Source organism: Ixodes scapularis, unplaced genomic scaffold, assembly GCF_016920785.2.
Source record: "Ixodes scapularis isolate PalLabHiFi unplaced genomic scaffold, ASM1692078v2 PGA_scaffold6__148_contigs__length_123643588, whole genome shotgun sequence".
NCBI classification, from domain to species: domain Eukaryota; kingdom Metazoa; phylum Arthropoda; class Arachnida; order Ixodida; family Ixodidae; genus Ixodes; species Ixodes scapularis.
This window is the reverse complement of record NW_024609881.1, coordinates 22,846,829-22,913,310: the sequence shown is the minus strand read 5'-3', so window position 1 is coordinate 22,913,310 and position 66,482 is coordinate 22,846,829. Positions and strand designations below refer to the sequence as shown.

The following is a 66,482-nucleotide window of genomic DNA, read 5'->3' as shown; positions in this document are numbered from 1 at the left end:
ATATATATATATATATATATATATATATATATATATATATATATATATATATATATATATATATATATATATATATATATATATATATATATATATATATATATATATATATATATATATATATATATATATATATATATATATATATTATATATATATATATATATATATATATATATATATATATATATTATATATATATATATATATATATATATATATATATATATATATATATATATATATATATATATATATATATACGAGGGGGGGACCCAAAAGAAACCGAACTAATTCTTTTTTAAGCAGAGCTTTTGCAGTACCGCGTTTTGCCGCCAGGAGTTGATAGAGCGAACATTGCTGAGTCATTAGGCCTAATTCCGTCCTCGAAGAAGGTTAGGACTAGTTGCGGCTGGGTTTATAGTGACAAGTGTTTTGTGTGGGCGTCGTTTTTTGCAATGTCTGATTTCTGTGAACAGCGTGCGGCGGTTAAATTCTGTTTTTTGCTCGGAAAAAGTGGAACAGAAACTATTGAACTGTTTAAAAACGGCGTACAAGGACAATTCCATGGGGAAAACTCAAGTGTTTGAGTGGTTTTCCCGTTTCAAGAATGGCGACATGTCAATGGACCTTTTCCACATACCGACGGCACCAGGCGGTGACTGTGCGATTCTAAAAATCGAGGAAGTGACTTACCTGCGCTACCAATCGATAATGGGAGCTACGCTACCAGTTTCTTCGCACTCTGAGCAGCGGCGCCTGCCCAATGCGACTTGAAAGAGGGGCATCCGTGGCGTCCACCCAAACGTCGTGTTTTCCTTTCCGTCGACGTTCTTTTTTTGTGTAACACAATTATATATACGCTGCAGTTACGTGTTCTACTCGCTGATATACAGCCTCCTTCCGAATTTCCTCGATTTTTCTTTCCGACTTCCGCCGCTTGGCATCGGGTGCTCGCGCGTGCGCAGAACGCTTCTCGGAAAAGGTCCATTGATGACAAACCTCGTTCCGGTCGTCCTTCCACGGCACGAACACATGAAAACGTTAAAAAAATTCGTGCAATCATCAACGAAGATCGACGACAGACCATTGACGAAATTGTGGAGCTGTCGGGAGTGAGTTGGAGTTCATTGCAGCGAATTCTGACAGAAGATTTGGGAATGAAAAGGGTGGCTGCCAAATTCGTACCACGACTGCTGACTGCTGACTGCTGAGCAAAAGCAAGGTCGCGTGAAAGCATGCTGTGCTTTGAAAAAAGAGTCCCGAAGTGACCCAAACTTTTTTTCAAAAGTTATTACAGGTGACGAAACTTGGTGCTATGGTTACGATCCTGAATCAAAGCAACAATCAAGCCAGTGGAAGACTTCAGGTTCGCCTCGCCCCAAGAAAGCTCGTCAGGTGAAATCAAACATCAAAACAATGCTGATTAGTTTTTTCGATGTGAAAGGAGTCGTCCATTCAGAGTTTGTTCCGCAGGGTCAGACAGTTAACCAGGCTTTCTACTTGGAGGTTTTGAAAAGATTGCGCAACAGTGTGCGGCGGAAGCGGCCCGATTTGTGGAAGTCGGGTGACTGGTTTTTCCATCATGCCACTGCCCGGCTCACACTGCCTTGTCTGTACGACAATTCTTGACCAAAAATGGTATGACCCCTGTTCCTCACCCCCCATACTCACCCGACCTTGCCCCGTGCGACTTTTTTTTGTTTCCCAGAATGAAAAGAGAAATGAAAGAAAAGCGTTTTGCTGACGTTGCTGAGGTGAAGAAAAAAACGACGGAGGCGCTGTCAAGCATCACAAAAGATGAATTTAAACAATGTTTCGACACATGGATTAAAAGATTAGACAAGTGTATTGGTGCAAGTGGACAATACTTTGAAGGAGATTGAACGTTTATACTTGGAATGGGAATAAATAAGTGCAAAAATATTTAGTTCGGTTTCTTTTGGGTCCCCCCTCGTATATATATATATATATAGTTACGTCTATATTATATTTAGGGCTCCGTGTTTTCGGAGTTTATTTTTCGTGAGATTCGGAGGGTGTTTTTCGGAGTTTATATTTTAGCGAAAATTTGGTGTTTATCGGAGTTTATTTTTCGTAAATCCTCAATTCTCCGAAATTCGGAAATTAATTTCGCTGTGCTTCCTATTAAAAAATTATAAATAATAACCGGATGCAAACGAATGCCAGATAAAAAATAAAACGCGCTTATATCAATTAAGATTTCTTCGGCTGAATTTGGCGTTGTTGTCATTGGCAATACTAGTTTGTCCCCCGACAAAAATCGCACAAAAGTGTGGCTTCGATAAACGTCGATACCTTAAAATCAATAAACTGCTGGAGGTAACCGCAAGGAAGCTCGTAGTCATCCCACCAATCTATCCCGCGGCCGCGCGAGGTGGAGTGATTAGGGATGTAATAGGGAAGGTTCAACTGCCCCCTTCCCTATTTTATACAACCTCTATGATCCACAGCTTTCACTGTTACAGAAACATACCCTCTCCTTTCTCTAAATCCCAAATCCCATGGTCCAAACTAGAAACCAAAAGAGTGGCTTTTGTCGTGACACCAATGGTACGATGACCTGTTTCCCTGGACCAACCTTGACGAGACAAGCCGTAAGACCCGCTTTTGACAACGGTCCGAGGCTTCAAAGATAATTATGGTGTCACTTTCCCAGGACCATTGATCCTGCGCTGCTCAAATTGTAAAAATATATATATATATATAAATTTTTTTTTTTAGGGGGGGGGGGGGGGGTGGCATGGGCACTTAACAATTCGGAGTTTATCGGATAAATCCGAATGGACAAAAATTTTACCGGTGGGTGTTTTTCAGAGTTTTTCGGATGTATCCGAAAACACGGAGCCCTAAATTATATTATATATAATATAAATGTAATATACAAAACGTTACCAAGGTTGAAAGTACCAAATTTATATTTATGATTATCCCCGTAACCGCGGGACTATGTGCAGTCCCGCAGCTCCCCTCACTTTTCGAATGAACCGGCTACGATGCGACATCTTCCCTCATACGGGCTCCGATTCTGGTAAATTTACGTTGTGTGTGAGCTGATGACTGTCTGAAAAGGAACGCTGAGACATTTCAGAAGGGAAGGGAACCGAAAAAAAATCCAGTCATCACCGCTGGGAGCGCACACGAGCGATAGATGGGTCGACAACGTTAAGCCTTACGTCCTACTGCCAGCGCTCTCGTGGGTGGTTCTTTCGAGACTTGTTTCCTTCCCGTTGTTTTTCTGTCGTCACCGCAGTCTCGGGTAGTTCTTTTTTAGGGGCGAAGCTCCTTAGGGGCTAGCCATGTCCGTACGTCCGTCCGCCGTAGGGTGCACGTGCTCCCGTGCTCGTGTAGGAAAAAAAAAAAACGCATCTCCACGTGGTGAATGATGTTGATGGGGGCGAAGCTCTGGTGGTGCTTGTCTGCGTATACGGTGAGCCGCAGCATGCCGAGCCTTTCGTTCGTTTTCATCCATGTCAGAAAGAGAATGTGTGGTGTGGAACGTGGTTCGATATACGCATTTGAGCATTTGACCGCAGCGTGACATGGATGAAAACGGACGCAAGGCTCGGCATGCTGCGGCTCAGCGTCTACGCAGACAAGCACCACCAAAGCTTCGCCCCAATCAACATCATTCACCACGTGGAGATGCGTTTGTGTGTTTTCTTCATGTTATGGCATTTACGTGGATTCGCGGAACAAGTCCTGCTACGGTTTGAGTGACGTGTGTGGCAGCTAGTCAACGATGACACTGGTCGTTGACCTCTCTCGACAGAGAGACTTCTTGAAGTTCGTGTTCAAATGTTTCCGTGATGGATCGTGTGGGACGTATGGATACGATCGACAGGTGAGGAACAACTTATTTACGGACTTTCTTGGTCACGTAAGACGCGAGTAAAATGCTGCGGTTGATTTTTGTTTTAAGTCTCGTGATAGAATGGAATTTTGTTCTTCGTCGTTATCCTTGTACTATTGCGTCGGCATTTGTAAATATGCTTGGGAGAAGGTGTTGGTTTGTAAATATGCGTGGTAATATTCTAGTTTTCACTGGAAGGTGAATAACAAGTTTGTGTGATTATACCAAGTGCGTTGTTTGTGCTTATTTGTTTATTTATACTTATGTTATTTTATTGCCTTTACCGCGTTTATACTAGAACCTTAACAGTATTAAAGGGATGCTGAACCGAAATCTGGATTCCACATACAGAGTGGCAAAAGCGTGCAACGGGATGCTACAAATACCACAACATCACTCATACAACGATATCGCGAACGGATGACCGTATTTTTCAAAAAAAGGAAGCGCATTTGACAGATATGTAAACGTCATGTTTCTCCGAGAAGGAGAGGGAACGGCCTCTCGTCTTCTCCGCCTTGAGAGAGCGAATCGAAGATAGGAGGAAACGAGATATCTTGACGTCACGCGCCTCGTCGGCCTCGTTCAATCTCGACCTCTTTTTCTTCCAAAACTACGGCCGTCGATTCGAGATATCGCCTTCCGAGTAGTTTTGTAGGGATTGTAGCGTCCCGCCCACATCTCCTGCATTGTTTTTTCTGTTGTTGTTTTTGTTGTTTTGTTTGTTTTTTGAATGTCAAATTTTGGTTTACCATCCCTTTAAGGTGATAGTATTATTGTATACAAAATAGGTTATATTTTGTTCTTAGGCAGCTCGAGCCCATAAAGAGAAGTAAATTAGTTGACTGTAAAAAAGTAAGTTTAGTACATCTGCCACACGGAAAAGTTAATATATTTTGATTAAATAATACGGGATTTAATCAGCTCGCTGTTTGGAGTGATTATACGAGCGTCTAAAGCTGATTTGCTGACCCTATATTGTCATTCGATTGAAATTACACTAATTTTATTTCAGTGACTGCACGCGAGAACATCGCTTACATGATCGTAAGTGACACGTACTTGTCGAGCCGTGTCCGCATTCACTACGTCTACCTGATTTTTAAAGGTGATCTGTTTTGCTGTGTCTAATCACTGCGTGTTTCACCATTTTGTCGAAGTATTTCTGCATAAAATATGCATTCCTGCAGCAATAATTGCGTGACTCAATGTTTTCGACTCTAGAGAAAGAGCTTCACCGGAACCCCGCGCAACCCCCATTGACGTCACAGCGCACAAGACTCGGAAGTTGGTGAAGGAGTTGATACGTGCCGAAAACCTCAATCTGACTATTTTTAACATAAAAACCGAGACACGCAGGCAAAAGCGGTTGTTTGTTCTTTACTTCAGAAAGGTCGAGACACCAACTCCCGAATTATTTAAGCAAAGCACTGAAATTGTTGCACAGCTCCTTTAAAGAGTAAGGACTCTCGCCGCACACGAAAGGAGGGAACTTGCGGACGCTAACTACCATCGTTCTTGGTTCTTAGCAAACAAACCTCGGCGCGTCGGGTACCTCGCCCGTGAGTCCTTTGGCTTCGCTCCTTGATATACGTGTCTGCTAGTTTTAGAAAACAACACATCGTACCGCTCGAGTTATTTGTCTGCCCTCTCTGAAAGGCGAAGTCGAGCTCGCGCGTAAAGGCCCGTTCACACTCTTGCGACCGAGTACGACTGAGAGAGACGAGATCTCTTACAACTTCTTAAATGTTTCTAGAATGAGGGAACACACTGACATTGTGGCGCCATCTATGCGGTGACCCTAGAACGGCATTTCACAAAAGCGAAGGTTTTGCGGGATTTCCGAGGTCAAATGTGCGTAATACCATAGAAAGGCTCGTTTATAACGTTGACAAAAGCTTTTCGAGCCAAAAAAAAAAAAGGATATTGCGCGAGAAATAAAAAAAAAATATGCCGGACCGCCGAGTTTACACTGCTTCCCAATAGATGGCGCCAGTGTGTTCTCTGGTTTAAGAAGTTTTAAGGAACCCAGGTTTAAGAGGTCGCAAGCAGTCGCAAGAGTGTGAACGGGCCTTAAAGGTAAGCCAGCTGTTGAATAGCAGACGACGTTGCAAAGGAGCAGACGACGCTCAGATAGGGGGTCGCGGCGACCCTCTATCTTTCCAATCCAGCCAATCAGGGCTCGGCGTTCTGACGTCTCCGCAAGAAGCAGACGAACTTGTCCTCCGCATTAGTCTAGAAACAGTACAGCATGCAGGCACGTAGCATGGAGCTTGCCCCTCCCCCCGAAATCTCCCATTTTGCTGGGGCCTCCTCTCCCCCCTCCCCCTTATACAGCATTTTGTCATGGGCAGGGCATTTTCGTGTCATGGGCATTTTCATTCATTGGCCCGGTGAAATGCTCGGGATCGACATCAAATTTCGCCTCTTTCCTTTTATCTCGCTGGCTCTGGCGAGAAAGGTGTAGAGGTATTCCTCGGTAGGGTTAGAAAGCTAACGAATGAAGTTTTCTCGACGTTTGACCGTAAACTTTTATGCGGGCGAAATAGAAGTCGGGCCGGAGCGGACGAAGCCTCAACAGTGCTTTGCGTAGAAAACGTGCTGAGTCAAAATGGCAGTCGTTTCCTCCTTGCTCCCTCCTTCCTTTCTCGCTCCTTCGGCGCTCCCCCCCTTGCCTTCACTTTTCTCCTCTCCAGCGCCTTCGTCGCCACAGCTACTGGCTACGGACTCTCCTCATGTAAGACTCTCCCAATATGCGGCTATGACACAGGCGGAAAAAAAAAAAGAAGTATCCTTCCTCCCTTCGCCTTCCCCTTTTCAATTTTGTAGCTATCACCAGGTGGCGTGGGATATCATCAGAATGACCTTTGGGTGAGTGGCCGAAAAGAAGAAAAAAACTTTCAGCCTTTCCACTCTGGTGAAGAAGGAGGAGCAGCGGAACTGTAGCTGGCTTTCCAGGTGAGCGATCTGGTCTTCTTTCGCAAGGGAATCTGAAGCGCTCGGCGCAGGGGAACTTTAGGCGATAGCGGCCTCGCGGCGGTTGCGGAACCATTCGCGCTGTTGCGCACATCGCCGCTCGTTTCGTTCTCGCTCTCCTTCCTCCGAAGATGTGTTGCCGCTCCGCGATCGATGAACGACGGCGGCAGGCAGACAACCGGCAAACAGAACACTCTGGACAGCTACCGCCATCTATGAGCGACGGCGGCTACCAGAGTGTTGTGTCGACATTTGTTTGGTACCGGACACGATCCTGGGCAAACTAACTCTTAACAGCTTCGCTGTAAAACTAAAAGCATCAGCCCCCGCCTCTTCCCCGCGGTGAGGGAGTCGTAAATTTTCCTCCGGTCAAACCTAGTCGGCGTTACCCGAACACCGGGTCCACTGGGGGACAGGGTTGAGACTTCGGACCACAGCCACGCGGGAGGGAGCACCATTTTTTTCTCTGTCCCGCCAGACCAATCTAAGAAGTCCTATCAGGCAACAGCCGCGTTGGCTACTGGCACCTTCGCCGAGCCCATGCAGTCCCTCTCGCATCCGAAAAGTCAGGATGAGGCTACCTTCACGTGCATTCGCGACTCCAGCGAAATCGACGCCGCGCAGCGGCAGCACGGAGAAGCTCAGAGGCCAGATTCACGAAGAACTTCTTAGTTTACGACAACTTAGCTAAGAAGTTCGTAAGTTAAGAACATCGTAAGAACAGGAGAAATCGGTATTCACGAACGCGTTCTTAAGTGAGAGGAGGAAAGCGACGTTGTCGTACGGAAAAACTAAAACTTACCGGTGCTGTTGCTATGGCGACGGCGTCTTCGGCAGCACGAACAACCAATCGGAGAGCTCGGCATTTGTTCGGAGCCGTTCGGAGCCGTTCGGAGCACGTGGATTTTTCATAACACAGGCGGCCTTTCTGCCACCGCTTGTCTGGGGTTCGTATCCGTGCAGTGATATGTCGACGCTAACACGATTTAAACTGGTCCGAATGCCGAAGCCGGGATGCGTAACCACCCCCATTGACTGCTACGAACTCGATCGCTACCAAGTCAACACAACTGTCATCGTTGGTAAAAGACGGCCCGCAGTCGTTTGCAAAGCGACGTAGATGGGAACAAATTGCCGCGGCGTTTTTTTGCGGCCTCGGAGATGCAGGAGGGAGCCGACGTTAAAAAATATACGTTTGAACTACGACAGTGTAAGCAAGAGCCACGTAAATGTTTGTTTACACTACGGAGCGGACGCGCGCGTTTGATCGAAGTGCTGGATTTGCGCTGTTGGACCGTGAATTGATAAGCGCTTCGGGACCGATCCTTTACAATTGCAACTCGATGCTGACGTGACACCCGGCGAAGAAAGGTTGGACCGGCATTGCGACCCACGAACTGTTACAGCGATCGACAGTGAGGTGCAGTCGTGTCAGAATAAAAGGGAATACTAATAACAAAGTGTACATACCATGTTGCGAAGGTAATCCATACGGCGTTTATTTGAGCTTGATATCACACAAAACAGAGATAGAATCGATGAAAGCCACTTTTCGACGACAGCGTTCGTCACCGTTGCCTCGGAAAACAAGGAGATGAAAAGAGGAAGAGATTGACCTCTTAATCTAAAATTGAGGTCAGCGATCAAACTATAATACGGGAAGGGTTCACAAGGGTCGCGCGGGCATATTCCATTCAGGACGCCAGCCGGTCGTGGGCAGACGGTCTTGGCCAAGGACCGTCAGATCATCGCTGCGCCGAGTCGGAGTGCCTGCTAGGCCTATCTGCCGATCGGTCGGAGTCCGTACTCGTGGCCCTTGGAGTTTTTCCCGGGTGTCTGTGGATCCAGCGTTCTTGTTCGTTCGTCGTGGTCTGTTTCAAGTACTTTTTACTTGATTCTTGCTGCTTGAAGTCGGGACGCGTGAGAATTGCACGTAGAAAAATAAACATCCGTTGGTTGTCGAGACCAACTGAGCGACGCTGTCGGCCATGCTGATTTGATCGTAAGAAGTGCGTAAGACAGCTTCGGAACTGTCGTAGGATTTCGTCGTAACCTGCGCAAAACTTACGAAAATTTCGTTTCGTGAATACGGATTTGTTCTTAAGTTTTGTCTTACGCACATTTTTGGCGTAAGATCGTTTCGTGAATCTGGCCTCAGGAGAGGAGGCCGTTTCGACTCTGTCGTCTGCTATCGCTGCTTGGTTCTCGTAGCCAGCATAGAAACAAACATCGTATCCGGTAATTATTTTTATCATTCCGCCGTGTCATTCCTACGCTCTGACTAGAAGAAGGTTTTCTACCGTCGAAAAATCGCTTTACTTTCAAATGTAACACTGATTTTACGCTGATGTGCAGGAATTTGTGGTGGTCCTCATACTGAACGACGAAAACGACCTGCTTTCGTCTGCCATTTTGCCTGAGCAGCGCGCCCTCTATAGTTCGCTGGAGTCGCGAATAGAAGGCATCGCTGCGTCGCGATGAATGATTGCAATATATCGGCCAACATCTACGGGTGAACTTCGAAGATAACGGTCACTCACAGTGCAACGCGCTTCGGTGCTCAAGGTGTTCCCATAGGTGGCGTAGCAGTCTAGAAGCAGCACGGCGGCCTTGTCCTGTCGTTACCACGGCAAATATATTCGACTTCATCGCAGAAACTGCGAGGAACAGAACGAAGAGAACTTTAAAAGCTGCAGGATTTGAAGCTGCATGTCACACTGCACATACATCAGAGAAAAATACGCGGTGTTCGCCGGTTCGAACTTTCGGCAAGATAAAACTCTCTCCATGCCTCAGACTCCTTTTTTAACTTCGTGTTTGAAATCGTTTTTGAAGTGATTACTTGTTATTGCCACATATTTATAAAATTGATGAAATGAGAGTATGTCTATTGCTTTCCATTTTGCTTACAATTCTAAGCCATCATAAACTGAACCGTATGAAACATTATTCGCAATATGCTTTATGACCCGGCTATCATTTCCCTTTCCAAGTTTTGTATCCTGAACAATTCCCGTATATCGTCATTCCGTGCCGTAAGATGGACTCTCCTATATAGCTCTGAAAATAGACTGCTGTAATTTTACACAGCATGCACATTTTAGGTCGTATATATACACGCAGATACTAAACGGAGCGAGTCTAGTAATATGTTCTTACTGGTGGTTCCGAAATACGTGCTCGTCAAAAAATAACCTTTGACTGAAGACTCATGTGGTCATGGTTTAGGTCTGCAGATGGACTGATCTTGCTCATGGAGGTGGAGATATATGTCTGGTTTAAATTCAATGCGTTTACGGGGGTTACGGAAACATACTAGATTAGTTTTATTGGTATTTAGAAACATTTTGTTACTCGAACCAATATATTAACAAGAAAAAAAAGGAAAAAAAAAAGAACTTTTGAATAAGATATTCGTTCGGGCTGAAACTTTGGCATGTGCTTCGGACCTCTAGCGCTACTTTGGGCTCAAAAGAAGCGTTTTCTTTTTCTTTCTTTTTTTGGTGGGGCAACACTCTGTATTTTGCAGTTACCAAATGCAATTAGCGATACAATACCACCCTTGTATTATGATTACAGTAACATGCTAACAATAGCATCCCCGACAAATGGCCAACTGCCAGTCAAAGCGAGCGATTTCTTCCTCAAACGGATTAAAAATGGAACGATGGAGAAAAAAGCTTGTGTCTGACCCATAACCGCCCATTTCAAGAACAAAAAACGATGCCTCTGGTCTGTGACACAGATAATGTTCAGTTTCTCAGTGTCGCAAGTGATAACGACATAAAGCAAAAGAATTTATCGAAAAAAGTATGAGTCACTTTTTCAAGTAACGTTAAATTACTTTTCCTCTCCACTAATCAAGTAATCTTAATGAACACTTATATAAATTAGATTTACGGATCCTATCTATCTATCTATCTATCTATCTATCTATCTATCTATCTATCTATCTATATCTATTTATATCTATCTATATCTATATCTACCTATCTATATCTATCTATATCTATCTATCTATATGTATCTAACTAACTAAAATATTTAAGTACAAAATCCAATAAACTTCTACACCAAAGTTAACTGTGTGCGATGTTTTTTTATAGTAATGTGTGCAAGACTACGGAGAAAGCAGGAAGTCGTGTATCACGGTGACAACTGACTGAAGCGAGAGTACACCCTGATTAATTAAACTAACTGTTGCAGCTGTTTCCCCTGTCTCGATTGATTGTCGTTTAATAAATGGGACATCTCTTCACGAACATGTTTTCTTTCCTTTCTTTATTAAAATGACGTTTCGCGCATACGACGTTGATGTATCGGCGCATGCAGCTTTCCAATGTAGCCGGTCGCAAAACGAATAATTAATGGATGAGAGATCACTGAGTCGTTCGAATACAAGTCAAGAAGGTAGGAGAAGCTCCTCCCATAAGCGTGATGCGCCCGTTTCAAATCCCTTCGCAGTCGAAAGAATAGTCCCCTGGAAACGCTCCTTGTTCCGCTTCAATGGATAGATAATGGCTACAGAGTGATGCCGACTTGTCTCCGACCCCCACTTTTTAAGAAAGCGACCTTTGTATTCATCGGAGGGGGAACGTAACCCCACAAAGTCGTATTTGTTTACACCGGAGGGGGAAAATTCTAATCTCCCTCTCGTGGCTTCCACAACGCTAAGTCAAAGTCGAATGATAAATCATATACTCACAGGAAGACAAAACCCTCTCCCGCGTTGGCCACGACGTCACGGAAACGGTGGAGCGCTATGGGATGCGGAGGTGGCGGAGCGATATATAAATTCCTTTGAGGGGCATTTGTGTGTGTGTGTGCGTGTCTGTCTGTCTGTGTGTGCACGCGCGTGTGTGTGTGTGTGTGTGTGTGTGCGTTCGCGCGCGCGCTTGTTGGACATTAGTACCACACCATGTCGTTGCCTCACTGACTCAAAGATATATTGTGAAGTACAGCACTGCGTTTGTGTTCATGGCTAAAGGGATCCGGAAACTCTTACTGACGAATTTTTAACAAGTTCATTTACACGCAATTGATGAGGGCATCCATGAGCATGCAGTATGCGAAGCTGCCTTTTTTAGCTAAAAAAAAAAAAGATAAGTACACAAACTACATCTTGTTTCTCAAAGCTAGTGAGAAAAACCTCAGGTTCGGTGACACGACAACAACTGAACACGAGAAAACGGCTCGAGGCACCCAGAACGATTTTATGTAACCACAACATGCACCCCAGCCAGCACGAAATGCATGGCCGGACTCTGGCCAAGGCATGAATCTCGGAAGACGCACGTATTTCCAAAGGACCGGAGCTTGTGGTCGTCTCCAAAATCAGAGGCAGAGCGTGTTACAAGGAGCTTTCATAAATATCGTGTTATTACGGCAGAAAAAGAGCCGCGGTCATGACCGTCGGTGGTGAGGGTCCATCACCACGTACGCATCAGATAAGCCAACAGACTTCTACCAATCGATGTGCTGGAGGACATGCCTTGGTTGTAAAAGTCCTCGTGTTGGCTCTCTGGGGAAGTGTTCCATCTCGACAATCACCTTGTCATCGTCCTCGAAACACTTGCCACGCAGTGGGTTTCTCACGAGGGAAAGAAGGCAGAAATCACTGGGTGCCAGGGCTAGTCAACGCGTACGGGAGAAGAGGCAGAATTTCATAGCCTAAAAAAGCTCCGCGCGCGTCGTCGGTGCACTGGGGTGGAGCAAACGCGCTCCCTTGGTGGTCAGCTTCCCGCGACGCTTGGTGGCCTCCCCAACGTGTCCCTGTAACGTCTCTTAGCGGCAGTTTGACCCCCAAAAGCCACGGCCACACTGCTAATACGTCCTACAAAAGACAGTCTGCAGATACCGTCTGAGCCGTGTTCTTTCGTTGTTTGACGATCCAGCCACATTGTTGGTCACAGAAAAATTACGGACGTTTACGCACCTCAGTAACGCGAAATCGGAGCGCAGCTCCTGAGGTATTTCGATTTTGCGATTTAACGCGGTAAAGAATTTGAAAGAGCAATATACGTATTTATATCAGTCAAAGCTCGATCTACCGGGTGATTCAAGGAGACGGCAGGCTCTTTAAATCGACCGGAAAATTTGGTTTCCTAACCTATCGCGCTACGACTTTCTGCGGCAATGCCCACAGATAATGCATTTTTTTTTTTTTTTTGTAAAATTTGCAAAGAGCGAACTTACCTGAGGAAAAAGTAAAGAAAGAAAAAGGCTTAGCTCCTATGGAAACGCAGCGACGCCACCGGTCTGCAAACAACACGGCGCCGTTTCGCACGGGAGACAAGAGATGGCGCAAGCGGTCGCGACGCCAACTGCCGCCAACAAACGAGCAGACGACGCCGAGAGCCGGCGTAATTAGCAGACAAGGAACTGCAGTTCCTTGCTGTTACCGCGCCTGTCTTTTTTGTTTCTGCGACTGTCGCCGCCTGCGGAACGCGCGCCGCTTTTGAGTCGAAAAGATCCTCTGCTAAAAAGGCCTGCTCTCGACGCCGTATGCTCGTTCGTTGGCGGCGTTTGTTGCGCCATCTCTTGTCTCCCGTGCGAAATGGCGCCGTGTTGTTTGCAGACCGGTGGCGTCGCTGCGTTTCCATAGGAGCAAAGCCTTTTTCTTTCTTTACTTTTTCCTCAGGTAAGTTCGCTCTTTGCAAATTTTACAAAAAAAAAATGCACCATCTGTGGGCAACGCTGCACAAAGTCGTAGCGCGATAGGTTAAGAAACCGAATTTTCCGGTCGATTTAAAAAGCCTGCCGTCTCCTTGAATCACCCGGTGCAATACAGAAACATTTGTAAGTATAAGAGTAACTCGACGTAACAAGACGTTTTCTTGAACTCTTCAGCCCAAGGAGGACAGAAGGGTAGGAGAAGGCATGACGCCAGCCGCGTAGCCTCCACAAGCCATGCTCCCTTGACGCCGCGCCTCTTTCTCATTTTCCTCCTTGCTCTCCTCACTTATCCAGCCCAACGTGACCACATCATGTGACCGTAGCTAGCCTTCGTCTAAGTATGGGGTACTAGTAGAATACACCCCAGTCTAGCCTCCGATCTGATAAAACCTACCGGACGGAGCGCGCGCAAGCCTGCAAGGAATCCACCTACAATCAACCATCCATCTCGCACGTGACATGTCACGCGCACCAATCGCCAGAGAGATCCGCGGTCACGCTGGGCACAAAATCGTTTAAACTTTTTATTACTAAGCTTCACCAATATTGCAACGTGCCCCCTCCTAGTACTTCTAACCTTCCTGGTTCAGCCTCACGCCATGCTGTCGATGACGTTGCGGTGACTTAGAGTTCCTGTATGTAGCTACCTACGGTACATAGAGTTATTATAATGTACGCTAGAGGTTCAACTGGCGCTAGTGTCTATGCGACTTGCGGGAGGCAAATTGAAGCCGACAGCAACCAGTCAACTTTTGAGGTGCTCCTGCGCATTCCTATGGAAAAACGCGCGTGAATTTTGTCTCTTCGCCGGAAAATAACTTAAATAACTTTTATTATTTCGGTTGTACCGGATAGTATGTACCTTTATTGATATTTTAAAAGTGTGATTGCTTTAATTACAGCATTTTTCTTTACCATTGAACGATGTTACGCTTCGCTATATTTCAGGGCCAAACATCTGTTCCATAGCAGGTATGTAAAAACGACCGACGATTCTGAGCTAACTAACGATCGAAAGGAATGTAGAGTGTGTTCAAGGTTCGCTAGCATTCCGGTGTCGGTTATATATTGCTAATATGCCCGTCCTATCACTCTATGAATATGGCTCCGTCGTGCATCTTTACGATCGGTTAAAGAACATTAGAATGTAAAAAAATAAAGCACGTGGGCTACGAAAGGTGTGTCTTTTTATTATTTCCTATGTCAGGCAGTTTTTATCGGGTACCTGTTCTCCCTATTTGTAAAGATTTTGAGCGTGTTGTTGATGATTTGAACCCAGAACATGCATCTTAATTCGCACATATTCACGGGCAGAAAAAATAAAGCAGTACTTATTTATTGCAAATCGGACTATATTACGTGACTTTCAATTTATTTTGATCGCCTGCATGCACAAGGAGTTACTTATCCAGTGTTACTGCGTAGTTTTTTTCGTCTCTCTTGGTTTTCCACATGTCCTTCCTTCGTTTGACACGTATATTCCCCATGGCGGAAAGCGCCGACGCCGTATTCGCGCTAACAGTGTCCGGCAGTGCACACAAATACATGTACGAAACGGTTTTAGCACCGTTTTTTATGCCAACAATTTCAAATAAAAACGCCGTAACTGACCACTTATTTCGTCTGCGTGACTGAGAAATGTTCCAATGTGCCTAGTACGTACGAAATATTTGTGATATTTGCTCTTGTAATCGAGCGCAGAGAGAAAATGCACTCGCTTTTTCGCACAGAAAAGCATTACCGGAACTCAATTTCCGACGGGTTGCTGTCTGCTTCAATCTGCAGCAGCACACTAGCGCCAGTTGAACCTCTAGCGTACATTGTAATAACTCTATGCTACGGTAGCAGAGTTGCGCATTCAGCCTCGGCGAGTGGCCGTAGCGCCGGCTTTCCTGCAGGCCCTGGATGCTTTCCTCCTCCCGTGACTAAATTTGGCGAATAGCGGCGCCGCGGGCGCCGCCGCGCATGGAAAACAGGAGAGGAGGAAAACGAGGCGGAAAGCAGGGGAACATACGCTGGGGCGCGAGAAACGGCGGCGGAGCCAACGGTGGGCGGAGCGACCGTGAAGGTGGCTTTCTTGCACGGCGCCGGATGCTTTGCTCCTCATGTGATGGATCTCGGCGAATAGCGGCGTAGAGGCGCGGGAAAACAAATGCGCAACTCTGCTCCCCCTTCGGGGGAGCATATCGAGGAACTCTTCGGTGACCATATGCTCTGTTTCATACTTAGTGTGCAACGCTGTCAAAGTGTTTGGCGCGAGCATGGGGCTTGATCTCGTTAATCATTTGCACGCGCTCTCTCGCAAACAAAACCATAGATGAAGCCACGCGCTCGTGCCAGTAGCTTTGACAGCGTTGCACGCTAAGTATGAAACAGAGCGCCTCCCCGCGGAAAGACGCCGCCTCCTTCTCTTTTTCCGATTATGTCCTCTCCGCACGAATGGGACGGCCGGAGAAGCGTTCGCGCGCTTCGGGGAGGCCATCACAAAGCTATAGTTATTTTAATACACAGATACCAGGTGGCACGAGCCAGCGCCTAATACGAAGTGTTGTTTCTACACCACTTGCAATTAGACCTGTGCGCCGCCACCGCCGCCTGTTTTGCTCTCGCCGCCCTGCGTCGCCGCCGGAATCCCCAGTGCCAGCACGCCGCCGGCGCCGCCATCTTTTTTTTTTTTTTTTTTGGGGGGGGGTTTCTGCTTTTGTATGAGTTTTACCTACTATATTATGCATAAAAATGAACAGATTGTTTTGCCTTTCCTTTTTATTCCTGTAAATATATCAATAAATGTAGAAGTTCCATAAAAAAACGGACAAAACAACAAGACTCAAACACCGTTTGCAGTTTATTTGAACAACGAACGTTGTTACGTATACCTCAGAAGCCTCACCACCAAAAAAGAAACACCTCCTCTTCACTAGGTCACCGAGAGCCGGACACTCAGACAGAACCCATATGATTCATGATTCAGACATATCTAATGGCCAATTCGTCTGGAGTGCAGTATGCTCCTTCCACTTTAGCACACGAAAGACTGGCGGGGAGAGAAGGAAGCTCCCCTCTCCCCTCTAGCCTTCCGTGTACCACGAACCGCACTACACCGGTGCGATGCGGGCCCAGACGAATTGGCCATTAATGATTCACACCAACCAGCCACCCTGATGACCTCGCTTGAGGGCTGACCAGCCACATGCGATAACAGGCAACTCCAGCTCCAGCACAGCCCTTACAATTCTTAGAAAACAGACACAAAAACGCTTCATATCACTGTCCAATGCCAAGGACGGTGTGCTTACTCAATTACCAGAGGTCAAAATACGCATGGTCTCCCTCAGAACTCTCTTACCATTGCTGATTGTTGGGCGAGTTGGTACTGTGCGTGAGAAAACATGATTGCGCTTTAAGACATAGACAGAGGAAGAACACCACAGAGCGCTTACTTTCAACTGATTTAATTCAAGAGCCTCAGCGTAGATACACACTGCGTAACCGCAGCACATCTCAACCAATCCGTGGCCCCGCCGCGGACCGCAGATACACTATCTCTTTTTCTGCAAAGTCAATTGAAACCACGCATGACTGCAGGTGCAAACCATTATTTGCTTCTTCCACTGTTCTCGCTAGGCACAAAGATAAGACTGTTAGAGAGATAATTGAGGCGGACGCCATCAATAGTTTCGGCACGTGTTGTGCACGTGTTTTTTTCTGGCACCCCTGAGGACCACTCGAAAAGGAGGTTAACCTTTCTAATTTGTGCTGAGCTTTGAAAACTAAATTTACACCGAACCTCTCTGCCACTGATATAAAGTTATGAGATTCCAAGGTAGTAAGGCACACACACAACATTCTTTACAACCGGTTTTTTTACAGGAGCCGGATTAAACGTACGTTCCTTACACCTTGAGCACAACTGTAACAATCCCATCCTGGTGTAATTGTTAAAATGGTTGTGAACGAAAATTGAGCTTGGCAGGAGGTGTTGTCGGTTTTTATCTAGAAATGCCTGACAGGAATGGAGCAACAGCCCATTGTCAATCAAAAACTCTGAGCAGCTGATTGAAATATTGAATCCGCATCATGGGAGAAGGTGCAATGTGACAACTGTAGACATCAAGGACTTATGTTACTCTATGGATAAGTGGGAGCTGTTAATAAGGGTCAGGAGGTGGTGTGATGATAATCTAGTGAAGTTGCAGTCTGCCACTGGGATTGATGTAGATAGTTTTATCAGCATTCTGAAGGTTCATTTAGAGTCCACTGCCGTAAACTTTGATGGTTCTCTTTTTATTCAAAAACAGGGTGCGTGTATCGGGTCGTGAATTGCTCCAGTGTTGTCCGAGATTTTTTTTTAAAACGAGACTTATGTACACGCTGGCTCGGTTGTGCGGTCCTTGTCGATTGGACCGCACGACCCTGCCATCGCAACAGTCGAATTAAGTACTTATAGACCTACTGTTGCACACGGAAATGGGCCTGTGCTGGAGGTACGGCAAGGAATCAGGCAAGCCTCTGTTGGCAGCTGACAGCTGTCACTTGAAAATAGTTAAGAGTGGTGTAATTGCGTCTGCGATGGATAACGCCTGTATAGAGAATCCCGTATGTTTCGGGTTGGTGAGGCAGTTGAGTTGCAAAAGATGCGTCGTTTAGAAGCGGGCCATCACCACGATGTAATTGTTAGAGTTGTTTTCAAGGTCCTGAAGGTTTAATCCGGCTCCTGTGGAAAAACCGGTTGTGAAGAATGTTGTGTGTGTCCCTTACTACCATGGAATCTCTCATAACTTTATATCAGTGGCAAATATGTTCAAAGTAAATTTAGTTTTCAAAGCTCAGCACAAATTATAAAGGTGAACCCCCTTCCTGGTGGTCTTCAGGGGCGCCAGAAAAAAAACATAAGAACACAGATGTAACTTTTCTTGCAGGAGTGGTGTACGGGACCCTCTCATTTCGTCGAAACTCGTTTCGTGGAATTTCGTATCGCAGACAACTTTTCATGGGCACACGTTTCACGGACACACGTTTTGTCGACACGATCGTTTCATCAACACTCGTTAAGCGAATCAGTGAACGCTCTAGGGACATCTCGTCATGCGTGTATCATTAGTAAGGGTTCTGATGGTGTTGCCTGTTATCGCATGTGGCTGGTCAGTCATCAAGCGGGGTCGCCTGGGTGGCAGGTTGGTGTTACCATGAATCCTTTGGATTTGTCTGAGTGTCCGGCTTTCAGCGACCTACACTAAAAAAAAGGGTGTATTCTTACACTTTTAGTCCCCTATAAGACACCCCAAAATTTCAGACGTCGATCTGACGGAACTACCTATCACGAGAGGCTTGATAGCCGTGTGGTACAACTTATTAACATAGCTAATGTACGTGTTACTGACTACAAAAAAGATAATCGAGGTTTTCTTGGCCCTACTGCAAAACCTCAGTGTTTTCTTTCTGTGGTCTTTGATACGTACTTTAGCTATTTAATCAGTTATATCGCTCCGTTGTCAAGCCCCTTGTAAACTGTATGGCCGTCTGTGCGCTGTGCGTCAAACTAAAGTTTTGGGGTGCGTTATATGGGACAAAAGGGTGTATAGTGAGTTCTTTTTTGGTGGTGAGGGTCTTGACGTATCTATAAGAGCGTTCCTTGATCAAATAAACTATACCCGTTTTTTCAAGAAAAAAAAAAGGTAGTTTTGAGCATTTATTTATTTATTAAAGTACCATCAGGTCCCGAAGGCATTAAGGAGGGGGAGAGCACATACATGAAACAAAGATCTTCGTATATACGCGACGCGAAGTCTTACGACATTTGGTTGTCGGAGAAAAAAGCGATGATTTTGGCGCTGGAACGTGTACGTCTTGATAATATACATAGTAGAATCCAGCTACATATATCTTAATTCTCCACATAAAGGTGGAAATTAGTAATGGTTCGCGAGGAGTGGGACTCTTTTTACTAGAGTTCTTGACGTGAAAACGGGTATAAAAGCATTGTTTGAGACTTGTCTTGTGTGTTATTTTTATCGTTTCGTGTCTCCCGTTACAATGGAAGTTCTTCACCAGCTCGCCTGTGTTTTTAAAGTGTTATAACGGAATGAACGGTTTTGTAAACCGCAAAACGATTTAATGAAAACTTTGTGAAATAATTTGATACAAGAGGGCTATATGCGCGTCCGTTTTCAGGCTTCTTTCATACGTATTTTATTTTGATCCACACGCCTGGCTTGTTCCTGTCACATCGTGTTTCTAGGGTTCCTCCTTTCTCGTTTCCACGCCGGGATCCAGCATCGGGGGTCGAAGTCGAGCCCCCATCCGGTCGAGTCGGGGAGGCTCTCCTTACGGGTCTTTGCCGCCAGCCTATTTGGTTACACTCCAGAGCTCAAAATCCTTGCGCCCTCGCACATTAATGTTGTCATGATCCTCTGTTATGCGTCTAGCCATCGTGGAGGGCGGCGTCGGCGTGATGCGCTTGCAATCGGAGGATCTGCCGCGGTGCAAGGCGAGTTGGTTGAAATCGACGTCAATCGCTGCAGGTTGTTCGTGAAACAGAAAAAAAAAAAAAAAAAAAAAAAGAGCTATCGTGCGGCAGCTTGGCAGCAATCCGGTGTGTTTTGCGGGGTAAAGCCGGAAATGGTGTAGGCTTGCTTGTTCACAGGCCAAGTTTCGAGGTAGGAAGGCCGTTCGTGTACCATACCGTCCCTGACGCTGTATGGAGCTGGTCGATGTTTTGCATCGTACGCTTCATGACATGAAGGTAAGCGAGGTTCGCGTTTGCAGCGTCGCAGTTCGCGCGGGCGTCGCCGACCTCGTTGACCTCGTCGGGAAGCGGGGAAAATTCCACTGGTCGACGTGGGACAAAGATGAACAGGAGTTCGAACGGTGATGTCTGGAGTCCGGCGTACGGCTGCTGGTTCACTTGATAGCTGGTTGCCTGGAGATAATCGCTTCAATGGTCGATGTCGCCGTTGACGTTCATTCGCGCAGACATGGAAGGATTTTTCCGTTGGCGCATTCGACAAGGCCGTTAGCTTCGGGAGCGTAAAGTACTGTTAGGGATGCTCTGAATATGCCTGTCGGCGAAGAACCGCGAAGCCGAACGAGAGGTTAGGACCCTGTCGTTGTCGGTGATGACGGCTTCCGGCGTACCGAATGAGAGTACGAGTTCTATAAATCGAAGGACGTGCTCGGTCGACTTGTTAGGCACGGGGCGTGCGACAAGCGCGTGGTGAGGTGGAACGCGGTGATAAAATACCTGTTGTCGTCGGTCCTCGTGCTGCGGAGGATCTTGCGCCGCGGCTGCCAGCCGGCGACATATTCTCTTACAAACGAGAGTAAACCAGACGCCGAAGTTCCTGATTCTTCTAACGGACGCAATCTTCACCAGCGAAGGCAATGCATGCCTCTCCAGAAAAAAAAAAAAAATAAAATAAAAAAGTGTGTTTCTATTTATGGTATTTGCATCTTGTTTTCCAAATTCAAACGACTACTTTCTCTCTCCCCCTCACTCTCTAATTTACTCCCCCCCTCCACTCCCTCCCCTCCCTCCCCTCTTACGCGCCACGCCGCCGCCAATCCGTTGATCCCCGCGCCGTCAACGCCGTCAACACGCCGCCAACAGGCGCTTGAGGCGCTTGAGGCACTCGAGGCGTGCGCAGCCAACACCACCTGTGTTGTTGGCGCAGCGTGTGTGGTGTGCGCGAGGCTGGCGTGTTGGTGGTTTTTGAGAGTTGTTCAAAACGGTTTATTCTTTTTTTGTACGAAAACAGTGTTTAAAACTCGAAATGTCGGTATCAAACGGTGACCTGGCAGCGAAGATAGAAGATCTGTAAGTAGCTATACGCTGCTCGCGGCAGAACCAACTCAGGTTGCCCGTGTTTATTCGGCCCAGGAGCAGTCTTGTGCCCAACAGACTCTGTGTCGCCGACAGTTGCCGAGAACGCCGCACGAAAAGGGACGATTATCTGCCGTGGCAGGACTACTTCATGTCTTCGGCCTACCTGGCCGCTATGAGGAGCAAGGACCCCAACACGCAGGTAGGTGGTCGCTCTCGCTATGTGATGCTGCCCTTCGAAGTCCGTTGCTGGGAAATTGCTGGGGCAACTTTCCCAGCAATTTCGGTGTTGCTGGCGAGTTGGTTCTTAGCTTTTCCTAGTGCGACACGAATTGCTCGAATCGCGTCGGGCTCGAAACAGACGAGCAACTCGGACAACTCAAAAGAAGACGTTTGAAGCGGCAGCAGCCAATCAGGGACGTGATATTTTCGCGTGCCACGGGCCCGTGCCGGTGATGATAACAACTAAAAACATTGCTCGGGTTTGAAATTGATCGTTATTTAGAATAAACTGTTTCAGAAAGGTGACAACTCCAGTTAAAATATCAATAACTCGCGTAACTGTGTGTCTATATAGACGCACCATTATGCAAGAAATATAATTTAATTATGATGATGGAAAATTGAAATTGCTTGGTAGTCTGGCAGCACTGAGAGCATCGTCATTTTAATTAGGGGTGTCGCGAACTTTTGTCGAACCAGATTTTTAGGTCGAACTTTCGGGGTTCGACTGGGTCGAGCCGGTTCGACGAACCTTCGAACTTTTCACCAGATTCGACCGGTCCCACTTTGTCAGGGGGGTAAAGGTGGGTGAGGAGGAGTGGCAAATCCCGTGCGCCGACATCCTGGGTCCCGAGTGAACGATCGCAAAAGAGAGCGACAGAACACGAGAGAAAGAAAGCAACGTTGCCATGGTAAACGCGAAGAGTGAAAACTCTCAGCAATATAAACAGTGATAATTTAACGTTGTAAACTAAATCCTGAGCTATTCTAACGCTTATAAAAAGCAATAAAGTCATTACGCTGCATTAACTTCCCTTCTGTCGAAATCTCGGAAATCTGGTGGTTGCGCAGTTTCGTATTCCTCAACCGCGCCCAGCCGCGCCCCACCTGCGAAGCCGGGTATGTGGTTTAGTTTAGCGTTAACGCGAGGCCGTACATCTGCGCGCTATGCAAAAAGAAACCTTCGAAAGGAACTCGAGTATCTTTCCACCGGTAAGTTCGTGGATTGTTGAAGTTCACGAAACTGCTCTGATGATGTAACCGTGTTTGGGACCCAGAGGGTCTGCCTGCATGGTCCGCCGCTTGCGGCAGCCAGAATGTAAGGGAAAAAGGCGGACCTTTTCCTCTAGATTTAGTATATGATCTCTATGCACTTTGTGGACACTGTGGCCAGACCTTGACCTTGGCATGTCTAGGTTTGGAGAACTTTTTTTGTATGCAATGGGTTATTTTATTTTATGAACAGTTGCAATTAAAAGAAATCAATTTTTGTCACTGAAGAAGTTAATAACTTAATTTTTTGTACTGAATTAACTGAAAGAACCAATCAGCGCTGCCCTTGATTCATCACCTTAGCCATCACCATCCAATCCGAAGCCAACTGGTCAGCCTGTCGCGCATGCGCACACGAGTCGAACCTCAATGCAAGGTTCGCCGAACTTTTCAGTAAAAGTTCGAAAAAGTCGAACCTGGTCGAACTCGAACCGCGGCCGGTTCGCGACACCCCTAATTTTAATGTTGGCAAGCACTGATGTCTATTTTAGTAGGCTGGACCACGGATCGGGAGCCCGTCGGTGTCGCCACCGGCGGCCATTGCTTGACACCAGGCAATACACGCAAGTCTATGGGGGAAACGCACAAAAGTAAGAATATTGCAGCATGTGCGCTGTGCTCGGAGGCGAGTATTTTATGGTGTGCTGCGATCCTTATGTCGAGTGTTTGGAGATCGAATCGGTATTAGTCAAACGTTCGAACGCCGATTAAAAAAAATCAAACGTACCGGAGCACCTACGGCTGAGCTGGTAAGCCTGCTCTCGTAGTGCAATAAACAAACAAAACTTGCCGTCAATGAGACCTTCCTCGGGGAAGCTCAGAAGTTGATGAATGACAAAGAAGTTCCATCTCGACAGCGGCTTTCCTGGAGTGAGCGAATTCCGCGTAGCAAAACCTTCAAGCTTGCCGTCTGCTAAACCTAACTCAACGAGACCACCACCGACTCCACGGTAACTCTAGGTAACTCTCGCCGCATTGAGCTGCACTACAGCGGAGTCACTCTCGACCACAAAATATTTATTTATAAGAACTGCGAGGGCTGCCAGTTTTAATATTTGTACGCAAGCTATTTGACCGGCTTATCGAAAAGCATCCAAAACGTTTCGGTGCGGACAACAACTTAGAAACGGGGGAAATGGCACTTTTTCTCGTTCTTCCCATAGAGTCCCATGCATTGGCTGGTGTCAATCAATGGCCGCCGGTGGCGACACTCGGCCCCAGCTGCCGAAGCCGCGGTCCGCGATCCAGACTACTACAATAGAGATCAGTGGTCGTCGTGAAGCACCGTGAATAAATCTGAGACATTTGTACGGGTAGTGCGCGATGGCGATTCAGCTGTGTTTTCCCCCTTCCGACCATGGAATGTGAACGAACAGCTTAAAGGGATACTACAACGAAATTTCGGCGCTCATTTTTTGGTCTATGTGTGTTCAAAAAAGCACCATCAAATCGAACATACCAATATCTTGTTAAAAAAGTCACGAAAAGGAATTTAAAAACGAATGAAAGGATTAGCAAAGAACACCTGGTGGATGTCGCTAACGCCTCGCTTGTAATGCCCGTCTAGGAACCTTGACAGCTAGTGACGGAAGTTGTCTCGTCTCCGGCCACGACGAGAGAAGGGGGGCAGGAGGAACTCCCCTCTTCCCGAGAATGCCTATTGTGTGTCGCAGAAGTCGCTATTGTCCCCCTACAAGATTATAGAAGATTATTAACCCGTCACTCAAAATTCGTACAAAAGCAGCCGCTTCGGTGGCTGGAACGACTAGGCCATCCTCTCGACGTCAGCCTCGCCGTAGCTTTGCTCGTCTTGAGACGACCTACGTCACGATTGCGTTGGATGTCACGTGGTCTCCGCTGGGCCTTCTCCGAGTGCTTGCCAGAGTGGGCCGTTTACAACGAAAAATACAGCCACCAGGCACAAAATACAAACGTGCGATTGTCATTTACGGATATTGTGGATCATATTCAACCTATTTTTTAACACAACGGGAATATTTCAAATTTCGTTGAAGTATCCCTTTGAACAACATACTGCAACTGTCGGACGAAACCGATGGAGCCCTGTGCACACTGCTGCGCCATCGCACACTGCCCATACGGTTGTCTCCAATGCCTCCCCGTGCTTCGGTAGTGACAATGCTTGCCAACATTAAAATGGTGACGCTTTCAGTGTTGTCAGATCACCAAACAATTCCGCATAAGGTCTATTGGTTGCTGCGTTTGAACACAGAATGTCCGCGTTGCTGCTGTTATGACGCCAAGTTGCTACAAGAAATTGCCCCGTCTAAGGCGGGATGTGCATTTGATTTCGCTAATACCGCAATACCTTTGCTCTAGTCACGGTGTAGGAAGGCTCTTTAGGTGTAGAGACTCCGCTCTCCGCCGCGACCAGATAATGACACCCCGCGCGCTCGGCTTCACGGAGCCACCCCCAGATGGCGCCGTAAGTTTCAGGCCATCCGGCAGCGCACCGGGCCACCTGTGCTAGCTGCCTGCTCGGCGTGCAGCTTGCTTTCCGGTGGCTACAGGTTCGCGTACGATGTGGTATGTAGGTGGGGCCATTCAACTATCATCTCTCTCAGCACACTGAAGTTTTCATGACCCAAAAAATGGCAGACGGACAAACAAGAGTAACTCCCTAATACGAGCCGACGCGGCGGTCTACGAGTGAAAAAGAAATATCCCTCTCCTGTAGATAATTTCTAGCCCAGCTTACATTCCGTCGTTGGTTTCCTCAGTAGCGCAATAGTAACGTCGGGAAGCGTTTGTAAAATGAATAAACTCTGATTGTAGCGCAGGTAAACGATAACTTGAGACAAAAATAAAGAATGATTAACACAAATCTTGTTAACGGATAATAAGGAACTGAATTGCTTTAAGCACCGTTCACATAACTTGTCTATATATATATATATATATAGACAAGTTATGTGAACGGTGCTATATATATATATATATATATATATATATATATATATATATATATATCGGGTTCGCAAATTACCGTTGATTCAACTGGACTGTAAAAAAAAATTTTTTTTTTCAACATGTGGGGCAGCTAATGCGATTATTCTTTTACATTTTAAGGCAGCCTTTGAGTCCCGCTAAATTGAACTGCTGGCCGAATTGGCACAAAGTTACACATTTTGCACACAGGCATTAATGAAAGCAGCATTCTTTGAAAGGTTCACGTTGTTAGTACACTTACATTTGCATGTAGCAGATTGCAGCAAAAGGTTATAGTAACCACACTCGTCAAGTAAAGCAAGCCGGTTTTATTAATGGCACTTCTGATATAAGTATAATAATAATATCATCACAAACTTCAAAAGAAATCGCTGTAAAAAAAAACTCTGTAAAAAACGCTGTTAAAACATTGTTTAATGTATGGCACACTCCATAGCTGCTTTTGGAGTACTTTTCCACATTACGAGTCGCATTCTGATGCGATCCGAACCCTTTTGCACGTTCGACCCAAACCGGAGAAGCGACTGCCTTCCACAACGCCAGACAGAATCCGACCCTGAACAGATGGCCAGTCTCTTGTGTCTGCGTCTAATGCAATCCTGATCGTCTCTTTTACTAACATTTTCATGTCGTTGTTTTCCCTCTAAAATGTTTACGTTTCCCCAGGCTGGAGAGCAGTCGGCGCATTCATTCAAATATTTGGCTACTTCCGAATTCGGATCCTTGGTTTTTACATTTCTTTTATGCTCGGTTCACCATTGAAAAAAAAAAAATGTTGGAAACAATTAGAGGCGGCGTAAGCAATGGGTGACTTAGCCCACGTTCCGCTGGAGGGCCGGCGACCGGACGGCCTGAAGCTTTTGGCGCCCTCTAGGGGCAGGCGGAGAAAACATAGGTTCGCCGTTCCGACGGGGCGAGGAGAGGAGTCTTCACACCTAAAGAGCCTTCCTACACCGTAGCTCTAGTGAAGCCCAGTTCCCAGGTCATCTCATAGATGGCGCCGGCATGCCAGTGCATTCTCTTGCCATAAGAGGTCACAAGAACTCGGTCCTAAGCAAACGCGAGTTTGTACATGCCTCAAGGCACAAGAAATTTGAAGGCTTAATCGCAGTTTGAGCAAGCTTGATCCGTGATCCAAGCGTGCTTTACCAATCTCCGTAAAGCGTGCCTTCCGTATTGGTGCCATCCCCAGTGTTTTTTAACGCAAGAACAATTTTTTTAGCCGAATTACGCACACCACGCAACAATGTAAGTTCAAGCACAACCTTGGTGCTTTTTTAGCTTTTTTTTTCTTTTCAAAAGCTTATTGGCATATCAAAAGTTATCACTTGGGTTAGTACGTCGACTGAGTACTTTCCACCACTGGAGTAGTTCTGATAATAATCTTAAACGCCCAGAGAAAAAAAAAAAAACAACATAAAACCGGCAATGGTTTGTGGCAGAACTTTATCCGGGCGAGCATGAATGGAATCTGGGTCCTGTATAAAACTTTAGTAATTCAAGCCAAGATCCTCGGTTTTATCCAAGGAAAAGCTAAAAAAAACTCAAGAAAGGTCACTGTATAAAGAAGAGACCATACTACAAAAGCGGAAAAACTAACGCGCTAAAACTTGTCTTGAACACTATAGGTACAAATTTCTTCTCACAAAGCCGGTCAAATTACTCCGAAAGCATCTCTTGCGGCTATTTGAACCACCAGGAGAGATAACCCGCGTTGGCCGGCAAACCGGCCCAGGTGGACTGCATGCGTGAATAGCCAGCAAACCGGCCCCGAGTGGGCGGCCCGACTAACCGGCAAACTGGTCCAGGTGGGCTGCGTGATTGTCAACCGGGAGAACAGGATCGTGGGGACCGGCTACAACGGCATGCCCAACGGCATCAGCGACGACGAAATGCCCTGGGGAAAGACGAGCAACTCACCTGTCGACACGAAGTATCCCTTTGGTGAGTGCGGATAATGCGGGCAGGCCCTTGCCTCAAAGTGGGACGCTGCCGACTAGAATGAATGATGCCAGTATGGAAGCAGTTTACACTAGGGAGCCTTCACATGAAGGCACCCTAGTTTACACAGCTGCACGCCAGTTGAAAAGTCGTCGGGTTCTGAGAAACCCCTGTGGGTCGACCCACGTGCGGTTGCACCGGAGTCGTTGTCACACGCGGTGCGGGAAGGGGTGGGCGGTGAAGGGCTGCGCGTAATTCGAGGAAGTGCTAATTGCATCCGGCTGTTTTGTGAACGTGTTGTGTGGTACACGCTGGAGGCGTGGAGGCATGTGTGTGGACTAATAAGAAACATTATTTCATGTTTGGAGGCACGTGTGTACAGGCTGTTTTGCGATTATGTTGTGGAGAACGTGCGGAAGGCACGCGAAGTCGGTATCCGAGCGTAAGCAAAGATGAAACATTGTTCTATTTGTGCTGGCACACATGTGTGCAAGCTGCTTTTTGATTAAGTTACGTCGAATACGCTGCAGACTTGCAAAAACCGTGTGCGAGCAACAGCAGATGGAGGCAGATACAGGGTGTTTGTGTAAATGCTAAAAAAATAGAAACTTCCATTGGAAATTTCTTTTTTTTTTTAGCCCCTTGGTTGTGTTTGCAGTTTGATGGGCCATTAAATAAAGAGATGAAATTGGTTCCTTAGATAGCTATTTACCATACTATCTCGAGAGATAGACCACCTGAATTTCATAGCAAATTGAGTGAAAATAAGGGGCAAGCTAACTTTCGGTATGCCATAAAAAAAGTTTTAAATTTTGTGACCCTTTGAAAGTTGTGATTGCAGGGAAGGGTGCGATGAAGCAAAGACAACTCTCCTTTGCAGTCAGCAATGTTCGCTCATCTCCCGCTGTGGTTTAAGTAACACAGTTCTTTTTCGGGTCACTATTGGCCAGGGCCCTGCAATTACTAGAAGTGGGCTATCTTTCGGTGTTTCAGAAAAAATAGCAAATCGCGCCAAAAGTAGGGGTGGGCTATCTTTCGGGTGTGGGGCGTCTCGGGACATTACGGTAACTGAAAAGATTCAATAAACTTTTCGAATTGTTCAGTTTCTGAGAAATAACGCGGTTGCAGAATTGCTGCTCAGCCTCATTATAATCCAACTGTGAGGACATCAATGCCTGTGACGCCGGTTATTATAATTTCTTTCTTTAGGCACAAGTAGGCCTCGTTAAATGCCTTTAATTGTAATTGAAAGAAAAAAAAGAAGAAGAAAATACGGAAGCTAGGCTGACGTCAATGTGGGCTTGCGTATGCCAGCTCTGCTTTTATATACACACTGGGATGTCAGGAGCATTCTTGATAAGTATGCACGATAAGCGTCGATCTTGCTCTGGAACGTTCCGGAGAGGCAAAGAAAGGTAAAATTAGAAAGACCGGTTTCCTATACACAAAATGTATCTTTAAAAAAAAGCTGCGCAATGTTGATAGCTCGGTTTCTGCTCAAATGTAGTGCTAGCAGTCCAGGTTAAATGCCAAAGTTTCGAATGCGTCGACCATTTTGTTATTGAAAAGTTCTGAAAATCGGCGATGAATTTTGAAATGGGAAAAGCGGCAAACTTTGAAACTTTGACATTATGTCCTGACCGCTAGCTCTAGGTTTGGGGGGAAACCAAACGTTTAAACATGTGCAGCTTCTTTTTTTTTTTTTTTTTTATTGGTGAAAAAAATTTTTTTTTATCATCGACACATGGCACCTACGTCAGGTGGTGCCGGCAAGGCAACACGTGTGACCATACATCAACACCTGTTGTATTGCCGAAACGTTTATTGCGTTACAAAGCGGCGACAGCTTTACGTCGCAGCAAGTGTTCCCAGCCTTTGTATAAGGGTGCCAGATTACCCACATTTCTGACAAAGCCTGCCGCGTTCCTGCATATTTTTTTTTTCCGCACGGAAATGTTTTTTTAACGAGATTTGTCTAACCCGCAGAGGTGGGAACTGATAGAAAAACACAGAACTTCCATTCAAAAGTGTAGCAGTTTAAAGTGTCTTGAATTGGGTCAAATCGGTATCCACGGCCTACCATGTTTCGTTGCTGTGCACCTTTACTAAAATTCCCCTTCCCACCCCCCCCCCCCCCTAAAAAAAATTGTTTAAAGTATTTGGATGGGGCACGTACGTTACGAAATGAATGTTAATAAAAAAACAGGAAAAAAAAGTATTTCAGTGCATTTCTGAAATTTTTTTTTTCATTTTGGGGTCAACGTCTCGAAATAGACTCACGTTTGCAAGTCTCCTGATGTAAACCTTGTCCTTGGTAATTTCCTTTTTTTTTTTTAATTTGTTTTGTGACGCATGTCACATAAGTGCTCAACCCGTAGGAGCCACACACTTTAAAAAAATTCAACGTTATCACTTTTATGTTTATTGATTACATAAGTCAGTCTTTTTTTCTTTTTTGACTGTAACATTTTATCTGGTTTGTTACAGGGAGAGCTGTCGTCAGAACGTGCGAAATAAGGCTCATCCCCAAAGCTTTGCGTGGGAATAGTGACGCACGCCTGTCGTATAGTTGCACCATCGTTCCAAAACTTGTCGCTCCTCCCGTCTTTTTTTATTTTTTTGTGTGTTCTGTACTTTGTCCCATTTCCTTATTCTTTCGCGTGTGAATTAAATTTCTCCCTTTCTTTTTGCAGTGTGTCACGCCGAAATGAACGCCCTGTTCAACCGCAACTGCTTTGACGTGCATGGCTGCACGCTGTACTCGACGCACTTCCCGTGCAACGAGTGTGCCAAGATGGTGGTGCAGTCGGGCATCGGCCAAGTTGTCTACCTGCAAGATAAGCACCCCAAAGACGCCCCTTACGTTGCATCTAGGCTCCTCCTCACCAAGGCAAAAATCCCCTTCCGGTGCGTCTATTGTGAGCGAAAGATTTAAGGGGGTGCTACACCACATTCATGGTCATAACCTAAGGGCTCTAAGCATCCTAAAATACCAAACATTACATTCACATGTGGCCGATTTTTCTATAAAAACCGGCGTCAAATATCAATGCAGAGAGCAAGTCGTCTGCTTCTTGTGTGGCAGCTGCGGTGACATCAAAATGATGTAGAGATCCGATTGGCTTTAATTGAAAAGGATAGTGGGTAGACCTCAATGCTAGGTTCCTTAAAGGGCCCATGAAACGAATTTCGGTTTGGGATAAGTCATTTTAGATTGGGATTTTACTAATAGCACATCGTTCAGTCGCTTCTGGTCAAGAGATCCAACGAGTCAAAAGATCCAACGAGTCAAAAGGTCCAATAATGGATCTTTTGACTCGTTGGATCTTTTGACTCGCCAGACACGAGTCAAGAGATCCAATGTGGGTCAAGAGGTCCAACGAGTCAAGAGATCCAACGAGTCAAAAGATCCACGGCGAGTCAAGAGGTCCAACGAGTCAAAAGGTCCAACGAGTCAGAAGATCCAATAATTAATCTTTTTACGCGTTGGATCTCTTGACTCGGCAGACACGAGTCAAGAGATCCATTGTGGGTCAAAAGTCCAATTACTCGAGAGCTGCTGCTTCATATTGCAAAGAGTTCACGGAAAGCCCCTCACCACTCCTCTCTTTCCCTAGTCGCGGGGAGGCGTTGTACAATAAAGATCAGTAAGCGACTTGACCTTAGTTGTTGTATAAAAAAAAAAGTGAAACAGATTTAAATTTGATGCGCCGCTCAACTACGCACCGTTTTCCGATTAACGGCCCGAAAACCGGCCCGAGAGGGCACCGGGAGACATCCAGTGTGGTGTCTCTGACAACGGGAAGTGGGGAGAGAGTGCTTTTCTTCAGCTCGGGTAGATGGCGCCTATCAGGCTTTTGACGCGTCTGTTCACGTTTTCACGACAACATTTTTTTTTTAATTAACCTCCAATCAAGCATACATTTACTGAGCTTGCCAACTCAATACACTTTCAACCAGTTCACGTCACGCGCGTAGTTTTCTTGGCTGACACAAGAGGCTGCAGGACGGAAAATAGTCCCCTTCCTCTTCACAATTTCTCCGGACATTGGCAAAACTTTAAAAACTCAAAATGTGTTGTTGTTTTTTTATTATTAAACGAAGGTAAAGCGAAGGTGACAGGCACCAGAATCTTTAACACTAAATTATTTCATGGCCTCTTTAAAGGGGTCATGAAAAGTTATCGGATCGTAACGTTCATGACCTTGCCGGTTCGTACTGGTCCCAGCTTGGCACAAGTATACTCGCACAGACCGCCACTGATTCAGAAACTTCTTTGTCGCGGTGAAATTGTGAAAGTGCGAAGATAAAAGGGCGCTACTGCTTTCAGTCTTGCCTTTTCAAAGCTGGATGACGTGATTGTGGAATCGAAACCACGGGACTGACGACAGTCGATTTTATTTAGCAGAAGTAGGAAAATCGTTTCAAGGCTCCTTTAGGATGCGCCTTAAATGGCCACTTCGAAGAGAGGAACTCCCGATAATTCACCGGTTCTTTCCGTGCAGGTAAGATATCGAACTTGGCCAATTGGAAGGCAGTATGACAAAAAATAATTCAAAATAATAATTTAAAATACATATATTGTTTAAAGGCGGGTTGATATTATGATCAACTTTTCCTTTCTAATAAACTTTCAAGTTTGATATAAGGTATATCAAAATTTAAATTAGGATTTGATACGCGGTTCCAGTAATGGATCATGGGATGCAAGGTTCCATATATCTCGCGGAAATGTGGAAGGTACGAAGTTGTTTTTTTCTCGGCTTTGTTACGTGCGAACAAAATAATTCCGTTTGCACGGACAAAATTTACTAGGTGCCGTAAAAAAATATATACATATATATATACGTATTATCGCAATACATCAAAAGACAAATAAAAGGGGTACTAGGGTCCTTCTCCTACTATAAAAGTCTAAAATGCCTCGAACACAAAGGTGTGGCAAGGCGTCGCGCGGAGCGAGATGTCCCGTGACGCTCTCGGCCTAGGCTGCGGTCAATCCTTCGTTTGCTCGAAGCTGGTTCACTCTAATACCCCTGTTACACGGACACACTTAACCGCGGTTAACTCAGCTTAACTGCTGTTCCGCGGCACCGCAGATACCGCACTATACTCTCTGACAGCTATTTCAGAACAAGTGAAGAGCGCGCGCGCACTGCTTCGATAGATGCTCAAGAGGCTCAAGCGCAAGTTCGCCCCTTTGACTGCATAGCCGCAGAATGTTGTCCGCAAGTATTGTGCGCTATCTGTGGTTAGCGTAACTGCAGTTAAGTGGGCCCGGGGTATAACAGCGGTTGGAAGTTAAGGCTGCGGTACCACGGCGGCCATCTTGAACAAAACATTAGTTGAACCACCAGGGCGGCGTTGGCTGTCCGTATGAGCAAATGCTGCAAAACCTGCGCGCCAATTTCGAAACCCTTTTTCCCGTCGCTTGCGACCTTGAGTTTCCTTCTCCACTCTTACGCCCCTCCTTTCACGTGTTCACCCTCTGGCGCGTCGCGCCCACGTTCATTGTTGGGAGGACAATGTACCGGATAATCCCCAACTTGAGGCCCCCTGCCAAAATTGTCCGGCTGCCAAGTGATTTGAGCGAGATGGGGTTTTGAAGCGGTATGGAAAAGTGGGACCGTCAATTTTGAACTATGCCTTTTCGATACTGCATTAGTTGTGTACGGGGCTGGCCAATGCACGGGCGCGAGGACGTAACTGTATACAATGTTTGGGTTGCAGGAGCACTCGCGCGTAGAAATGGTAGGACGCGCTTTCTGAAATCACACGCCTACATTCCGCAGCGTTGCAATCCTACGAGTAAAACAGAGTACATCTTCGGACAGTGCGTGAGTTGATGCCGGCCGTACGAAAGACACACCTCGCGCTTCCTGTCACTACTGCCTCTGCTTGCACGCGCTGCCGATTGGCGGTCCTTTCTTTATTTTGTTTCGTCGCTCTTTTGAAAATACTGAAACTAATATTTTCTCAGACCCTGCTCATCGTACCTCTGCACTACAGTTGTGTAAACACGTTGTGATGTAATTTGAGATATGGGACGGAGTGTCTACATTCTTATTTCGTGTGTAATGCCGGCATAATATTCCTTTGCTGCCAGAGGGTCAAAATAATGGTAGGGTCGGCAGCAAAAACTATTTCAATGACCGAATTATGATCAAACACCAGTAAGAACATAAAAAAGAAATCACATGGGGACAATAAAAATATTGCTACAAGAGGATGGTGCGTGGGGCACAAAAAATATTCGGAGTGACGTTGAGGGCACGCGACAAGCCAGATCTTTCCTGATGGCAGCCGTAAAAGTTGATCTGGTGCCTCGTTTTGATCGGCTTTGCACGGAAACTCGTAAACTACCAACTATCTTGTCAGTGGTGAACATAGTGAGCATGAACTGGATGATTTTTTTGGTGTTGTTTTTGTTTCTGTAGTGAGAGTATGGAAATATGAGACGTCCGCTGACGCTTGCGTCGGCTAGCGGAACCTCAATCGCCGATCGCGGCCGATGTCATGGGCGTATACAAATACATCAAGTCGTCTGGGCGGGAGCAGTTGAAGCGCCGCACTTTTTTGGCCGGTCAGTAGAGACTCCGCGAATTCTGACTCGAGGCTACTCTGTGCGGAGGGAGCCGCTACTGAGCGCGACCAATCGGAAACCAAGGATGGCTGAAATTTCCTAATTGCCATGAGATTTGCAAATTCGTTCTTCCCGCCGTAGTAAATTCGTCCGAATCGCTATTCGATTTCCTAATCGATTATTTGGATGAAAAGATATATTTCAAAATTCGTACGTGGCTCACCAAATGGCAATAAAATTGGTATAGGATTTCAAACCTATATAGTGTCGCCCTAATTTACAAACTTGTTTCACTTGAAATTAGAGTACACGCGCAAGCGAGCTGGTGGAAGCCTATACTAAAAAGGCCAGAAACAAGAGAAACAAAAAATAAATAAATAAGAGCGGGATAAGCGCAACAGTCTCAAATCACAGCTGAAAATGGTTACTTGGTAAGTGTAAATGTCCAGACATTGTATTAGTAAAATGTATATATATATATATATATATATCTATATATATATATATATCTATATATATATATATATATATATATATATATATGTATATAAAGTCACAAATGCGTACTGTCGGAGTTATTAATTCGAAGTTCATTCCGACGTTTCGAGCGGGGACCGTTCTTCATTAGGTGATGAAGAGTCGTCCCCGCTCGAAACGTCGTAGTAAAGTTCGAATTAGTAACTCTGACAGTACGCATTTTTGCCTTTGTATATATATATATATATATATATATATATATATATATATATAGAGAGAGAGAGAGAGAGAGAGAGAGAGAGAGATAGATAGATAGATATTTTTCACTATTTGCTGACGGCCGAAACTAACTATGCAACACAACAAGTAAAACCACAGAGCTGCCCCGCCTCATATCACCCTCAGTTGGAGCTCGACTGACACATTGCGCCGATCAAGCATCACCAACAGCTCAACACCTAAACGCCACGGCGTTCACTATCTTTGTTTGGGTGATTCCACCCACTAATGTAACAACTCATACAATGCGCCGTGATAAAGTGCTTTTTGTCTTTGTGTATGTGTTTTTGTGACATCTAACCTCTGTTTGCGCTCTGACTAAGAATGAAACCATGTATACTAAAACGGGATACGGTCCATTCGTCACATGCGCACTCGTCACAGGACGATTGGTCACAGGACGATTCGTCACACAGGAACATTCGTCATAGGATGACTCGTCACGCGGCCAACCGGTCCTACAATAGTTCGTCCCCCCAAAATGTGTCGTTCAATTTGGTTCCAGCGGACGAAGTGGCTCACCTCATATTTTAGTATGTCTGTGGCTTCTGAAAGGCAAAGAATTTGTAACAAACGTTTTATCTTCTGGTTCGGTCCCGAACATTGAATGTTGGTTTGGCCTGACAAAGTGGGTCACCTCTTATCTTAGCATATGTCTTTCACTTCTCAAGGTCAAAGAATTTGTAGCAGACGTTTAGCTTCTGGGTCCGTCCCGAACGGTGAATGCGGAGGTCATATAAGAGCGACTATTTTTGAACTCGGACTACATTCAAAAGGATGGAGGTGATCGCAAAAGAGAGAGGTGGAGCCATGCAGGTGCACGAGGGGTGCTCGTACATATGCAGCAGAAAGAATTCCGATACTTACTGGTTTTCTCGAAGAGGTGTATGCAAGGCAAAGTAAAAACTGATTTGGCTGCCAGTCGGATTATTGCTCGTGCCAGCAACTTAGATCAGCCTGCTGAAAAGTCGCAATATTATGAAAGGAAAAGCGGATGAGTATTGTAAGATTAGTTTTTCTAACCACTAGTTTATGTCACATTGGGAAGTCGTGAAACTCCTCATCGGAGAATGTGGGCAGTTGTTCAAATTTACAATTTTCTATCGTCCCCTGCCCGATCGATGTGACCAGTTGCCCGCATTACGAGTCATCCTGTGACGAATGTTCCTATGTGACGAATCGTCCTATGACAAATCGTCCTGCGACGAGTGCGCATGTGACGAATCGTCCTCATCCCTACTAAAACATCGGTAGTGGTCTCTATTTTTAGCGACGCTCGCACACGTCTTGCCTTTGACGCAGTGGCATTCTCATCTCCCATACACGGACATTTGGACAAAATAGGTTGGTCGGCCTTCACTCATTAGCTGCGGAACGTTTTGACCGTGACGTATGTATAATTCAAAGAAGCACCGACAGGCGGGTGCCCCTTTGAAAACAAATCATGTTCGCGTAGAGATATTTAGCGGCTATAGTATAGCCCGTGGGTATTTATTTCTAGGCCAACTCGTCGGCGTCAGTCGGTACAGGCGCTGGAGGCGTGATGAAAATGCTGGCAGATGTCGGCTTGACGAGCCCCACACTCTCCCCTTACAGCAGATGGCAAATAAACCAACAACAATATTTGTCGACGGGCAATTGATTGAAGAGGCCAATCGGTAGTAGGATGACTCGACAAAGGGTAATTCATCAAAAATTCTAACTCGTTGACAATTGTTTGTGAGGCCATTCAGTTTCCACATTGCACTCATCTTCTGTATTAGAACACATACACATGTTAGACATTTTAATATAAGCAAGTTTCGGGCACCGGATATTTTTTTGAAAAGCTGTTTCACCGAATTTCGCATCTCCCGGTTCGTCGAATTTTGATATGAAATCATAATATAACTATTATACTTGTCACTTCTTCAATTAGAAATGGTTACAGATAATTATAAAATAAAAGTAGGCTTTCGCAAAAATTATGTCGATTATAGGCTATGCCAACGTAGCCGAACAGTAAAAAAAAATGTTATGAGGGTGTTTTTGTTAGGGTTCAAAAAAGACAAAGGCGATTCTTCAAATGAGCACTGGTCACACAGGCCGACTGGTAACATAATTAAAATAAAAGCACCGACTTCACAGAACAGGAAAAAACAATTTCACTAGACGTTTCGCCTCCATGAATAAACGCCTCCATGAATAAACGCCTCCATGAATCATGAATAACCAACTCGCCCAAGCTGAAGTTCTGACCAGTTTCGCCTCCCTTGCGGGAGGCATCTTCAGTAGTCACACAACAATGCCTGTGTAAGCTTCGTGGAGAGGGTCGCGTTTTTTGTTACACACGGATGTGTGTGTCCCTGCGAACAAACCACGATTCTAGGATTTTCGGGACCCCCATCTGTCCTCCCTCGCCAAGGTCGTCGCGGCCGGGAAGTCAAAATAATGCCCTATTTCTACACATAGTACACCAGTTCAGACTTCAGTCGGGTCGCGTGGGATGCGCACGTGACGTCACGCTTGTGTTTACAAAGCAAATGAAAAGTTCAACCTCAAGTCAACGCTATTTATCAAATATGTCCGTACTTCGTGGAGAGGGCCGCGGTTTTTCTTACACACGGATGTGTCTCTGAGAACAAACACGATTTTAGGAGATTTTCGGGACCCCCATCTTTGCCATAGGGTGACTCGTTTATCGGACTGTTCGTCGCAGCGAGAGTACAGGGAAGGATAATAATTCATACCCTATATCGTGCAGAAGAGAAGAATATAAAAAAAAAGAAAACGAAGCGAAAATTTCGATTTCCTTTCTTGTGGACAGGGCATTGTAGGTGAACGTGGCTTCCTTGTTTGATTCGCCAAAGTAGCAACAAAGCGACATTTTACGATCGAGCGAGCACCGTCGGAAACACTGCCCAAAATAATTTTATAGGGAGTTTCACGGCTTTCCACTGCGACATAAGCACGTGGATAGAAAAACAAATATTGACAACAATAATTGTCGAATATTTTTGGCACGCTCACACCTGGTTTTTCTTCATAATTTGATGACTCATATGTTGATTTTGTTTGCGGAACCGTACTTCTGACCGGCAATTTTATTGCGTACGCGAAGCTTTTGCGTGCGATCCACTACAGTTAATTATTTTGAGGTGTCCAAGTTGAAGCGGTGCGTGTTATTTTTCGATCTCTGTCCGAATGATACAAAGTTTCACGTTTTCACCCTGTGAGTGAAGCGAGTTGGTCAGTGCTAGCATCGAAGGCTAACTTCGAACTCTAATTTGGAAATAATGTCTCTGTTGCCGCATCGCAGACAAAGATATATATGCTCTTATCACTGTAGCAAAATAACGTGGCAGGATTTGTGCTCTTGTTATGATCGTGTACCATTGTAGTCGACGTCATCCCAGCACGGCGTAATTCGGTTCAGCCCTGCAAACCACACTTGAGAAAAAAATGAAAGTTTGCACCTTGTTTGTTCAATTTTTTTGTTATACTGCAGAAACACATTGCGCCCCGTGTTTTTGAAGGCACGGTAGACGGTGGTGACGGTGAGGTGACCGACCCCCATGTCAGCCGGCGTCTCGCTCGACCTCCTCGGAGGACAGGTCGTTTTTACTGGTGACTGGTGCATACGTGGAGCAACTCCGCGCGCATTGCGTTCTTCATCTCAGAGAACGCAATACATGACTCAGCTCTATCTCGTCATCGCTCCAAAATGACAAGTGGAATTCGCAACTGTAGTCGGTGACAGGTCAAGAACGAAGTGGGAGCTCCTCCCACCCTGTTCCACTTCAGCGGAGCGAACGGGGGAGAGGAGGTCGCCCCCTCTCCAGCGTTCGCAAATGGCAAATATTAGTTTATTAGGCCACTAACTGTCAATTTACGCTCGTTCCTTTACGTCCGCCGCAGCCGATAATGTTATCCCCGGGAATACCAAAAGTATAATTTCTTTCAGCAAAAAAAAAAAACAAAACAAAACAAAACAGAATAATAAAACGCCCGGTATATCACAGCTTTGACAACGCTTCACGTGTGTGAGGTTCGATGACCGACAGAGAACCACCGCTGGCCGTGCTCCCGAAGCGGGGAAGTGCAATCTATGGAGACCGATCATATTATCAGAAAGGTGCAGACTAGGGAGCCTTCATGTGCGCGAAGCGCACATGGAGGCACTCTAATGCGGACAATCCAGGAAAAGTATTCTTGCAACTATGAGGTTCCAGTTGTACTTACACATGCATTATCGTCAAATTTGACGGAGTTCCTTCCAACACTAAAGAGTTGTCAAGAGTGAAGATTATAAAGGAGAATATCAGCAGGAATCTATTGTCTGTTTACTGAAAACAAAACAAGCATCAGAAAAACGCATTTGGGCGGCCGGGGAGGCCAGAAGCACGGACTGCGCGCACCCAGCGTGGAACCAGCGAATGAGAGGGCACTCCTAGCAATCTGTTTTCAGAGCCACGGTATGCCGGCTGCCGGCCAAATGTCCACTTTAATTCTATTATGGCTTTCGAAACGTAAATACACGCTCGGGAATTTTCAAAAATATCACGCGAGCGCCGACCGGCCTGTAGATCAGCGCATCGTCACGGCGCGAAGTAGCGATATCAATGACAGTACGCGCGTGCGCAGAAGAAACGCGCCGAAGTCGGCGTCGGCTGCTAAGCTGTTTCCCCAATCACGACCCACCCCTGGCGCGACGCCCACCGCTTGCTCCACCCCATAAGCAGGGGACCTAGTAATCAAAGCGACACACACGGTACGCAAACACGAACAGCAGCCAGTAGGAAGGACACCGACACGAGCTTAGTCAGCGAACGAAAAGACAGACACAAACTTCACTCTAGGCAAACAGAGCAGGGGTAGTTACAAGGATGAGATGCGTGCGCAGACGGAGGTAAGCAGTGCACAATAAATACGCGAAAACTCGCAGCAACCGAAGAACTGCGCAGCAAACACGTACGTGCACACGCACCAGAAGCACGTGCGTCACGCTGCGTATCTACGCAGAACTGGCGATTTTGGCATTTCGGTAATTTGAAACTTCGATATCGATTCCGTGAACAATTTATTCAGCAAACTGAACCGGTGGAGCCTCGCATAAAAAAAAATCGTTTAACAATATGAAAGCGACTGAAATTCTTCCTAAAAGCTATATTAGCAGAAAGTACCGTGTTATAAAGGACCTCACGAGTTTCGACCAAGTTTTCCAGCACGTTATTTTGCAAGAAACGGAAGAAGCCAAGTGTACAACCAGTTTCCGAAGCTGGCAACCACAGCTGGAATCAGCGCCATCCTCGGCAGTTTCCTGAACCTCGCGTAGTCACATTTCAGCCACCGCCACATAGAGGGCGCAACCAGACATCCAATTTGTGTTTTCTGTGTGTTTTATGATTCTTTTTAATAAATAGGCTCGATTAGTGAAAATGTGCGCTAATAATCAGGACCTGGAACAGTAATCTCCATTTAATACTAAAAATATCGGCCTAAATGTCTGCCAAAAGGGGTCAAAATACTCGTTTTTGACTATCAACAAATACGTGATTTCACCTATATTCAAACTTTTTTTATGGAAAATCAAAAGTGAAATTTAGAAAAAGGGCCTCGCTTTGCAAAGCGGAATATGTTTTTCTTTGCGGGCCTACAATTTTATTCATGTGTGCCAATCCCTAAGCGCTGTACCACTGTACTACCAAATGAAGTTTGCCAAAATTAACGGTTTTTGTCACTTTTCACGTGAGCATTCCGAAAAAAGTTTAAGCCATATTACAATGAAATTTAGCGTAACTCTTTCGACCATAATTACAAACTGATGTAAAAAGTTTCAAATAAAATGACCGAGTAGGCGCCCAAAACTTTGCGACTGAAGTGCTTCCGCAAAGTCAATTTTTCTAAAGTAAATATCTGTCAAAATAAAATAAAAAAACGAAAAAAGGGCCTCCGTTGACAATGAACGCACTCTTCTTCTATAACATTCTAAAATTAGAAAGAAATTGCTCCAATAGTGCACCCTGTACCACTGTACTACGAAACCATGTTTTGCCGAAAAGGTCAATGTTCGCGGGTGCCCTCTGAATTAGCTTTTTGCACTAGGAAAACAAATCCTACATCAGATAAAAGATAATGTTGTACACTACAAGATGATATATAACACATAATTTTAGCAAGCTTGAACACGCCACGATCGCATTTCGAAAACGTGCTGAAAGCGTCATATGTCATGGCCGCCGTGGGACCGCAGCCGCATTTCCCTACGAGGGGGAATTTTGGATCACGTGACCGGCAGAGTAAAGGCGCATTCACACAGCGGAAAGACGCGCGTCGTGGGGGGAATTTTTTGCTTATTTTTGTATTGAAAAAAGTCGCGCGGCGAGGACGACGACGCAGGGAGACGACGCCTCAAGACCCAATTTCTCCCTCGACGCAGCCAATGAGAGAGCGACAGGACATGACGTATCGCTCGGTTTCCGGACGGGATTGATGGGGGAACCGGGGAACGCTCTCCCGTGCACCTCCCGCCGTCCCGCGCAAAGCAGACGAAGCAGACAGCAGGCGCCAAAAAATGTCGTGCGAAACGAAACCCGGTCCCTCTTTTAGTTTGGAGATTCTTCTGGATCTGGTGGAAGACTACCCTCTATTATACGATAAGCGGCATCCGGACTACAAGAACAAAACACTAAAATCGAGCATCTGGAAAATAATTGGATCGGAATTCGGCATGGAAGGTAAGTTGAAAAGTTTTCGCATTGGCGGTAGACTATGACCGATTGATCATCTTTGTTTTAATATCGGGCCGCCTTGATACAGGTCACGTAGCGGAAAGTAAATTCAAAAATGCGAGGGACAAGTACACCAGAATCCAAGTTGATGCTCGGAACAAACAGCGGAGCGGTGCAGGAGCCAGCGAAGTTCCAAAAGTGAGGTGGGCCTACTTCGCTCGAATGCGGACTCTGCTCGACAGCGGGAATGAGGAAGCACGGTAAGCTACAATTTTCCCTGTATGCTAGTCGGACGTATGCGATCACCACTCGATTAATTTCAGAGTTTGGACGAACGTCACGACGGCAAGCCCCACAACACCAAGTCCTCCGTGAGTGCTGTGAAATTGGTACTCTTTGTTTAATTTCCGGATCAACCCGAATGGGCTTGTGTTGCCTTACAATGAAATTAATGTGATAAATAGCAGTCATGCGTCCGAGAATGCGGCGGAAATATAGTGTCTGAAATAAATATTTTATATAAAAAAGCCGCGATCGCCCTAGTTAACCCTTCATGGACCCCAACCTGTGATAGTTCGTTTTTGTTTCCAACTATCTTGATACTTTCTCAGAGCTGCAGTGTGTGGTCACTCACCGGGGGTATATTCATCTCTTGATTTCAGCATCAATCATGATCAGCCTCCATATGAAGACGTTGAGGAGATTATTGTAGAGGGCGATGACATGTAAGTTTTCACATATTTCCTCTACTTTTTTTACTGTGCACACATGACAGTTCTTTGCTCTCGTGTTGAAATATTATATATCATCTTTTGGGTGGTGCAGAAATTTTCCTGCGTTTCGTAAAAGGCCAGCATGGCTCCGACATTACGCCGTTGCTGTGGCACTGCTATCGTCAGTGTGTGTGCAGACACTTCATTTCATGAGAATCTTGTTTCTGTATATGTGGTTTATGTGCAGGTGCAGCGCCCACACCTGATGTGGGCGGCGCCGGAATTTTTGTAAACAGCGTGCAATTTTGAGGTGGCCGAAGAGTTGTATAATCACTGCAACACAAGTTTCTGAGTCCAATCTGGAGGTTCCTGAATGTTTGGCTCACCAAGTAGCACTGGATGGTATCAGCTTGGTGTTTCTTGGTGAGTCAAGCAGGAAGGTGATATATATGAATATCATGTGACACCCTTGTGGCAGTGATGATTACTTAGGGGAAATTCCCTGTTCTCGTTTGCTGTTGCATATGCTTTTGCAGGCTAGTGATTCAAGAGGTTGAAATAGTTGTCACAGGGTTATTTCAAAATATAATAGCAGGTTACACATTAATGTGTAAGTTTGTGTGTTCATAACAGGATAATTGTATAATTATGACAATGCTGACGAAATCTAATACACAAGTTGCCATCTGCCACATTCTTGTCGCATGCAGGAAAAAGTTCCTCTGCTCTAAGGCAGCCTGATAAATGCATAGGCCCTTTTTCAATTGACTATGTTAAACTTTCTATGTTCCATTTTCTCCTTGGCCTATAGGACAGCAAAGGCTGCATGCATACAGGCACAGGGGTGGATTTAGAGAGGGAGTCCGGATGTCCTGACCCCCATCTTGATTTCTGCATGTGTAAAATTTAGGGCATAAAACGAGGGAGGGGGAGGGTTCCTAAACATATGGTACACTGACCATATGTTTATGCCCCTGTACAGGCACCAGATCATGGCTTTGAGATGTGCATCTCTGAAGGAGTGCTTGCATGTAATTTGCTAATTTTAAAGGATGGATTGTGGGATAGCTTGCACTTGTTGCTTTTGCAGCTGTGAGCTGAAAAGTGCTTGAGGTATACACCTCAGAATTATTAATATGACAGGGGCTTTCACATGCATTCCTCTTGTTACCCTTTCTCTCTTTCCTTATCCTAGCATTCCTGTAGAGGACACCAATCTTGGGTATGTCTCGCCATATTACTTTCTGTATCCTCTTGAAGCTAATGAGGCTTGTGCATTCAACCATGTTTTAAATCTTCAGCCTTTGTTTTTTCCTTATGGTTTTAAGGTTTGCAGCTAAAGGAAATGGAGGTTGTAGGAAGTGTTCATTCAACCATAGAGTGAATTTCTTCACTATTACTTGCATGGTGGTAGCTATAAATTTATTAAACAATTACATACATGGAAAATGGCCATGTTGTATACAATTTCTTTACTATATATTCCCAAGACAGGGCTAGCAGGCCACCAACTGTTGGGCTTTATATGTTGTCCTCTGTATCCACATAATTTTGTATGGGAACAAGTATAAGTATGATTAATTAATTGAAAAAATCGAGCTTGGAAATCAAAACCACGGGCTTCCACAGCGTGGTGTTTACTTTGTTTGAATTACTACCAGGGGCAACTGAATGGGGATCCAAGATGGCAGCTGCCCTTTGGGACTCCATAGCCATACCCACAATTTCAGAGTTGCCCCAATTGAAAATGAATTGCTAGGCAATTGTGTTCCATATGTGAAACGTTCTAGCACCACAAACGTTAAGCAAAATTCATTTAGCAGCATGTCTAGTGTGTTCACCCAGACACCTACATTCATCAGATGATTCAATGCGCGGCATGTATACACTTGAAATGATAACTCTGATCTTGATCTTCCAGAACTTTCTAACCCATTGCACTCCTGGTCACATGACCTTCCCGTTAACCAATCAGCAACATACCCCTCACTCCTCTCCCACGGGTTTACCAATCAGCAGCGACCCTCGCAGCCACGCTTTAAACCTAACCAAAGAATGTTTCACGTTAAAAAAAAAATAAGGTCCCCCTCCCTCCCCGAGACACATTGTTGCTACTCATGGCATATGTTTATTTACAGTGTGGCAGTGTCAGCTGTCGGGGCAACGAAACCGAAACAAAAGAGAGCCCGGTCGTCTTCATCCAGGGACTCTAAGTAAGCTATGCTCTTAGATCAACGTAAATCAATCAGTCATTCGCTTTAATCAAACACAAGAGTTAAAAAAAAAAACATAAAAGACAACAAGGAAAATTTACACTCCTTCCCATTTGCAGAAAACATGACCCCTGTGAAGATACTATGCAGTACTGCATCAGCAGGCTTAGGGAACTCCACGAGAGGCGGCAGCAAGGGGAAGCCAATGTGGACAGTGTCCACTTTCACTGCATGGCACTTGCCGCCAAAGTGAGGATTCTTGGAGCTGAGGAGCAGGTGGCAGCTCTCCATGAAATGGACAAAATTGCATATGAATTTCAAAAAAGAAGGCTGCAGGAGCGAACGCAGACAGACCACATGTATCACAAATAAGGTTTGCATGGTTCTATAAGAAAAGACACAAAAATTACCTTTGCATTCACTGGAATATAGGCCAACCTATTTAACGACATAGCCCATGGATCAAGTTTTTAGAATGTTTAATTTCACTTCATTAATTTTTTTCTTTTTATATATTAATACTGAAACTATACTGGCTCAGGCCCCGCTACTCATGCGGATTGCTACAGTAGGCTTGTGTCACTGTTTGGAACTTTCAATTACAGCTTCGAATAAGATACTACTATTCGATTACTACTGTCGGTGCTTGATCTTTATCAAACACCGACGGTATATCAAAGTTTCGCAATATTCCTCGTGCTCCTGGTCTGTTCTGACGTGTTAGCTCTGTTAAATGTGCTCGTCATCGTGCAGTCAATTGGTGAAGTGAACTGGAACGAATGGAATTATTACAACTTAAAGAAAACATCAATTTTGGTACTCAAAACTATTTTACTCTAACATTATTTCAGTGGAATATACTATATGCATTACTTTCCATCCCATGCCAACAATTTAACCATACAAAATGTTCATACTCCTCTTCATCAGTAAGCACCTCGTTGCTATGGTACTCTAAAAATGCACTGGCTGTGTTTAAAAAACAAAAAGGTTGACCTATATTTTGGTAAATGCATAATCTTTCACCTGCTTACTTTATTCAAGTGCAATACCTATTTACATTAATCTAGAAACAAATTATATGATTCCATGTCTGGCAAGGCAAGTGCCAATATTTTTTTTCTATTCAGTTTCAGAATTGCCAGAGCCGCTCCTGCAGTCTTTCTTTTTGCCTCGTTAATTGTTTACCTAAGTGCAATATTTACATTTATTTGGGGCTTCATTATATTTTTGTGTTCAATCCAGCAACTTTCAACTCTGTGCATTCCTAACATGTAAGGTTTTAAATAAATTGTATTTTAAACAGAAGAGTTATTGAAGCACTTGGTTATATCTGCTGCAAGACCCTATGTGCTAAAGAGATCATCAGGCAGAACGAGGCTTTATCAGCAAACAGTACTTGGAGAAGAGAAGTCACTATCGTAACACTACCATAAAGAGAAGTCTTCATAGACACACACAATAAGTTACCCTCCCACTGCAAATAATCAATCTCCATGTGTCATAATGGGGACATATCCCATGGTATAAGTCCTGGGAAATATTATCTGTGGTTACTGTAAAAGTATTTTTGCAGGCTTGATATTTCACAAGTTAGGTGAAGTGCAGTTTTAAAAAATATTTTGTGAGCACAATTTTTTGATTGGTATACATCAAATCATTACCATGGGGCAATACATATGCATGACCCGTTCTTACAGATTATTTTTCAAGTCACTGCTTGCAAAAATTAATTTGTCTATATTATTTTAGTATGTTTTTTTGTGAAAAAGGATCTTCAATAGGGTTTCACATCATCTTGAATTGTTACTTTTTTTGGCTGTAATATAAAAAATGTGTAAGTTTTCATCATTAAAAATTTTTCATGCCCAAAGTTCACATGCAGTACAGTGATGTCTTGTTAATATTGCACCTGTGTTTCCTCAAAAAAGCATTATGGGCATTGTTCATAAAAACAAGACAAATTCATGTTTTGACCCAGTACGTCCTTGAAATTGTTGTCTATACATATAGCGGCGTATCCATATATTAACGGGGTTTGTATTAACAAGACATCACTATGTATGAAACTTGTAATTTTCCTGATAATCAAGAGATGTGAGGGGAAATACCTGTGTCAGCTCAGTGTCTATCAAGGTACTCGTCCTGCCATGGCACTTTGCCATCCATCTCAAAGTACATAGACAAGTACTCCCGAATACTGTAAGCCTGGCTGGAATTTCACAAAAAAACGAATGAGGCAAGCTTGCATACCAACATACTATATACATACTCAGTGCATCTTGTGCCCCGAGGTGGAACATCAGTGAGACCAGACCCTTCGTCTTCTTCTGACCTCCACTGTCCCTTGACAAGCTCGCCTTCCCAGTCTTCCCCATCCACAGATCCAGGGGGCACATAGCTGCATTCAGACACTTCAGAGTGCTTCATCAGGAAGTTATGGAGGACCACACATGCGGCCACAATTCTGTCCGTGGTCTCTTCTTTTGCAGCGAATGGCCGACGCAGTATCCTCCACCTCTGTGCCAGTATGCCGAAGGTGTTCTCCACTACCCTCCGGGCTCTGCTCAGCCGATAGTTAAAGACCCTGGGAGGTCTTCCTGTGAGATCTATTGACAGACAGAAATATAACATGAATTGACATTTCCTTTTTGAATGCCTCTTTTCATCACCGGTGCCATTTAAGTTCGCAGTTGCGAGGTCTAATTTTGGTCAAGGTGACAGGGAGAATGTTCTTTGCTGCTGATTGGATGTTGCACCACAACTTGCACATAATGAATCAATGAGACATTTTTGACCTGTTTGCGAGTTTGCAATTGTGCAATATTTTGGTGAGTATGTCACGCCAAATTGCAAATGGTGAGAGGTCTCGTGACATGCTTGTCCATAGTACTTCATCCACCGGTCGATATCAGCTTGTGTATGGCAGCAGAACAACTTGATACTTGCAAACAAAGTGTGGGTTATCAATTCATAGCTTCCAACATAAAATAGCAGACAATCACAATTTTAGCCTGCATCCAATCTTGCTTAGCCGCGGCACCGGGTTCATAGACACTACTAACTTTTTTTCCAGTCGGTTAGCAAACGGCATACAGTGTTTTCCTGTTCTATTTCCATCTGCGAATGGCGTTTCATAGCAAGTGAACTGCATCCTTCACAAAGATTAGTAGACAAACCATGTATGAATGCTTTAAGTTGCTCATTGAGCGCAAAATAGAACTCGCTCTTGCTTTCTTACTCTTTCTTGGAAACGGTCGCATTACGAACGTCTTCAGGGGAAATGCTTCATCCCCGACAAAGAAGTAGGGGACTTTCCTGCTCCCCAGCCAGCTTGCTGTTGGGAGACGCCGTTGGCCTTCAGCAATAGCTTGTAGGAAATCTGAGCGTCTGAAAATGCCTGCATCACTTTCACTTCCATGATGGCCTATCTCCACATAAAGGAACCTGCAAAAGAAGTTAAATATGGATATATGCATACGTTAATGGAATGATCTCGACTTGCTGAACTGCTTTAGATGCAGCTAGTTAAATTGATGAATTTTTAGAAAACTAATTGTGTTCTACATGTGATATGGCATCAGCCTGGCAGTTGGTTATGCAGAATGCATAAAGATATGCATGCAAATTTTTATACATACATCAAAACCTTGGTGCAAAAAAACTTCTTTCTTTGCCAAATCATGCTGATTGCTTTTATAGTGCACATTCACTTTATGTATAAGCAGAGTGTGGAATGCAGAAAAAATACTTGGGGAACTTGGCAGTCACCCCGAGTGACAATTCAGCAAGTGAAATCCTTGAGTTTAAACAATAAAATATTACCCATAAAATAGTTAAATTGCACTAACCTGTACTTGGCATCACAGATGGCAAGCATCAACTTGCTGAACGTCTTTTTATAGTTGAAGTTGAGGCTGCCTGTGCGGCCTGGGCACTCGATCACAACATGCTTACCATCCATGGCCCCCAGGCAGTGTGGGAAATTCCAGGTCTCCTCAAATTCCGAAGCAATCTAGAGAATTAAATATTTAGTACCTACCTCCCGCTCTCTGCTTGGCTGGTTTGGAGCTCTGCAATTTTTATGTTAATGATATTGTTCTGCTATTTTTCCTGTCGCACAATGCTACACATGCTACTGTCTTTGCAGTGTGTGACCTAACTGAAATGCATCAACCAAAGACCATGACATCAGCTCTGCCATACTGAACTATAATTGTTTTTACGATTCAGTCATTGCATGACTCGTAACACGCTACCCTTTAAATGCCCCATGCGTGTGTTCAATACTCGGTTAATAAAGTCCATGATGTTAAAGACCTGCAACCACTCATCTGCGTGCTGTGGACATGTCAAGTACAGTGGCTGCAAGACATCCCAGAGGGCTTGGCAAGTTTCTTGAATGATGCCACACACTGTGGAGCGGCCCATGCAGTTGTTAAATGAGGCACCACGGATGTATTGTCCAGCAGCAAGGAACCTGCGTCTCACATAATGAAGATTAAAGTTATTAGAGCGAATGGCCAAAGTGAAGGCGGGCTGGTGCGTATTAATCGTATGATGTTTAAACCCAGTGAAGGAAGCGAACTTCCCTAGCCCAGTCTCAAGGTTTGAAAATCATAAATAAGAGTATTAATTGCCGAGAGAGGACAGGCCAGAAATCTCCGATTGGAATGCGGGAAAACGCATACTTAACACAAAATATTTATTTAGTTTTTAATTAGTTCGCGCATTATTACGTCGTAGACGTACACCTGACGCCTGCAGCGCATTGACGTGATCCCGGAGAAATTAATTAGATTCTGAAGTGCGTTTTTAATTACATAGTGTAAAACACTTAATTTCGTTATTTACGCAGAATTCCTTTTCTTGACTCACCTGAGTGTCACAATTAGCCGCTGTTCGGGCGCGATGGCTTTCCTCCAGTTAGTGTTTGTTTTTGTGATTTTGTCGCGGACCAGCTCGAGCAAGGTGTCGAAAGTGCTCGGAGGCATCCTGATGTAGCTGTCGAAATTGGGGCTTATTAACATCACAAGCAACATTACGTGGCTGTGAGCAATTTTAGTAGAACGTGTGGAATATACTCACTCCCGAAAGTACTCCTCATCATGAGCGCGCAATTCGGCCGCCAAACGACAAGCTTGGCCGTGCTCCTCACGGTCGAGAAGGAACGGCCTCACCCACCAACGTCTTCTACGCTGCTGCCTCCGTTTGTACTTCACTGTGCACACCAGAAGTGTTGTGAGCAGCACATCTTCCTCATAATCTTCGCCGTTGTCCATCGTAGTCGATCTGGTCGAACCGCCAAGCGCAAAACTGGCGGCAAACGCCCGACGAAGCAGACGAAACAACAAAAAAAGAAAAGTACAGACGCGACAAATTCCCGTGCTCTCTCGACGGACGCGGGATCTTTCGGGATGACGCAGACGGCGGTGGGCCAGGCGGGCCCAGTCTGAATGCATCCCTTTTTTCGACGCCGGCGTCGACGTCGACCGTAACGCGCGTTTTTTGCTCAGTGTGAATGCGCCTTAAGGACGGCGGGGAAACATGGCGGTGCCCCAATGAGTGAGCGCCACTCGCTTTGGAACTAATACGTCGTAGTAGCTGCTATAGCGGGCGCGTTAGTCAGCAATGAATGGTGCAGGAGGTTTTTGCTTCGCCTTACCTCACTTAAGACGCAAAGTATGAGCAATGACCTCGCCGCATTTTTAGATAGACTTTCGATTCTGGCTAGTCCTAAGCCTAAATGAACGCGATAGTTGTCGGCATGGCAACGTCTTTGGATAGTGGATTGCCTTGACTCAATCGGCCGGGTATTGATAGCACACAAAAGCAGACAGCGTCTCAATATACCTTTTGCTAAATTTCCCAAGCACCGAGGTGCATGCTATACGCGCTGCACGTGCTGGCGTCTGCAGTAATAACTGTTCTGAAGCAAAAAGCCTAAAACAAATTTCGCCGTGCACGCGCGTTCGTCAGATTTATTATGATTATTTACTTCAAATCTTTTATAAGTGGAAGGCCAGCGCGCGCGGATCGTAGAATTACACTTACAGCGTTCTTCTCGGTGTTCGGGTAATTTACTAATACGTCAATTTTCAGTGGAGCCGAATTACAGGTTTTTCCATTTAGGATGGTTTTATATACAGTTCTTACACGCTGGCGAACCATGCTGCCGGTGTACCGCCCGCCTTTCAGTGCTCACTTCTTTCTCGTCGTTTTTAGGACTCAACTTCGTCGTCCTCTTTTGAATTCAAAAGGAAATTTCAACGAGGCTTGTCTTCACTTCAGACAGCCAAATATTTAGAAAATTTACAAGCAAGGGTTAACTTAGTTTTACCTTGCCGATTATCTGTACCACGAGCAGTAAAATTTGTTTCCTAAGCTGAAATGTATGCCGCACTGCTTCGCGACTACTCGGTAGCGCGCGTTTTTGGGCCCCCCATTTTGGGAACCTTTCCACGGAGGCCTCGTGTATTCGCTACAGCCAGTAGGTGACACCAGCTATCACCCCATAATAAAACACGCAGCTATCGCTCATCCAGCCCTCGTCAAACTTGGCTACGTACTTGTAGGTACCAAGTAGGAAAGGGCGGTTAACTTTTAACCGCGGTCAAAGTTAACCGGCTTCGAGCAAACGGGCCCTGGGGTCTTTAGGTGCACCCCGCAGTAGTGGTTACACGAACGCACGTCGATGCTGGTTTTCCGTACAGCGTGGTGCCAGTCAAGAGTCATGCTGCACTGACCGGCAGGATACTGTGACATGTTGACTATCTGCATGGAGGGCTGCCAAACATAATGCTGTTCAAATTATCCACACAACCCTTCCTCTCAGTTGAGCTCATTCTGCGTATTAGACGCTGTTTCTATACAAGCCTCCAAGAGGTATTGCAGAAGGGACTGGATTTGGGCTAGTTGGTTGAACATGTTTAGGGGTTAAAAGCGCTAAAAACGACGGACGAGTAGCGCTCTGTGGTGTGTGCCTCTCCTACTCGTCCGTCGTTTTTAGCGCTTTTAACCCCTAAACATCTCCAAGAGGTGTGGGAAAAGGCACAGCTTCCGCACGAGGTGGGGGCACTGCACGTGCTCAGGGAACGCGCCAAATGGACCGTTTGCGCGTGCACAATGCCGATAGCAACACCACAGCAGGGGCGGGACGTCAGCTCCGCATGTCGGTTTATACGTGCCTCGTCATTCAGTCACCGATTAACAGTTCGTTGATTTCTAAATTCGAGAATCAACCTACGTCCCCGCGACTGTGCAACGTGCACTACTCTCAGGAAATTCCTGCGTTAGTCAAGCATGCCGCACGAAGAGATGTCGTTGGTCACCAGCCGATTGAAATGGAAAACGCACTGCGCCGTAACACAGCCACCCATTCAGGATCTCAGAACCTCTCGTCCCCGAGGCCAATGTATCCTCTTCTGTCATCTCCCTCTTTTCTGTTGCTTGGTTATTAGTCGCGAAATCCCTCCCCCCCCCCCCCCCCCCTCCCCGCTGCAGTGCAGTGACCGTCACGCCTTTCTTTGTCACCCAAAAGCCGTAATTCATCGTAGTTTTGCTTTTCTTTCTTTTCCTAGTCTTCTTCAAAGCCCTCGCCCTCCCCCCCCCCCCCCCTTTTTCCCGGTGATCGGGCAGGGAGTCAAGAAATCCAACGAGTCAGAAGGCCCAAAATGGATCTTTTGACTTGTTGGATCTTTTGACTCGCCAAACACGAGTCAAGAGATCCAATGTGGGTCAAGAGGTCCAACGAGTCAAGAGATCCAACGAGTCAAAAGATCCACGGCGAGTCAAGAGGTCCAACGAGTCAAAAGGTCCAACGAGTCAGAAGGTCCAATAATGGATCTTTTGACGCGTTGGATCTTTTGACTCGTTGGACCTCTTGACCCGGAATCTCGTTCAGTGGGCCAAAGAAGAAAGTCAAAAGCCTGATTTTCTGTGCGAAAATTTGAAAACACAGCGGACTATTTCGTACCTCCTCCCCATTCGTAAGCTCTCTGCCTTTTCACAGTGATTCATCCGCGGTCCTAAAACCGCGTCATCGGGTCCAAACGCAAGTCACACGAAACTGGACCTGACTTAGTCCCTTCAACGCTAAGCTGACATTGTGGTGGAAGCTACGCGCTTGCCCGACCAATCAGCCGCCTCCCTTTCATCACGTGCCCTCATTCTCTGCGCGTGGGTATGCGCGAAGGGGCGTGATCTCGTGGCAAAAGTGTGGCTGGCCCAACGAGCACGTAGCTTCCACAGCACTGTCAGCTTCTGGCTGAGCGGGTTGGGGAAAGCAACTTTTGTCTGAATTCCGAGCGACGGGCTAATCTTCTAGGGGGACAATGGCTCTGTCCAGGTAGATTCCGAGTCAAGAGGTCCAACGAGTCAAAAGATCCAACGCGTCAAAAGATCCATTATTGAACCTTCTGACTCGTTGGATCTTTTGACTCGTTGGACCTCTTGACTCGCCGTGGATCTTTCGACTCGTTGGATCTCTTGACTCGTTGGACCTCTTGAACCACATTGGATCTCTTGACTCGTTGGACCTCTTGACCCACATTGGATCTCTTGACTCGTGTTTGGCGAGTCAAAAGATCCGTTATTGGACCTTCTGACTCGTTGAACCTCTTGACTCTCTGCCCGATCACCGGGGAAGGGGGAAAGGGCTTTGAAGAAGAGCAGGAAAAGCAAGAAAGGCAAAAGTACGATGCATGGCGGCTTTCGGGTGACAAGGAGGGGAGTGACGGTCACTGCACTGAAGCAGGATGGGATCCCGCGTCTAATGACAAAGACAAAAAATAGGGAGATGAGAGAAGAGGATACAGTGGCCTCGGGGACGACCGATTTTGGGATACCGGATGGCTGGCTGTGTCACGGCGCTTTTCATTTTCCAGTTTAATCGGATGGTGACCAACGCCATCTCTTCGTGCGGTAGGCTTGTCTAAGGCAGGAATTCCCCGAGAGTTGTGCATGCTGCACGGTAGTGGGGACGTAGGGTGTTTCTCGAATTTAGAAATCAATGGACAGTTAATTGGTGACTGAATTACAAGGCACGTATAGACCAACACGCGGTGCTGACGTCCCGCCCCTGCGGTGGTGCTGTTATCGGCATTGCGCACGCGCAGACGGTCCACTTGACGCGCTCCTTGCGCACGTGCAGTGGCCACACCTCGTGCGGAAATTTCGCCTTTTCCCACACCTTGTGAGGGCTTGTATGGAAACAGCGCGTTGGTCTATACGCAGCATGAGCTAAACCAGGAGGAAGGGTTATCTGGATCATTTCGACAGTATAATGTTTGGCAGTCATTCAGAGGGTCAACATGTCGCAGTATCTTGCCGGCCAGTGCAGCATGACTGCTAACTGGCAAAACGCTATACGGAGAACCAGAATCGGCTTACGTTCGTGTAATCACTACTGCGTGGTGCACCTAAAGACCACACGCTATAATCCGTTTCACCTAAGGATGGGCCGCAGCCTATGCTCGAAGCCGAGAGCGCGACGGCTTGAAGACCTTTGTATTCGAGGCATTTCAGAGTTGGAGAAGGACCCTAGTACCGCTTGCTGTGCATGCACACGCTTCACTGGCTCGTGTTCAGGTTGAGCAGCGTTGATCAAAGGCCATGCACATTTTTATTAGTCTTTCGATGTATCGCGAAAGTACCGATATATATATATATATTTTTTTTTTTTTTTCATAATCACGCAAGTTTTATATTACTTATCCTTTTAATGTACGGCACCTAGTGGATTTTGTTCGTGCAAACTTAATTATCTATTCGCACGTAATAAAGCCGAGAAAAAAAACCATTGTACTTTCCACATTTCCGCGACATATTTTGAGCCTTGCATACCATGATCCATTACAGCGACCGCTTATCAAACGCTAATTTAAATTTTGTTATATCATTTCTCGAACCTAAAAGTTTATTAAAAAGGAAACGTTCACCATAATATCAACCCGCCTTTAAAAAATATATATATTTTAAATTACTATTTTGAATTATTTTTCGTCATTTGCCTTCCCATTGGCCAAGTTCGATATCTTACCTGCACGGAAAGAACCGGTGAATTATCGGGAGTTCCTCTTTTCGAAGTGGCCATCTAAGGCGCATCCTAAAGGAGCCTTGAAACGATTTTACTATTTGTGCTAAATACTAGTTAGAATCACTCCCTAACGTTGATCACTGAATAAACTTGCATTGGTTTTTCTTTCTAAGCACAGTCGCCAAATAAATTTGAGAAATATGAGCATCGTTCATCCCCTCAACTCGGAGCCAGAAAAAGCGGCCACGTGGCTCGGCGCCTATCCTATACCTTTAACGTTAATCTTACCCACGTGCTGGGTTTGACAAAGTAGAGAACGTGTGCTCAGCTCAGACATTGTTAGAGCTCGGCTATTCTCATCACCGCAGTGCTTGTACACGAGCCACTACCCGACTGTCCGCCGAGGCATTGCCTGTTACAAGCTGAAGGCGAGTGCTCACGTAGCTCGTGTCAAATCTATGCATGAGCCGCGCTCAACTGTCGTCAGTCGGGTGATTTTGATTCCCAATTACGTCATTCAGCCTTGCAAAGGCAAGACTGAAAGAAATAGTCCCCTTTTATCTTCGCGACTCACAATTTCACCGCGACAGAGAAGTTTCTGAATCAGTGGCGGTCTATGCGATTATACTTATGCCAGGCTGGGACCAGTACAAACCGGCAAAGCCATGAACGTTCCAACCCGATAACGTTTCATGACCCCTTTAAAGGGGTCGTGAAATGATTTTGATGTTCAAAGAATCTAGTGCGTCAAGGACCCAGGAACCAGGGGGGAGGGGGGGGGGGGGGGGCAACAGGGACTTAGGCACCCGCTGACATTTTCTAGAGGGTGCTGAGCATTATACTGAGCCCCCGTGCGATTGGCTCAAGGCCTACTGGACTGATTCCTACTGTGCAACGCCTCCCCGCGACTAGGGAAAAAGCGGTAAGGGGCTTGCCGTGACTCCTTCGCAATATGAAGCGGCAGTTCTCGAATAATTGGAGCTTTTGACCCGCAATGGATCTTTTGACTCGTGTCTGCCGAGTCAAGAGATCCAACGCGTAAAATGATCCATTATTGGACCTTCTGACTCGTTGGATCTTTTGACTCGTTGGACCTCTTGACTCGCCGTGGACCTTTTGACTCTTTGGATCTTTTGGCTCGTTGGACCTCTTGACCCACATTGGATCTTCTGACTCGTGTCTAGCGAGTCAAAAGATCCAACGAGTCATAAGATCCATTATTGGACCTTTTGACTCGTTGGATCTTTTGACTCGTTGGATCTCTTGACCAGAAGCGTCCAGGTACACAAACCAGATTCGCAGCAAGGGGGCCCTCCCCTCTTTTCGTCTTCCTGAACTGTTAAGTGGAATGCGGGATTTATGAGTTGAAGAGGAAAGCGAAACAGGAAAAAGTGGGAAAAGCGTTTCATGACCCCTTTAAAGGGATACTTCAACGAAATTTGAAATATTCCCGTCGTGTTCAAAAGTAGGTTGAATATGATCCACAATATCCGTAAATGGCAATCGCACGTTTGTATTTTGAGGCTGGTGGCTGTATTTCTCGTTATAAACGGCCCACTCTGGCAAGCGCTCGGAGAAGGCCCAGCGGAGACCCCGTGACATCCAACGCAATTGTGACGTAGGTCGTCTCAGGACGAGCAAAGCTACGGCGAGGCTGACGTCGAGAGGACGGCCTAGTCGTTCCAGCCACCGAAGCGGCTGCTTTTGTACGAATTTTGAGTGACGGGCTAATCTTCTGTAATCTTGTAGGGGGACAATAGCGACTTCTGCAACACACAAAAGGCATTCTCGGGAAGAGGGGAGTTCCTCCTGCCCCTCTTCTCTCGTCGCGGCCGGAGACGAGACAACCTCCGTCACTAGCTGTCAAGGTTCCTAGACGAGCATTACAAACGAGGCGTTAGCGACATCCACCAGGTGCTCTTTGCTAATCGTTTAATTCGTTTTAAAATTCCTTTTCGAGACTTTTTTAACAAGATATTGGTATGTTCGATGTGATACTGCTCCTTCGAACACATATAGACCAAAAAATGAGCGCCGAAATTTTGTTGTAGTATCCCTTTAAGGTCTATTTACTATATTTTTTTTCCAATCAGACGAAATTGCAAACACCAGAAGGCGCCATAAGATGAGGACAGGGATCTGCAATGATGCGAATATTGGGGAGCGACCGCCAAGCGGAAAGAACAAGTTGGTGTACTTAAAATGAATGAACAAGATCCGCGAATAGAAGGTAAGGAGACAGGCAGAAGGATGGAACGACACCAGTGCAACGGCCAGCCGAGGCACGAGTCCGGACACGCGTGAAGGTCTGTGGGGACGACGCCCAGGCAGGTTCAGGTCGCCGTCGCTGCCGCCGGGACACTGCCAAAAGCAAGGGCGCGATGGCTGCGTCCTGAGGGACACTAAATGCTTGTATACTGTTCTTCTCACGAGCCATGCTCATCTTGCGTCACAGTTTGCGGAATTCCGTGTCCTCATCATTTAACATCATCACCTTCACAGTTGCAATTTAATGGCAGACGCCTCCTGCACGGATTGGTTGCAAATGCGCATCCACCACATCTTCGCGTGGCGACTTAAAAGGCGGGGAGAAGTTTTGCAGACGATCTATGCTTTCGGCACCTCCTCACAGCTCTGATTGCAAATGTCTCTGCCTTTCAACTCGCCATGCGAATCGTCCAGGTATGAATGTAATGTCTGGTTGTTTGAGGATGCTAAGAGCCCTTGCACTGAGTCGTGATCGTAAATGGACTATTGCAAAAAGCGGTCTAGAGCCCCTTACGACCTGTTCACACTTGCGTTTGCTCAGGACCGAGCTCTTGTGAACTCTTACGACCCGCTTACAACGAGAGCACACGCTGCCGCCATTGGTGAAGCGACCCCGGAACTGCATATTGCTAGAGCTAAGGTTTTGCCGTATTGGCGAGGTCAAATGTAGATGCTATCTGAGAGTAACGGTCATTTATGACATTGTTGGAAGTTTTTCTGAGTCAAGAAAGAGTGATGCACTAAACAAAATGAAATGCTTTTGAACGGAATCCAAAATTTTGTCCGCCTGTCCATCAACTAGTTTCTGCAATTCCCCGCTGAATTTGGTGGGGAATTTCCCGGTTAAATTTGGCGGGGAAACAGTTTCTCCGCTAAATATGGCGGGAAACTTGACGTCATGTTACCTACACACCGATCGAATTTCCCATTTAAAATTCTCGCTTAAACAGTTTCTCCTGCAAATATGGCGGGAAAATTGATGCCACGTGACACGTCGCATGACCTATTACACCAATTTAGTTTCCCACGAAATTTATTGGGAAAATTGGGGCTGTCACGTGTCCTTAGTCCAGTTAAATTTAGAAAAATTCCTAAAAGTGGGTCTTTCACTCTCTGAAACGACTGTTTAGCGTCTTCTAAACAAATTTAAACTGTTGCTCCTCAAATACCGCGTTTCACGCTTTATAGGACATTAAAAATAAAGGTTGCTGTCCATCTCTTTAAAACACCGCTAAAATGATAAACCTTTACATTTTTTATTGTTTCAAACAGGCAAGTGTCGATTGCTCTCCGAGGCGCGCCTTCAACAATGTTAGTGTTGGTCGAAGCTTGCCCACCAATATTTTGTAGAAACTTCCCATCACAGATGAATTGTGAAGAAGGAATTACTATCAAGATAGTAACCTTCTTCACATTTGATTTGATCTTGATTTGATCTTTATCCAGGTAGCATAGTCACCTGCAAGAAAAGAATAGCTGGGTGCCTCATTTGCGACTAAACTCAACATTTCTTTTTTTTACAGGCAGCACATTCCGAAGGTGAAGAAGATAGTAATAGACTTCGAAAACTTGGCTGCCATTAAATTTCAAATGGTCCGCTACCCACTATCTTTCGAATCAGAGCCAATCAGAGCTCGGCTTTTTGATGACGTCACCACAAACCCTGCAAAAAAGAAGCAGACGGACTTGCGCTCCGCATAGCCTCCCAACGCAGGCAACGCCATCTCACGCCGCACATGGGTGTTAGAAAAGGAGGAGGAAACACAACGGCCCCGAGGAGCGCTTCCGACAAGGTGTTGTCATTACAAGTAATCATAGTAGACTTGTAATGCATTCCTTTTTTTTTTTGTAGTCGCAAGAGTAATATCATTACTTTTGGAAGTAATAAATTGATTTGTGGCCGTTAGTATTTTTTTACAAGCCCCACCCTCCTCGGCTTCCGTATATACGATTACTTAGTCACCATGTTTCGAGCTAAAAATACTGCGATATTTTCACTTAATAAAAATCTTGAATACAATAACTTTTACCGAGCTGTACAAAAGATGGACAGTTTATGCAGGGGTTTGTTGAGTCTCGAGTTGGGACAGTGAAGTTCTAGCTATCTACAAAAGCCTCTTAACACTGGTGCCCACAAGATAACAAAGCTCAAATAATCTCGAGTTTCTCAGTGTCGCAAGTGATAACGACATAAAGCAAACGAAGTAATCGGAAAAGTAAGAGTCACTTTTTCAAGTAACGTTAAATGACTTTTTCTCTCCACTAATCAAGTAATCTTATTGAACACTTATAAAGATTATATATACAGATCCTATCTATTTATCTATCTAAAATATTTATTTACAAAATCCAATAAACTTCTACACCAAAGTTAATTATAAGTGATTTTTTTTATTGTTTTAGTAATTTGGTGCAAGACTACACAGAAAGCAGAAAGTCGTGTCGCGCGGTGACAATTGACAGAACCATGAGTACACTCTGATTAATTAAACTAACTGTTGCAGCTGTTTCGCTGTTTCCCCTGTCTCGATTGATTGCCGTTTAATAAATGGGACATCTCTTCACGCGCATGTTTTCTTTTTTTTTAATGACGATTAGCACATACGACGTTGATGTATCGGAGCATGCAGCTTTCCAAAGTAGCCGGTCTGAAAACGAATAATTAATGAATGAGGGATCCCTGAATCGTTCAAACATTTCTCATTTGTGCACGGCACTAGCAGTGATCTCCTTGTGTGTATGTGTGTGTGTGTGTGTGTGTGTGTGTGTGTGTATGTGTATGTGTATGTGTGTGTGTGCGTGCGTGTGTGTGTGTGTGTGTGCGTGCGCGCGCGCTTCTTGGACATTAGTACCACACCATATCGTTGCCTGATTGACTCAAAAATATATTGTGAAGTACAACACTATGTTTGTGTTCATCGCTAAAGAGATCTGGAAAATCTTACTGGCGAATTTCTAACAGGTTCATTTACACGAAATTGATGAGGGCATCCATGAGCAAGCAGCATGTACAATTGCCTCTTTTATTTATAAAAGATTGGAGCACAAACTGCATCTTGTTTCTCACAACTATAGTGAGAAACACCTCAGGTTCAGTGACACAACAACAACTGAACACGAGAGGACGGCTCTAGGAACCCAGAACGATTTTCTTTGACCCACAACATATCCAAGCACCCCAAAATGCATGGCCGGACTCTGGCCAAGGCATGAATCTCGGAAGACGCACGTATTTCCAAGAGACCGGAGATTGAGGTCGTCTCCAAAATCAGAGGCAGAGCGTGTTGAGGGGTGTCCAAACAGGACACTACAAAACGCACGACTCCGACAAATCGTGAAAATTGAAGCGAGCTTGAAGCGGGCGCGTCCGCTTCAATTTTCACGATTTGTCGGAGTCGTGCGTTTTGTAGTGTCCTGTTTGGACACCCCTTTACAACGAGCTTTGATAAACACCGTGTTATTACGGCTTAAAAAGAGCCGTGGTCACGAGCGCGGTGGTGAGGGTCCATCACCTCCGTACGCATCACACAAGACAACAGACTTCTACCGATCGATGAGCTGGCGGATGTTCTGGTTGTAAACGTCCTTGTGTTGGCTCTGGGGAAGTGTTCCACCTCGACAATCACCTCGTCATCGTCCTCGAAACACTTGCCATGCAGTGGGTCGTTTTTCACGAGGGAAAGAATTGGCAGGAATCACTGGGTGGCAGGGCTGGTGAACACGTACGGGGGAAGGGACAGTACTTCATAGCCTAAAAAAATCCGCGAGAGCGTCGTGGGTGCACTGTGTTGGTGGAGCAAACGCGCTCCATTAATCAGCTTCCCGCGACGCTTGAAGGCCACCCCAACGTGTCCCGGTAACGTTTCCCAGCAGCTGTTTGGTTCCCAAAAGCCACGGCCACACTGATAATACGTCCTACAAAAGAGGAGGTGTGTCCTTTCGTTGCTTGAAGATCCCGCATACAAAAATTACAGACGTTCACGCTAATGCGAAATGGGAGCGCAGCTCCTGAGGGATTTCGATTTTGCGATATAACGTGGTAAAGTCACTCAGAGTCTTGAGAGCAAGGAAATCAAAGGAAGTGTTGCTTAACGTGGTAAAGAATATGGGAGAGCAATATATATATATATATATATATATATATATATATATATATATATATATATATATATATATATATATATATATAGAGAGAGAGAGAGAGAGAGAGAGAGAGATATCAAAACTCGATCTAACGAAGTTGACGGGAGCCGTGAATTACTTCGTTAAATCGGGAACTTCGTAAAATTGAGAAAGTCGTTTTTCGGACATTTCGTTGGGTAAATACAAAGTCCTAACGCAGCGGCATCATGAGGACTACTATGGTATTGATTTTACGTGTCAACGCGCTGAAATTTTTAACAATACACGGAAAAGTTCGCGAAGGGGTCACACTGGCGTCCTTCGATTTCAAGATTGTCGAAAGCGTGCCAGCTGGGATGTAGCGATGGGCCGAACTTTTGCCGAATCGAGAGCCGAACCTTGAATGGTAAGATAAATGACCATTTACCTCACGTGGTGATGGGTTATGTACTAGGCGTGGCTGCCAACACTTTGCTGAATAACTTGTGCAAACGAGAGAGCAACATGATTGCTGATGCCAAAGCAGCAAAACTGAAACCGAAGACGCTTCTGGCATAGGCGTCTGCTATCATTTCGACTGCTGCCTAGACATTATTGTCACAAACACTAACGGTGGCAATTGTTTTTCTTTTTTTGTGTGTGTGTGTGTGTTTGTTTCGACCTATTTATGTTTTTTTGTTCCCTTCAATGTGTGCCAACAGTGCATTTGGAGACATTGCTGTATATTGTTTAAAACTTCGTGTATATTCGAAGATTTTTTTTTTTTGCTTTGTTTTGTTGGAGATGATGTATTATATTTTTGTTTGAAACTTTGTTTATGAATGTGTTATTAGTTGATTTGTGGAAGCTATTCCTGAGAAATTGTATTTTCGCCACAAACCCAAGTTCTTATGTGTGTTTCAAGCCTATTTTATAGACTTGGCAAGCTTATTCCTGCAAAATAAAGAGTGAAAATCTCTACCCCCGAAAAGCGGCTGTGATGTTTTAATAATGGATGCGAAAATCGGGGCGTCAGGGCTCTTGCTTTGAATTTTGTTATTTAATATGTTCGCAAATCGTGCGCGAGTCCTGGACTCGTTAAATGTTCGTAGACATAGGCGACGTGGAAGTGAGAATTTAAAAAAATAAATGCAACACACGACTTGAAACGTGCCCTACGAGCGCCAGTCTGTTTCGTGTGCGTTTCTTCCACGTCCTTGTCTTGTTTTGCGCTTTTAACCTTTTAAATAATCATGAACCAACCAACTCAAACCAAAGTCTTAATTCCTACGAGCTTTTCTGAAGTAAAACGTACTGTCGGTGTTCCATTATCGAAAAAATCAGCGCCGAGGACGAAGAGACTATACGCATTACAAAGCCTGGCCCAGCGGGTGAAGCCAGCTTCCAGGCCGATCTCACTTCGATGACGTCACGGCCGGGCGCATCCGGAGGTTTTGAAATAGTCTCGGTGGTGTTTGCCTGACCCGCTCTAAAACTCTCTGCAGACAATTTTTTTTTCCCAAGAAAACGTACGATGCATGAAGTAAACATTCCTCGAAAAGAAAGAAGGCATGTCCGCAAATACGTTGGTCATTATGTCTGTAGCAAACGCCGCGTCTTCTGCATGCTATATGGGTTTAGCCGCTGCTTTATGGGCCTAACCTTTCAGGAGGACGCCATTGCAGTTCCAAGAGCTCTAGTCATCACATGGCCCAATGGCGAAATCACCTTCCCCCTTTTTTTTTTTTTTTTCGGTTTTAACGGTGTTTTTATTTTTCGAATTGGTTCTTCGCCTTGAGACGTAATAAGGCACTCAACACTCATCCGTGGTGATCAGGCAGTCAAAGAAATCGTCAGTGTCGCTTGGGCAAGGCTGCAACGTTTCCGTTGCAAACTTTTTAGGCGCTGTATTTGCGGGCGTGAGCAGTCGCGGAACCCCGGGGGCAGGGAGCTCTATCAGGTGACCGGACAAAAGCTCATCGGATAGAATCTCACCGGACAAAAGCTCACCCGTTTTTTCAAAGACTCCGGACAAAAACTCTCCTTATTTTATTTATATATTTTTTGCTACACGGGCGAGACACGTGTTGGGATAAAGTGCGGACGCGATGGACATTGCACCATTTTTTAGGAGAACTACTACCCCATCCCATGCAAATGGTGTCGACAGATAAGCCATAATAAGCAGAGAAGCAAGGATTTGGGACCAAAATTTAGGTCACCGAAACTGAGTGGAGCTGATAAGATCAAGCTTGCTTGACTCAAGATATGCCGGAGCCACCTTTGTGCCACGCCCAAGAAACTTCGTGAACCAAAGTTTTTGAACCTGAAGAGTGACCGAAGAAGCGAATTCAGCCTTCGGTGCCCTCACTTTTTCATTGTGCTTATGTCGCGCTCAACGCGCACATAAAGGTTAGGCACAATGTCTCTTCATTACTAATGCATGGGTTTTCTTGGGGTTCAGGGCAATATCTGAAGTGAATGGCTAGGAAAATCAAGTTTTTTCCGTCATTGTGCGTCGTAAATATATTTGAAATCGAGGATTATCTCAGGGTGACGTGATAGGGAAACTGAAGCAAAACTGTATTATACAAATGATTGAGTTGCGAATTTTTAAAAATATTTTGAAGGAACGGGAGTTGGGCCTTTTGGACAAGTGTAAGACAGATGACCAATTTAGAAAACTGTGCGGGATTTTGGATAGGCTGGCGTTTTTTGCACCACAGGTTGTGCCCGAAGGACTATCCTACACCAGGGAAAAGCCTACCGGTGACATCGGCGACCTGCTGGACTACTTTGATTGCACGTATGTCAACGGCCCCTTCCGTTATGCTTCTGTTCCTTCTGCGGCAGCACCCAGAGCGAATTCTTCCCTTTGCCTGACTGTGCACCGACGACGACCGGAGTTTCCCCCAGAACGGTGGAATATGCACGACGCCACTCTTCAGGATAAAGACTGGACGACCAACACCTGCGAAGGATTTAATACCGGGTTCCAGAAGCTTGTCGGCCATGCCCATCCAAGCGTCTGGAGGCCGATTGAATGCTTACAGCAAAATCAGGCGCTCGTTGCCACGGTATTGACACAAGCCAAGGTGAACCCCCAGAGAAGCGGGTGTGAAAACCCACTCTGCAGTCTGCACCTGCAGAATCGTCTCAAAAATATTTTCGAGGGGTTCCAGGTACACTTATAAGATCTACCAAGATTGCTGGAGCTAGTAAGGGACTGCATTCGCTTCAGTAACCAATCGATAGATGAACTTGTTTCTACACTAATCAACCAACCATGCACCTGTCAGATTTAATTTATCGTTGCATTTTAATGTCGCACTCATGCACCTAAGTTGTCCGCACTCGTGTTAAGAGCAACATGAAATATTCTACTGGTGAGCTTTTTTCCGGGTCTGTGAAAGAATGGGCGAGTTTTTGTTCGGTGAGCTTTTGTGTAGGATTCCATTTATCATGCGCGATTTATTGGGCATTCCATTTATTGGAAAAATCAACTGCAGCAATGCACATAATGAAATCAAGAAACAGTGAATCTTTTTCACGTTATTGTTTCCTGTCAACGCTAACTTTCATCCAACATGGTCCTACACAAATTTTTAACATTATGTTCTTTTCGACCGTTCTGAGTTGCAAACTTTTTGCCTTTTGTAACTGTCTTCACTAAAAAAAAAAAAAAAAAAAAAAAAACTCCAAGCAACCCTTTTGGATTGACACAGCGATTTGGAAATAATTACAATATTTTATATTTAAACTTTTGGCGAGCAATCTTTCTTGCAATATTTTGCCACCAAGGTGGGAGGTACAACGGAGCATGTGCGTCATATCTCCTGCAAGAACGACAGTCGCTTCCCGCAATGCTTGAATAGAAAATGGCGTCCTATTGGGCAACCATTTCGTCGTTTACCCTGAGACTGGGTTTTTTTTTGTTTTGTTTTTTTCTTTTTGAAGAGCAGAAGTAACAGAAAAAACAGACAGGTCTCAAACTTAGTCTGTTTTTTTCTGTTCTGCTCTTCAAAAAAAAAAACAAAAAAACGCCAGTCTCAGGGTAAACGACGAAATGGTTGACTTCCACCAGGCTAGCCTGTACTTTGACTCTTTTCTCGTTAGTCCTATTGGGATTCACACGATTACCAGCGACCTCCGCACTAACCGTAGTAACTTAATGAAACTTTTCTTTTCTCGAATTTCGCTTTATTTTAAAAGTTATAGGCAAATTAAAATTACAAAAACAAGCAAAAAAAACATCCCTCATGACGTCCTTGGTAGGGATGCCGCGAACTTTTTTCGAATCGAAAGTTCGATGATCGATTCAAGCGGTTCGAAAGGTTCGAAAGATTTCGAATTTTCGAACTTTCCATATTAAGAAATTCGACGGAAGTCGAACTTTCGAACTTGCTAAAGTAAAAAGTTCGACGCTTTTCGAAATTCGAACTTATTACGCTGCAAAATTCGATGCTTGTCGAACTTTCGAACTTGATATACTAAAAATTCGATGATTTTCGAACTTTCGATTTTTTGCCCTAAAAAGTTCGAAGCTTTTCGACCTTTCGAACTTCCAGCGCTAAGAAATTCGATAATTTTCGAACTTTCGAACTTATTAATCTAAAGAATTCGAAAATTGTCGAACTTCCGATTCCTGAAAAGTCAAAATTTCGACGAACTTCGAACTTTTAGGGTAAAAGTTCGAAGTCCGTCGAACTTCGAAAGACGGGCGGGCGGTTTCGTTTGGATTCAAGCTGTGAAGTACATTCGTAATTTTTTTTTTTCTCGCATTTTTACATGTGGCGCCGCATTACTTGCGAAAGACAATGCCGTTTATTTCAATCGTCTGGCATGCTTGGTTTTAAAGAAATAGATTCCCGAAGGAGCGAGGAAGGACGACGGGTTTTGGACAATTGTCGTTTGTGCCATATTTTGAAGCGCGCTATAGCCGAAGATATTTATGGTAGAGATGTTTAACTTTTTAAGAATGATCTATGTATAGCCTAGGTAAGTGTAGTCTTAAGATATGATTACTATTCTTCAAGACGAGTTTCGAAGAAATATCCAAACATGTATATATGGGCAATTATGCCCTAAACTTGGTAATGTTTTTCGTCTTAATTGTTTGAGGTATCGCATTTAAATTAACACCACGGACAGTACATATCATTAAAATCTGCAGAATACAAATTAATGTATATATTGTTATTTTCATGTTGAGGAATAAATTAACTCAGGGAAAAAGATTTCTAATATTGTTCAAACTTGGCACGGCATAAAAAAATTATATATATATATATATATATATATATATATATATATATATATATATATATATATATATATATATATATATATATATATATATATATATATTTATATATATATATTTTTTCATTTCACGTTTTTGGGACATGTTTCTTTTAGCCTGTACACATTTTGGTAGAAGAAACTTCTTTCGTAGTTCTGGGCCTGTGAATATTTGAGAATACAACACTTCCGGTGGATTTTTGAGTTTTTCTTGTTTTTTTTTTCTCCAGCTTTTTATTTTTTGCATTTATTGTTATGTTTATTTATTTAA

General features: G+C 45.1%; 2 protein-coding genes across 2 annotated transcripts; one reads left to right on the top strand and one right to left on the bottom strand.

The window, feature by feature from the left end:
- Positions 1-21,206: 21,206 nt before the first annotated feature.
- LOC115331848 (deoxycytidylate deaminase-like) lies at positions 21,207-61,489 on the top strand. The gene is made up of 6 exons (XM_040209603.3): positions 21,207-21,338; positions 21,402-21,546; positions 27,398-27,533; positions 30,224-30,437; positions 58,333-58,470; positions 61,264-61,489. The coding sequence occupies exons 1-6, from the start codon at positions 21,295-21,297 to the stop codon at positions 61,487-61,489; spliced, it is 903 nt and encodes a 300-aa protein (XP_040065537.2). The 5' UTR covers positions 21,207-21,294.
- LOC121047948 lies at positions 46,494-49,855 on the bottom strand. Its single transcript, XM_042294393.1, has 7 exons — positions 49,594-49,855; positions 49,384-49,509; positions 48,826-48,985; positions 48,357-48,520; positions 47,747-47,952; positions 46,841-47,114; positions 46,494-46,717 (listed from the first exon to the last, which is right to left on the bottom strand). The coding sequence occupies exons 1-7, from the start codon at positions 49,785-49,787 to the stop codon at positions 46,627-46,629; spliced, it is 1,215 nt and encodes a 404-aa protein (XP_042150327.1). The 5' UTR covers positions 49,788-49,855; the 3' UTR covers positions 46,494-46,626.
- Positions 61,490-66,482: the final 4,993 nt, after the last annotated feature.

Excerpts from the sequence above, each read along its gene's own strand:
- LOC115331848 (XM_040209603.3), top strand. The coding sequence starts at position 21,295 with ATGTCGGTATCAAACGGTGACCTGGCAGCGAAGATAGAAGATCT. Across the intron at positions 21,547-27,397 it reads GCAAGGACCCCAACACGCAG|GTGGGCTGCGTGATTGTCAA; the intron begins GTAGGTGGTCGC and ends AAACTGGTCCAG. Across the intron at positions 30,438-58,332 it reads AAGGCAAAAATCCCCTTCCG|GCAGCACATTCCGAAGGTGA; the intron begins GTGCGTCTATTG and ends TTTTTTTTACAG.
- LOC121047948 (XM_042294393.1), bottom strand. The coding sequence starts at position 49,787 with ATGGACAACGGCGAAGATTATGAGGAAGATGTGCTGCTCACAACACTT. Across the intron at positions 48,521-48,825 it reads ACGCAGATGAGTGGTTGCAG|ATTGCTTCGGAATTTGAGGA; the intron begins GTCTTTAACATC and ends TTAATTCTCTAG. Across the intron at positions 46,718-46,840 it reads CTTGTCAAGGGACAGTGGAG|CCAGGCTTACAGTATTCGGG; the intron begins GTCAGAAGAAGA and ends GTGAAATTCCAG.